This window comes from Schistocerca gregaria, chromosome 7, assembly GCF_023897955.1.
Source record: "Schistocerca gregaria isolate iqSchGreg1 chromosome 7, iqSchGreg1.2, whole genome shotgun sequence".
NCBI classification, from domain to species: domain Eukaryota; kingdom Metazoa; phylum Arthropoda; class Insecta; order Orthoptera; family Acrididae; genus Schistocerca; species Schistocerca gregaria.
In genome coordinates, this window is record NC_064926.1 from 211,332,355 (window position 1) to 211,404,443 (window position 72,089).

Below are 72,089 nucleotides of genomic sequence, written 5' to 3' on the forward strand. Positions count from 1 at the left end.
GGAATTTGTAGGCAGCGTCTCTGTCAAGCTGTGTGATGTTATTTTCTTCAAAGAACTTCAAGGTTTTCCGGAAGTTTTCATTTTCATATAAAGTACCTGCTGAATTTCCATTGTTTAGCTTTGTGAAAATTGCTTTATGGTTTTTCAGTTGAATATTTAATGTGTGGAGTGCTCCATTTTCTTTAATAGTGATGCTTTTTCTAACTGTCACTCTTCTAGTTTCTTTCCCAATCACAGTTTTCACTTGTCCTGCTACAACAATTTTAGTTTTGTTATCCAACCTAAGAGCATCTACTGCATTTTTAGTAGCTACTACCATCTCTTTAATATTTATAATTTTTTAGAAGTGATTCTATGTTGTATTTCAGACCTAACCTCAACCATTGCCTGGCTTGACTTACAAATGAATATTTAGTCTATCAGTCGCGGCAGTAGAGGCCTCGACTGTTGATAAACACAAATACAGGAAATTCTGCGTCAGTCGCCTGTTTATCTTGACACTATTTATTGCGGTGGTTCACACCATCATATTCTGGTGGAGAATTGTTTGTTTACATGGCTGGTGTAACATGTACAATGTACAGTGTGAATACAGTGCTTAGTGAAGAGGACATACATCAAGCAACGGTATGCAGAAAATTTATAACACATAGTTCCTGTAAATACAGATCATTGTCATAAATTCATGTTTTTAACCTCTCAAGTGCTTTTCCAAATAAACAAATTTGCAAAAGACGCAAAATAGTGTACATTGCCCTTGCTTTGTGACACTGAAAAGACGTATATACCCTTCACCAACATCAGCCACGTAAGTAAATAGTTCTCCACTTGAAGATGATGATGTGAACCATCAAAACGAGTAGTGGCAAATAAACAGGTGAATGATGCAGAAACTGTCTTTTTTGTACACTCCTGGAAATTGAAATAAGAACACCGTGAATTCATTGTCCCAGGAAGGGGAAACTTTATTGACACATTCCTGGGGTCAGATACATCACATGATCACACTGACAGAACCACAGGCACATAGACACAGGCAACAGAGCATGCACAATGTCGGCACTAGTACAGTGTATATCGACCTTTCGCAGCAATGCAGGCTGCTATTCTCCCATAGAGACGATCGTACAGATGCTGGATGTAGTCCTGTGGAATGGCTTGCCATGCCATTTCCACCTGGCGCCTCAGTTGGACCAGCGTTCGTGCTGGACGTGCAGACAGCGGGAGACGACGCTTCATCCCGTCCCAAACATGCTCAATGGGGGACAGATCCGGAGATCTTGCTGGCCAGGGTAGTTGACTTACACATTCTAGAGCACGTTGGGTGGCACGGGATACATGCGGACGTCCATCGTCCTGTTGGAACAGCAAGTTCCCTTGCCGGTCTAGGAATGGTAGAACGATGGGTTCGATGACGGTTTGGATGTACCGTGCACTATTCAGTGTCCCCACGACGATCACCAGAGGTGTACGGCCAGTGTAGGAGATCGCTCCCCACACCATGATGCCGGGTGTTGGCCCTGTGTGCCTCGGTCGTATGCAGTCCTGATTGTGGCGCTCACCTGCACGGCGCCAAACACGCATACGACCATCATTGGCACCAAGGCAGAAGCTACTCTCATCGCTGAAGACGACACGTCTCCATTCGTCCCTCTATTCACGCCTGTCGCGACACCACTGGAGGCGGGCTGTACGATGTTGGGGTGTGAGCGGAAGACGGCCTAACGGTGTGAGGGACCGTAGCCCAGCTTCATGGAGACGGTTGCGAATGGTCCTCGCCGATACCCCAGGAGCAACAGTGTCCCTAATTTGCTCGGAAGTAGCGGTGCGGTCCCCTACGGCACTGCGTAGGATCCTACGGTCTTGGCGTGCATCTGTGCGTCGCCGCGGTTCGGTCCCAGGTCGACGGGCACGTGCACGTTCCGCCGACCACTGGCGACAACATCAATGTACTGTGGAGACCTCACGCCCCACGTGTTGAGCAATTCGGCGGTACGTCCACCCGGCCTCCCGCAAGCCCACTAAACGCCCTCGCTCAAAGTCCGTCGACTGCACATACGGTTCACGTCCACGCTGTCGCGGCATGCTACCAGTGTTAAAGACTGCGATGGAGCTCCGTATGCCACGGCAAACTGACTGACACTGACGGCGGCGGTGCACAAATGCTGCGCAGCTAGCGCCATTCGACGGCCGACTCCGCTGTTCCTGGTGTGTCCGCTGTGCCGTGCGTGTGATCATTGCTTGTACAGCCCTCTCGCAGTGTCCGGAGCAAGAATGGTGGGTCTGACACACCGGTGTCAATGTGTTCTTTTTTCCATTTCCAGGAGTGCATTTAGCAACAGTCGCAACCCTCATAATGCCGTTCCTTTTTTTTTTTTTTTTCGTCAGATGCGGCCCGCCACGAATTCCTTTCCTGCGCCAACCTCTTTATCTCAGAGTAGCACTTGCAACCTACATCCTCAATTATTTGCTTGACGTATTCCAATCTCTGTCTTCATCTACAGTTTTTGCCGTCTACAGCTCCCTCTAGTACCATGGAAGTCATTCCCTCATGTCCTAGCAGATGTCCTATCATCCTGCCCCTTCTCCTTATCAATATTTTCCACATATTCTTTCCTCTCAGATTCTGCGTACAACCTCCTCATTCCTTACCTTATCAGTCCACCTAATTTTCAACGTTCGTCTAGAGCACCAAATCCCAAATGCTTCGATTCTCTTCTGTTCCGGTTTTCCCACAGTCCATGTTTCACTTCCATACATGCTGTACTCCAGACGTACATCCTCAGAAATTTCTTCCTCAAGTTAAAGCCGGTATTGGATATTAGTAGACTTCTCTTGGCCAGAAATGCCTTTTTTGCCATAGCGAGTCTGCTTTTGATGTCTTCCTTGCTCCATCCGTCATTGGTTATTTTACTGCCTAGGTAGCAGAATTTCGTAATTCATTGACTTCATGACCATCAATCCTGATGTTAAGTTTCTCGCTGTTCTCATTTCTACTTCTTCTCATTGCCTTCGTCTTTCACCGATTTACTCCCAAACCATACTGTGTACTCATTAGACTGTTCATTCCGTGCAGCAGATCATCTAATTCTTCATCACTTTCACTCAGAATAGCAATGTCATCAGCGAACCTTTCTTTTATTTCCATCATTGCTCCCTAGATGTACAGGTTGAAGAGTAGGGGCGAAAGGCTACAGCCTTGTCTTACACCCTTCGTAATACGAGCACTTCGTTCTTGATCGTCCACTCTTATTATTCCCTCTTGGTTGTTGTACATATTGTATATGACCTGTCTCTCCCTATAGCTTACCCCTACTTTTTTCAGTATCTCGAACAGCTTGCACCATTTTATATTGTCGAACGCTTTTTCCAGGTCGACAAATCCTATGAACGTGTCTTGATTTTTCTTTAGTCTTGCTTCCATTATTAGCCGTAACGTCAGAATTGCCTCTCTAGTGCCTTTACTTTTCCTAAAGCCAAACTGATAGTCACCTAACGCATTCTCAATTTTCTTTTCCATTCTTCTGTATATTATTCTTGTAAGCAGCTTCGATGCATGAGCTGTTAAGCTGATTGTGCGATAATTCTCGCACTTGTCAGCTCTTGCCGTCTTCGGAATTGTGTGGATGATGCTTTTCTGAAAGTCAGATGGTATGTCGCCAGACTCATATATTCTACACCAACGTGAATAGTCGTTTTGAGGCCACTTCCCCTAATGATTTTAGAAATTCTGATGGAATGTTATCTATCCCTTCTGCCTTATTTGACGTTTAGTCCTCCAAAGCTCTTTTAAATTCCGATTCTAATACTGGATCCCCTATCTATTCTAAATCGTCTCATGTTTCTTCTTCTATCACATCAGACAAATCTTCACCCTCATAGAGGCTTTCAATGTATTCTTTCCGCCTATCTGCTCTCTCCTTTGCATTTAACAGTGGAATTCCCGTCGCACTCTTAATGTTACCACCGTTGCTTTTAATGTCACCAAAGGTTGTTTTGACTTTCCTGTATGCTGATTCTGTCCTTCCGACAATCACATCTTTTTCGATGTCTTCACATTTTTCCTGCAGCCAAACATCTTAGCTTCCCTGCACTTCCTGTTTATTTCGTTCCTCAGCGACTTGTATTTCTGTATTCCTGATTTTCCCGGAACATGCTTGTACTTCCTCCTTTCATCAATCAACTTAATTATTTCTTCTGTTACCCAAGGTATCTTCTCAGCTACCTTCTTTGTACCTATGTTTTCCTCCCCAACTTCTGTGATGGCCCTTTTTAGAGATGTCCATCTTTCTTCAACTGTACTGCTTACTGCGCTATTCCTTATTGATGCATCTATAGAGTTAGGGAACTTCAAACGTATCTCGTCATTCCTTAGAACTTCCGTATCCCACTTCTTTGCGTATTGATTCTTCCTGACTAATGTCTTGAATTTCAGCCTACCCTTCATCACTACTATATTGTGATCTGTGTCTATATCTGCTCCTGGGTACGCCTTACAAGCCAATATCCGATTTCGGAATCTCTGTCTGACCATGATGTAATCTAATTGAAATCTTCCCTTATCTCCCGGCATTTTCCAAGTATACCTCCTCCTCTTGTGATTCTTGAACAGGGTGTTCGCTATTACTAGCTGAAACTTGTTACACAACTCAATTAGTCTTTCTCCTCTTTCATTCCTTGTCCCAAGCCCATATTCTCCTGTAACCTTTTCTTCTACTCCTTCCCCGACAACTGCATTCTAGTCGTCCATGACTATTGATTTTCGTCCCCTTTACATACTGCATTACCCTTTCAATATCCTCATACACTTTCTCTATCTGTTCATCTTCAGCTTGCGACGTCGGCATGTATACCTGAACTATCGTTGTCGGTGTTGGTCTGCTGTCGATTCCGATTAGAACAACCCGCTCACTGAACTGTTCACAGTAACACACCATCTGCCCTACCTTCCTATTCATAACGAATCCTACACATGTTATACCATTTTCTGCTGCTGTTGATATTACCCGATACTCATCTGACCAGAAATACTTGTCTTCCTTCCACTGCACTTCACTGACCCCTACTATATCTAGATTGAGCCTTTGCATTTCCCTTTTCAGTTTTTCTAGTTTTCCTACCACGTTCAAGCTTCTGACATTCCACGCCTCGACTCGTAGAACATTATCCTTTCGTTGATTATTCAATCTTTTTATCATGGTAACCTCCCCCTTGGCAGTCCCCTCCCGGAGATCCGAATGGGGGACTGTTCCGGAATCTTTTGCCAATGGAGAGATCATCATGACACTTCTTCAACTACAGGCCACATGTCCTGTGGATACACGTTACGTGTCTTTAATGCAGTGGTTTCCATTGCCTTCTGCATCCTCATGTCGTTGATCACTGCTGATTCTTCTGCCTTTAGGGGCAATTTCCCACCCCTAGGACAAGAGAGTGCCCTGAACCTATATCCGCTCCTCCGCCCTGTTTGACAAGGCCGTTGGCAGAATGAGGCTGCCTTCTTATGCCGGAAGTCTTCGGCAGCCAATGCTGATTGTTTATCAAAATTTAGGCAGTGGTGGGGATCGAACACGGGACCGAAGACGCTTTTGATTATGAATCAAAGACTCTACTCCTAGACCACGGCCGTTCCTTGTGGACGAAATATTCAGATGACAAGAGTTTATCTTGTCCATGATTGTTTTAAGACCTGTTTCTAAGAAGAAAGTTTTTACTCTCTTACGTCAAATAAGGTTAGTTTTTGTATACTTGGGCTTTCACTTTTTGGCCGCCCGCGGCAGACACTTCAATATTTTGTATTCCAGTTAGAATGTCTTTTCTGTTCGACTCATTGCGTATTTCTTTCAGTTACCTTCTATTCTTCAGTGAACAGTTCTTTCTCTGTACGATACCAAATTCATTGAGCTACGTTACTTTCGCAGTGACACGTTAGCGAGAGTTTCTTCGTCCTGAAGTTTCGTGCATCAGTATACTAGAAGTCAGTTGTAACTGCTACCATGTACGTGCCTTGAATTTTGCCCTGTATAAATGTACACTTCTTTAACCGAAACGATACAGCGTTATTGATGTGCCTTTTCAGATGACAACAGTTTTAGTACCGTAACTTCGTGGATCGACTCAGAATAACGACATAATGTAGGGAACAACTTTTGCGTATCAAGTTTGCTTCGTTGCGCTGGGTCCTGTTACTTTTTGTCTCTCGTCTGTGGCTACAATATTGTTCTGAAGAAAGTTATTCTGTCACTTCTCGAATACCTTACAGTGTTTATGAGTGGCGGTGAAATAACACTCTGATGCATTTGAAGTGAATTTGCTAGCACACGCTGTAGTTTACGGATTTCTATCACAGGCAATTCACACTTTGTCACAGACTCGGGTAATTCACGCCACTGATGCACTGTGGGAGATTTGTCCACGTTTAAGCGAGCTTGTGCACCTTCCATAAATGTCCAACATGTCAGTTATTTTTGAAACACGTTGACGTGTCGAAGGCAGATTGGCCTCATTTTGCAAAGTACATAACGGTTGTTCCCGACGTCGAGCCCTTGACATGAATCTTTCTACTCTTTCCTGTGACATAGTCGAAAAACAAACTCTCTTTAGCGCACATAGAAACTTATTCGGATGAAATGATGGCACTGTTTAGTAGTGAAGGGTCTACTAGGCACTGGCACACATCATAACTAACGTTATTTTTCATTGGCAATTATAATAGCCAAATATGAGTGTGTAAGCTATTAACAAATTTTCACCATTGTACAAAAATGGCTGGCCTCCGAGACCCTATCAGTAAATACAGAATCTTCATCATGCAACAATTTTTGCAGTGTCTTTACAAAGAGACATGTACCAGTAGTTTTTGGGTGAGATTACGACTTAATAAGCTCTCCTGTTCGAATTATTTTTATTTAAGATAAGTTATATGCGAGTGAACGTGTCTTGAGTTTTGTCAGCTAAACGCCATTGTATATCTCACAGCAGAACGGCTGTCTGAAAACGGACGACTCAATTCTAAAAAGGGGATTTCTGATATATAGCTCCAAGGGCCTCACTATTGACGGAGTGGAATTGACGTGGGAATAGCAAAAATTTGCAAGTTAAAAGGCAGGCAAATATACATTGATGATATGTATTGCGGTGGATGGGAACGAGGTACAATAAGGCTGTGTGTGTGTGGAACTTATTATAGTTACTCTTCAGAATATAGTCGAATGACAAAGAATATCCGCACAAACTCAGGCCAACGACTAGGCATAAAAACTGGAGGTTTATTCCAAAGATGAATTAATCATATATTTTTTCATTTTTTCCCTCTCGCGGGATGTTCCTGTCATGCTCTTACTCGTGAACTGAACCTTTGTATATAATAATAACAATAATAATATCTGTAGTAACAAGTCTGAGATATTGATTTCTTCATTAGACACGTAGCTTCCCTCATTTTTCATGCGTTTCTCTTTTGCTATGCAAATCTTTCGTTGACTCCATTGCTTCCACTTTCACTGTTTTCGCTATTGTCGTTATCTGAGACAGTATTTATTTGGCCATTGAATTAACTTCCGTCAGAGCTTTTGTCTAGCCGAACTTACATCAATATTTTCGTGCACTCTACTTCCTTATGTTTCTTAATATTTTCAGGAGTGGCTAACCACTCTTGAATTCGTGGTGGTGGTGGAGGTTAGTGTTTAACGTCCCGTCGACAACGAGGTCATTAGAGACGGATCGCAAGCTCGGGTTGGGGAAGGATTGGGAAGGAAATTGGCCGTGCCCTTTCAAAGGAACCATCCCGGCATTTGCCTGAAACTATTTAGGGAAATCACGGATGGCCGGAGACGGGATTGAACCGTCGTCCTCCCGAATGCGAGTCCAGTGTGCTACCCACTGCGCCACCTCGCTCGGTCTTGAATTCATCATCTGCGTGTTTAGCATGTGCTTAGTAGGCCGTTGACCTGTTAACACCACAGACTGATTTTCAAAGCAGCCATTATGTTTACAAGTCGACAGCGGGTAGTTTTAATGCTTTGTCCCTCCAATGACAACTATGACACCGATGATCTGCAGTGTGTCTTAGTAGCTGTATCTCTTCTGCTCCATTCGCTTTTCATTAGTGAGGATATTTTTATCACTTCAGTTTCATTTTGTTCGAAACTATAGATTCCGTAGGCACTGCAGATAGTACTGCCGACAACACAATAGGCAGAAGTTCCAGCGCTGCTGCATCGTTACCTCTTGATAAGTAAGCAGCTCTTTGTGCGAATTTGGCGCTGTGCGCTTCAACAGGGATTGCATCTTATTCGCACTGTGCCATTTATCTTCCCGGAACTCGTTTCAGACACACCCTCTGTTCGCCGCCGAGTGAACTCTCACAAAGGCAGCCATCTATTTTCGGCTCTGACTTTCAATATAGCTGTCGCCCCGCAAGGTACACCTGCAGTTGCCTCAAAGCCCCGAGTAACCACGTGGAATTCTCAGGATTCCTTCCCAGAGCACTGATTTTCGCTTCCTCAGAGCTGATAGCACTCGCATTTGCGTCAGAAGGAACGAACGAAGACTACATAAACTCTTCAGAACAAGGCAACTGAGCAGTAAAGAAGCAAGATGTGTGTTCTGGACGGTCTGCAAGGGGTCTTGTCCTGCAGTGCCGATGTATATCTTTCACAGTAAAGTCAGGAGTTTAGATTAAGGTAGAAGTCCTTCATTTTATGCCTGTTCTTGGTTCTGCGGAGATTTTGTTCCATCTGTAATGATTTAGAAATACACGAATGAAGAACACTAATATTCATTCATTTTCCTGCCATCTTTTAACTACAGCAAATACGCAGTTTCTCTTAATGTCGACGTCACTTTAGTTAATAACGTTAAGAGATGAAAGGTTTTAGACATTAATTGAGAAGGGAAATTACATTCAGGACATCTTCACTGAAAATAAGGACCTGTTCGCATGACTATGGAAATGTTTGTCGGTCTTCAGCTTCTTCCTTCAACTGCCACTTATTTACACTTTTGGCCATTAATATTGCTACCCCACGAAGATGACGCGAAATTTAACCGACAGGAAGAAGATGCGGTGATATGTAAATGATTAGCTTTTCAGAGCATTCACACAAGTTTGGCGCCGGTGGCGACACCTACAACGTGCTGACGTGAGAAAAGTTTCCAACCGATTTCTCATACACAAACAGCAGTTGACCGGCGTCGCATAATGAAACATTGTTGTGATGCCTCGTGTAAGAAGGAGGAATGCGTACCATCAGGTTTCCGACTTTGATAAAGGTCGGATTGTAGCCTATCAATGTTGCGGTTTATCATATCGCGACATTGCTTCTCGCGTTGGTCGAGATCCAATGACTGTGAGCTGAATATGAAATCGGTGATTTCAGGAGGGTAATACGGAACACCGTGCTGGATCTCAACGGCCTCGTATCACTAACAGTCGAGATGACAGGCATCTTATCGGCATGGCTGTAACGGATCGTGCAGCCACGTGTCAATCCCTGAGGTAACAGACGAGGAAGTTTGCAATACAACAACCATCTACACGAACGGTTTTGCGACGTTTGCAGCAGCATGGACTACCAGCTCGGAGACCAAGGGTGCCGTTACCCTTGACGCTGCATCACAGACAGGAGCGCCTGCGATGGTGTACTCATCGACGAACCTGGGTGCACGAATGGCAAAACGTCTTTTTTTTTTGGTGAATCCAGGTTCTGTTTACAGCATCATGATGGTCGCATCCGTGTTTGGCCTCATCTCAATGAACCCACATTGGAAGCGTGTATTCGTCAACGCCATACTGGCGTATCACCCGGCGTGATGGTATAGGGTGCCATTGGTTACACGTCTCTTTCACCTCTTGTTCGCATTGACGGCAGTTTGAACAGTGTACGTCACGTTTGAAATGTATTACGACCATGCGTAAACCTACATTTCACCAGGACAATGTACGACCGCATATTGCAGGTCCTGTACTGGCCTTTCTGGATACAGAAATTTGTTCGACTGCTGGCCTGGCCAGCAAATCCTCCAGATCTCTCACCAACTGAAGATGTCTGGTCAATCGTGGGCGAGCAACTGGATCGTCACAAGACGCCAGTCACTATTCTTGATGAACTGTGGTATGGGCAGCTGTACCTGTACACGCCTTCCAAGCTCTGTTTGACTCAGTGCCCAGACGTATCAAGGCCGTTATTACGGCCAGAGTTGGTTGTGCAAAGAACAGTCGGACAACGAAAATTATCCTGAAAAGTTTTCGTGTTTACCGATCGTTCTACGGAACGTTAAAAAGTAATCAGAAAATGTGTATACATATTTCGACAACACTTATCCTAATGTGTGTGCCAAGAATATATATTTATTAAGTCAAGAAGTATACTGTATTTTTCCCACTAAAACTGTTACGCTATTATTGCTGAGACGAAAGTTCTTCACGTGTACTAAAGGAATAGTTGTGTAGTGCCATTCATATTTTAAATGCACTACTGTCCATTAAAATTGCTACTCCTAGAAGAAATGCAGATGATAAACGGCTATTCATTGGACAAATATATTATACTAGAACTGACATGTGATTACATTTTCACGCAATTTAGGTGCATAGATCCTGAGAAATCAGTACCCAGAAAAACCAACTCTGGCCGTAATAAGGGCCTTGATACGTCTGGGCACTGTGTCAAACAGAGCTCGGAAGGCGTGTACAGGTACAGCTGCCGATACCACAGTTCATCAACAGTAGTGACTGGCGTATTGTGACGAGCCAGTTGCTCGCCCACCATTGACCAGACGTTTTCAGTTGGTGAGAGATCTGGAGGATTTGCTGGCCAGGTCAGGAGTCGAAAAAATTTCTGTATCGAGAAAGGCCCGTAGGACCTGCAATATGCGGTCGTACGTTGTTCTGGTGAAATGTAGGGTTACGCAGGGTCGTAATACATTTCAAACGTGACGTATACTGTTCAAAGTGCCGTCAATGCGAACAAGAGGTGAAGGAGACGTGTAACCAATGGCCCCCTATACCATCACGCCGGGTGATACGCCAGTATGGCGTTGACGAATACACACTTCCAATGTGCGTTCATTGAGATGAGGCCAAACACGGATGCGACCATCATGATGCTGTAAACAGAACCTGGATTCCCCCAAAAAATGACGTTTTGCCACTCGTGCACCCAGGTTCGTCGATGAGTACACCATCGCAGGCGCTCCTGTCTGTGATGCAGTGTCAAGGGTAACGGCACCCTTGGTCTCCGAGCTGGTAGTCCATGCTGCTGCAAACGTCGCAAAACCGTTCGTGCAGATGGTTGTTGTCTTGCAAACTTCCTCATCTGTTACCTCAGGGATTGAGACGTGGCTGCACGATCCGTTACAGCCATGCCGATAAGATGCCTATCATCTCGACTGTTAGTGATACGAGGCTGTTGGGATCCAGCACGGCGTTCCGTATTACCCTCATGAACCCACCGGTTTCATATTGTGCTCAAAGTCATTGGATCACGACCAACGCGAGCAGCAATGTCGCGATGTGATAAACCGTAACAGCGATAGGCTACAATCCGTCTTTTATCAAAGTCGCAAACATGATGGTACGCATTTCTCAGGTGGGGGTAGAAACATTAAATTGTAATTTGTGTGAGATACTACGGTCTACGGCCCCTTGAACGTGTAAGTCAGTGCAGTCCATAGGCAAGGACATTTTTTGATACTTGCAAACTCATTCGTAAAAACTTATATGCTACTTCCTTTGACTTACAAACATGAAATGTGGCAAGAAGCAAGGTTTCACAGTACATATAAGGGAAAAAATCGTAAAACTGTTAAATGTTAGATAAAACACAACAAAAATATTTTTCTGTTAAACTTACATTACAATCATAATCCCTCAAAAATACCAGGAACCGCTGTAGGGATTCTGAGCTCGTTTTCAGTAGCAGGTAGAATTATCTACAAGGGAGGTTTGTATATATAATTTACAGATACTTCGTGCTATTTGGAGGTTTGTGTGTATAATTCGCAGATATATCGTTCTAATTGGATGAACTATAGTCAAGGGAAATATCTGCCACCCTGAAAAAAATCTAGCGGTAACAGTGGTCAGACGGAACGACTTATGGAATCTGTTTGTTTGACCGTCTCTGTCTGTCCCTCTGTCAAGACCCACTTTTTCTCTCGAAGAGATACACGTATGAAGTCGACATTTTTGTACTATTCCTAGATCTATGTAGTCCCCAGACGGGATAGAAACTTTAAGTTAATTAAAAGATACGACCATTTGTGTCACGTGCTTTGATACTCGCTAACTCAGTCGTCAGAACTTATACATAAACTATCTATATCCATAATTAAACATGTAAGTAGCCCTCAGAAGGGCAGTCCTAATCAAACTCCTCTAGATTTTCTTACCTTGTTAACAACGAAATGAACTGTATTGAACATAACGCTATTTACATATTTAAAAAAAAAAGACCTTATGTTTTGTGACGTAATAAACATATAGTCAGCACAGACGATCAACAAGTGTCATCACAATTTGTAGGCAGCGTTTCACTAGTAAATTACAGGAAAAGTACTATGGAAACACTTGTCGCTGTGAAATAATAGCTGACTCCTCACACAAAAAAGCAGTTTATTTAATGTATTCTAAAACAGTGTACTATGAGAATCTCTCTCATACGATTTAGTCACAACGTTGAAGCGAGGAGAATGCTAGACGTTAAAAATTCCGAAACACTTTCCTGAGATCCTGACAGCTCTCCACTTAATAATCGGTCTCTGTAAACCTACAACGGAGAGAACTCACTATACTTTCGATTATTACGAAACTACTGCTTTGCGGAACACTGTGTACTTAATAAAGAAAAATCTTCCGGTCCAGACAGTATATTAATTATGTTCCCAAGAGTATGCTTATGCAACAGCCCCATACGTAACAAACATTCAATGAGGTGACAAAAGTCGTGGGGTACCTCCTGTTATCCTGTCAGATCTCCTTTTGCCCTGTATATTGCAGCACCTACATTTATACTCCGCAAGCCACCCAACGGTGTGTGGCGGAGGGGACTTTACGTGCCACTATCATTACCTCCGTTTCCTGTTCCAGTCGCCTATGGTTCGCTGGAAGAACGACTGCCGCAAAGCCTCCGTGCGCGATTTAATCCCTCTACTTTTACATTCTAATCTCCTCGGGAGGTATAAGTAGGGGGAAGCAATATGTTAGATACCTCATCCAGAAACCCTCTCAAAACCTGGACAGCAAGCTACACCACGATGCAGAGCGGCTCTCTTGCAGAATCTGCCACTTGAGTTTGCTAAACATCTCCGTAATCCTATCTCGCTTACCAAATAACCCTGTGACGAAACGCGCCGCTCTTCTTTGGATCTTCTCTATCTCTTCTGTCAACTCGACCTGGTACAGATCCCACACTGATGAGCAATACTCACGTATAGGTCGAACGAGTGTTTTGTAAGCCACCCCGTTTGTTGACGAACTACATTTTCTAAGGACTCTCCCAATGAATCTCAACCTGGCACCCGCCTTACCAACAATTAATTTTATATGATCATTGCACTTCAAATCGTTCCGCACGCATACTCCCAGATATTTTATAGAAGTAACTGCTACCAGTGTTTGTTCCGCTAGCATATAATCGTACAGTAAAGGGTCCTTCTTTCTATGTATTCGCAATACATTACAATTGTCTATGTTAAGGGTCAGTTTCGACTCCCTGCACCAAGTACCTATCCGCTGCAGATCTTCCTGCATTTTGTTGCAATTTTCTAATGCTGCAACTTCTCTTTATACTACTGCATGATGCGCGAAAATCCTCATGGAACTTCAGACACTATCTACTGGGTCAGCGACGTAGCGTCCACTCAACAAATAGTTACAATTCAGTCTGAACAAATATGGAACCATACTGCCTTCTTAATCACCCATAATAGGGAAACTGTTGCGGGGGTATCACTTTATGCACAAATTGACCTCTGGTGATATCCCATAAATGTTCAATGAGCCTTACGTCAGGTGACCAAGACGGCCAAACCATTCGTTCGAACTGTATAGAATATTCTTGAAACCAATTGCTAACAATTGTAGCTCGGTGACTATGACTTCGTTGTTTTGGAACACGAAGTCCATGAATGGCTGCAAATTGTTACCAAGTAGCCGAACATAACCATTTTCGGTCAGTGATCGGTTTAGTTGGACCCAGACAATGGCTTCGTGGAATCAGCGCCATATTCGAACACTATCACCAGCTCTTCGCAACTGAAATCGGAACTGATATGACCAGGCCACGGTTTTCCAGCAGCCTAGGATTTAACCGATAAGCTCACGAACCCAGGAGAGGAGCTGCAGGTGATGTCGTGCTGTTAGCAGACGCACTCCCGTCGGTTGTCCACTGCCACAACCTATTCACATCAAATTTCGCCGCACCACCTCGTCGGATACGTTCTTTGTCCGTCCCACATTAACTTCTACTGTAATTTTACGAAATGTTGCTTGTCTGTTAGCACTGACAATTTTACAGAAATGCCGCAGCTATTGGTTATTACGTGAAGGCCATCGGGTACTGCGTTGTCCGTGGTGAGAGGTAATGCCTGAAATTTGGTGTTCTTGGCACACTCTTGAAGTTTTCTGAAATATAATGTTCCACTCGTCTAGTTCCAAATATCATTCAGCGTCCTAACTCTCTTGATTCCCATCGTGCGGCCATAATCACGTCGGAAACCTGCTCACCTGAATCACCTGTGTACAAATAACAGCTCCACCAATGCACTGCCGGTTTACACCTAGTATACGCAATACTACGGCCATATGTATATGAGCTTATCGCTTAATCATGACTTTCGTCGTCGTCGTCGTCGTCGTCTCTATGTATCAAACTGATCGTACGACGGAAGATCAGTATCGAAAGATTGGAAAGTAGCACAGGTTACATCAATACTCAAGAAAGTAAATAGGAGTAATCCGTAGCATTGCACGGCAAAATCATTGACGTAGATTTTCAGTAGGATTCTGGATCATACACCGTGTACAGACATTATGAATTACCTCTAAGTTAATGTGCTGACATAAGCAATGATACAGAAAATTTCGTTCTTGTGGAACGCATTAGGATCTTTATACGCAAGAAATAGTGGGTGCTATTGACAGGGGTTTTGTAATTGATTCCAAGTTTCTAGATTTGCACGAAGCTTTTCACATGGTTCCTCACAAGAGACTCCCCAGGAAATTGGATGATTATGTTGTATCGCAACAGTTGTGCCTCTGAATTCGTTATTTATAGTCAATAATGTTACAGTACAACTTAATCAGTGGAAAATCAAGTAAATCAAAAGTAATAACAAACATTCCCCAAGAAAGTGTTATACACCATCTGCCATTCCTGGTCTACATAAATGATTTAGCAGACAATCTGAGCACCCCTCTTAGACTGTTTGCAGATGAACTGTCGTTACCGTCTAATAAAGTCATCAGAAGATCGAAAACAATTATAAAACGACTCAGACACGGTATCTGTGCGGTGTTAAAAGTAGCAGTTCTCTTCGAATAAGGAAATGTGTGAGGGCTTCCACAGGAGTACGAAAGAAATTCTGTACATATCAGGTACACGATAAATCACGCAAATTTTAAGACTATCAACTGAATTAAATATTAATTACAACAACTTAAATTGGAATGATCTCATAGATGGTGTTGCGGGGACGACAAACCAAAAGACTGCGTTTATTGGCAAAACGATTCTGCTACGTAAACAAAAATAACGTCACCTCAGATTGAAGAGAAGTAAAAGCCTAGCGGACAAACGAAAGCTGAACGAAGCGAAAATGAGTTTATGGAGAGCAGTGAGAGAAGCGTTCAATGACTTTGAAAGTAAAACTTTGTGAACCGATCCGAGTAAAAACACTAGGAGGTTATTGTCGTATATAAAATCAGTAAGTATGTCAATGTCATCTACTCATTCACTCAACTAACACTTGAATCGAAACGGAAGATGACGCAGAGAAGGCCGAAACAATGAATTCGGTTTTCCAAAATTGTTTCAACTTGAAAAATCATAACACGGCCCCTCCTTTCAATAGTCGTACGAACGTCAAAATGGCAGATAGTGAGATAACTGGTCGCGGAGTAGAAAAGCAACTACAATTGCGTAGTATTCAGGACCAAATGAGATACCTATAAGATCCTACAAGTATCATGTGAAAGAACTTGCTCCCCTTCTAGCAGTAATTTATCGTAGAACGCTTGACCAGCGCAGGGTGTCTAGCAACTGGAAAAAAGGCCATCTCATTACGGTTTTTAAGATGGGCCGATAGACAGTTGCACACAATTATAGATCTATGTCTTTGACGCCAATCTGTTGTAGAACTACGGACATGTAAGTCATAATTATGACGTACATGGAGAAGAAAAAGCTCCTCTATAAAAATCAACATGGATTCAGTAAACAAAGATCCTTCGAAACTTAGCTCGCCCTGTTCCTCCATGAGATCCGTAGTGCCGTAGACAATGGCACTCAGGTTGATGCCATTCCCTTGACTTCAGGAAGGCTTTTGAACACCGTCGCGTACTGCCGTGTAGTGACAAAAATAATTCGAGCTTCATCAAGTGTTGGACCAGATTTGCGACTGAACTCAACACGTCGTTCTTAACGGAACAAATTCGACAGACGTAATTTCCGATGTACTCCAAGAAAGTGTGATAGGACTGTTACTGTTTAGAGTACATATAAATGATATAACAGCGTCGGATGCTCTCTACAGCTGTTGGCAAATGATGTGGTTGAAGCAACGCCAGAAGATAGTAACGATTTGCAGAATGACCTGCAGAGAATTGATAAATTGTGCAGGCTCTGGCAGTTGACCCTGAACGTAAAGAAATGTGGCATATTGCGCGTACATAGGAAAAGAAAGCCACTACTGTGTAGCTGCAGTATTGATGACAAACCTCTAAAAACACAATCTGTCGTAATATATGTAGGAGTAGCTATCTGGAGCGGAATGACCACATAAAACAAATAGTGGGTAAGGCCGATGTCAACCTCAGATTCATAGGAAGAATCTTAAGAAAATTTAACTCATCCACGATGGAGGTGTCCTATAAGGTGCTTGTTCGACCCATTCTTGAGTACTGTTCACCTATCTGGGATCCCTGCCAGACAACACTGATAGAACAGCTAAAAAAGATCCAACGAAGAGTGGCGCTTTTCGTCACAGGATCGTTTAGCTGGCACGTGAGCATTACTGATATTCTCGACAAACTCCATTGGCAGACATTATATGAGGGGCATTGTACATCACGAAAAGATTTGCTGTTGAAAGTTTGACATTGCACTTTCCGGGAAGCATCAGACAACATATTAATTCCCCCCATTTTCGTCCTTCATATTGACCATGGGGAGAAAATTCTAAAAATTAGAGCCAATACAGAGGCATACCGACAACTGTTCTTCCCACGCGCTATTCGCCAGTCGAACAGGGTTGTGGAACACATCAGTTACCGGTACAAAAAATACCTTCCGTCACACACCATTAGATGTCTTATGGATGATTATGTAGAAGTAGATTAAAAAGGCCTACTGAAGAGGATTCCTACACTACGCTTGTCTGTCCTCCGACTGAGTATTTCTGTGCAGAGAGTGATCCGTACTAGAAGAAGAGCACCTTGTTTTGTATTATCACGAAGTAGGGAAGTGAATTTCACAGATATCATAATCGAAATGGAGTAGCAATCACTAAAACAAAAGAGACTGAGATCTTTTCACGAAATTTTTGTCAACAACATTTCGCTCTGAACGAAAATTTATTATTGTCGGCTACGCACAGAGAGGGAAAATGAACATCGTTTTCGGTAGTATTAAGTTGTTAGCTCGATAATCACTCTTTCGGGAATATATGTACTAAGAATTAATTGCAAACTCTCAAAACGTTTAATTCATACTGCATATCACCATGTCTGGTTTTCGTTTGAATGTTTCACTACCAAGTTAGCAGAAATATGCATTGCATTACGCTCCTCTCCTACACATTTTTGGTGTAATTATGTTCACTTGACCTCCTCTAACGTAAAATCATTTCTGAAATGACATGTCACTACCTCTGTCCATATCATACTTACACCACTGTACGTGACCTGCAGAGCACTACTGGTATCTTGTTTCTTCATTTACGACTTAACAGTTTGAGACAGTGTGAGGTCTCTAGAAAACGAAAAACACTACAGGTGAAGCAGATGTAAACAAATGGAAAATCTGCTGAAGTGATATGCGAATAATTAAAGTGGGAACGAAAAGGCTAAAAAGGAATCAGAACAAATTAAAATAAAGCGAAGAGTAACTGCAACAACATTAGCAACCTGTTATTTGAAGAAGGGGCATTACGAGACCTAATTAGTGAGGTTGTACAAAACTTTTAAAACAAGAAGAACAGAGTAACAAATCAGAAGAAAACTAGACAATTTTCTTACATGGTACAAACATTTGCGCAGAGCTACAGTTTAACTGCCAGACAATGGTCAACCAATTAATAAAGGAACAACAGCTGTTAGGGTCTTATTTCAACTTTCCGTTATACATACATTCTTTGGTGCTGATCGAAATGAGTGCAAGTAGTTATCTCTGCTGCTAGCCACATCCGGCATCGTAGCCTCTGTCGCAGTGAGATGTCCGCAGAACTAATGGGAATCGTAGCCAGAATTCAGACTCTTTCACTGTCACACCACCGATACCCTCTTGTAGTCCAGATGATTCAACTTTCATGAATTATTTGAGCTCCTCTCAGTTAACTGGAACCGAGCGAAGTAGCGCACACTGGACTCGCATTCCGAAAGATGACGGGTCTAGCCCACGTCCGGCCATCTCGACTTCATTTCCCGTGCTTTCACTAAATCGCTTTAGGCAAATGGCGGAATGGTTTCTCTGAAAGGACACAGCTGACTGACGTCTTTCCCCATCCTCCTCTAATCCGATGGGACCGATGATCTTGCTGTTTGGACCCCTCTCCTAAATCAACCAATCAGTTGGGTAGAGAAACTTGTATGGCCAGCCACTCTTATTGTGAGTTTCAGCGTATACCTTCATCATTAGAAGGACTGAATTAATGTCGATAAATGTACATAAAACACCTAGTTCCGATTTATAGACACAGTTTGGTGCTACTTTTAGTAGTCTTAGATTATTTTTCTAAATCATAATCAGAAACCCTCCTTTGCTTTATGTAAACTGATACAGCAATATATATAAATAGAATCTGAAGTCACATGAATGCAGACAACTTTGGGGTAAAGTGACTGTTAAAACATATTCACATACTGTATTTAGATCATTATGAATAAGAATCAATGTTAAATGTAACACAAAAGTTTTAAATATAGCAATTACATGATATGTGATGCTGATGTTTAATTATAGCATCAATTTATGTTTGTACTATATGTTGATTATTTAGCTAAATGGCTAAATGGCTGTTAGATACCGAAGACCAAATGAAATTAAAGGAAATAAAAAGATATGTTGTGAGTATTGTGTACTAAGGTTTTTAGCATATCATTCCTCTGCGCAAAATAGTCTAGATCCACATCTACATTCCTACTGTGCAATTGAAAGGTAAGTACCTGGCAGAGGGTTTTCCGAACATCTTTCAGATTCCAGAATACGATTTTCACTCTGCAGCGGAGTGTGCGCTGATATGAAACTTCCTGGCAGATTGAAACTGGCAGAAGAAAAGCTGTGAGGAGCGGGCGTGAGTCGTGCTTCGGTAGCTCAGATGGTAGAGCACGTGCCCGCGAAAGGCAAAGGTTCCGAGTTCGAGTATCGGTCGGGCACACAGTTTTAATCTACCATGAAGTTTCATCTTTCAGATTATTTCTCCACCGTTCCACGCTCTAACTGTGAGCGGATAAACGAACAGTTAAATATTTCCTTGTAAACTTTCCTTAAACGAATTAAGATGCTTCTGTACACCTAAGATATATACTCCTGGTAACAGTCTGCCTCCAGTTACAGGTGACTGTGCATTTTCTTCCGATTTTAATTGTGATCCAGTGTGCCATCCGCCCTTCTCTTAACGATGACCTCTCATTTTTCCACTGATGTTGGGATGTGTAGAGTTACTATGTGTTTGGAAGTCATTGAGTTTTCTCTTCGATGGGACCGGATGACGAACGTATCGTCCACAAAAGGAAAAAAGAAGTAAGTGGATTTCTGTGATGTCCCGACCCGGCAACACTGGTAGCCCGCCGGGAACACTTGAAGTGGTCTTTGAAGGAGCAATATTCGTTAGATGAAGTCAACAACGATATCGAGCTACTGAAACGGGTCATAAAAGTTCATGAAACAGGAATTTGTGTACATGACGTTGCCACTAAGGCTCAGTCGTCCCAGGGAAAGCATTCTGCATCGCATGTGAGGTCAGACGTGAAGGTTACGCTCACAGTGTTCCGTGATTTAAACGTTACAGCGCACTGCGAGTTCTTGCGCAAAGTGAATCGATCAGTTAAATGTACTACTTTAACGCCATTTACGTCAAGCCGTCCGAAAGAAAACGTCCGGATCTGTGGCCGATTAGTTCACGGTCTCTGAATTACGTTAATGCGCGTGCTCTCACGTCGCTGAGTGCTATTCAAATTTTGCTCCAGAACAATACTGTACTGAAGCCATAGCCTGAGTTTTCGCTCCATGTAACTTTTTCATGTTCGAAAAAATGAATAAAACTTCAACGAGCTGTCGTTTACAAACGTCGATGAGATTAAAAATCATCGGTAAGAGCTAAAAGATATCCGAAAGGTGCCGTTCCAGAATTATTTCGGAAACCGGAACATGCGCTGGCATAACTGTATAATACGTAATAGGGAATATTTTGAAGGGGATAATTGTTATGTAGACTAACATACTGACAGAAAAAAGACCAAGAAAGAGTTGTGCGACATAAACGAAAGTTGGCAGGCGCGTTCGTACATGTGTAGCCAAACTTCGCGCCGGTCGTATAAGAGAGACGCCAGTGGCATCATTATGAGGATACAAATAAGGTTTGCTTTAAGTACACGATATCACTGTGGTCAGTGGCAGTTACCTTGCAGATTGCACTTGGTGAACTGATATTAGTCAAGAATTCCTTTAAGGTGACAAAGAAGCCATTATCAACACCTCACTGAGCTTCAACGAGGTTGTGCAATAGGACTACGAGAAGCTGGATGTTGCTTTTGCGATACTGCAGGAAAACGTGACAGGAATGTAGCCACTGAACATGACTGCTGACTGCGGTGGTCACCAGAATGTATGGTCTCAAGAAGACGGTGCTCCGGTCGGCCAGATGGCACTACCGAGTGGGAAGGCCACGGTGTCTGGGGTATGGCTCAGGAACACCGACTGCATCTGCAGCAGCAATATGAGCAGCAGTTGGCACCACAGTAACACAACGAAGTTTTACAAGTCGGTCATTTCAAGAACAGCCTCGAGCCAGATGAGTCGTAGCGTGTATTCTGCTGACCCCAACCACTGTCACTTGTGGCTTTAGTGGTGTTAAATGAGAACTTAGTGGAGGGCATGGTGGACGTCTGTGGGATTTGTGATGAAAGCTAGCTGTGCAGCTGTGCCAGTCATGGCCTTGTGTTTCTTTAGGAAAAGGCCAGTCGAGGGCTTGCAACCATTCTGTCTGTGTGTGAGTGAAACTGGACGCCCAACTATAATTATTGTCTGGGGTGTGATTTCTTATGATAGCAAAAGCACTCTCATGGTAGTCACGCATATCCTGACTGCAGATTTGTTCGTGAATCTATTGCGGTGCCATTCATGAACAGCACTCCAGGACAACGCTCGCCCACATACCGCTGGTGTAGCCCAACATGATCTACAATGTGTCGACATCTTGCCTTGGCCTGCTCAAGCACCAGATCTGTCTCCAGTAGAGGACATATGGGGCGTCTTCGAACGGCAACTCTAGCGTCATCTGAAACGGCATTAACAGTCCCTGTATTGACCGACCAAGTGTAACAGGCATGGAACCCCGTCCCACAAACTGACATCCGGCATCTGCAGAACAAAATGTATGCACGTTTGCATGCTTCCATTCAACTTTCTGGCTGCTGCGCCGCTAATTAATGCATCAGCATTACCAATTTTGCAGTGGCTATCTCACGCTTACATTAACCTGTGATCCTGCATTGTTAATCAATTTAATATCTTACCTACATGAATATGTTTCCGAAATTTCATTACTCTACATTAATTATTTTTTGGTGTCGTGACTTTTTACGTCAATTACAAAAAAAAAAACAGGATTAGATGCAATATCCGCCACAGTAACTGTGTTGGTTCTACTACACTTCCATAAGGCTGTCACGGCAGCCCCCTTTCAACATTTTCTAGAAGCAGGGTTGTGGTACACCCAGAGTTTCGCTGATAAAAAAGAACTTGCTGCTTTCCTCCTTTAATTGCATTAATTGTTTGAAGTATTTGCATCCCCGATCAATTATATTATCTCTCGCTACCAGAGTCTTATTTTTACTTACATATCTCTTATAGTTGAATCCCATTTCATACAGTGTTTCGTGCCAAACACCTTATTGCCAAGGAAAACCGGGTTTCACAGCAAAAAGCAACTTTTATAACATCAGCGTCTTTTTTTTATTTACGTAAAAGTCTTCCACCGTTTGTGGAATTACTGATTTTGTGAAACTGTCCAATTCATAGCCTCTTCCTTCGCGATTCCAGTAAATCATGTCGATTATTTTCGCCTTCGTTTCCGATGCATCCTACTGTGACAAGTCTGACTTCCGTGTACGCTGCATCCTCTTGATTCCGACAGCCAATATTTGTCCACAGCTCTTCTTGTGTCAGTTGTTTAATTACAAACACAAATTAAGTTACAGACAACCGAACACTCTTTACTCGAGAAATAACTCTCTTCTGCATTGCCTGCCGATGTGTCCGAGCGGTTCTAGGCGCTTCAGTCCGGAACCGCGCTCCTGCTACGGTCGCAGGTTCGAATCATGCCTGGCCCATGGATGTGTGTAATGACCTTAGGTTGAAATGGTACTGTATGTACCGTTCCATGATTAAATACGATGTTTTGCAATCGTAACTTTCTAAAAGGACAGCATCATCTATAGATATTCGAGAGTGCGGCCACTTCCCGTTTTTCGCTCTCTCGTAATGCGGCCCCACAGCGGGCGCTACGAAACTCCCATGATGTAGGATGGAACGTTGATTTATTATTTTGTAGAATATTTATTTTGTTGTACAATATTAATTTAATGCTACTATGTTCACTGTGGTGTGCGTACTGTAACACCTTTGGTACACAAACCATCAGATTATTCTTGGACTTGTCGCTCTAGCGAAGTAGGAGAGTGTCAGCAATATGTCTCGTGGTCTTATCGTGGCGTGTTTATCTTCTGCCGTTAGGTCAGACGATAGAAATGCTACTTGACGCTTAGAGTAGCAGATTGACGGTGACCAACTTTAAACAGAACTTGATTAATTTTCACACACATTTATTAAAATAATAAAACTAACTTGATTCTGGATGTTATTTGCAATTGACAGTCTGAAGTTCCTTTGGTCTTGGTACGTTAATCTTATTCTCACATATCTCTGATACTTGACAAAGTGTCTATTCATTTATCTTCGTGGCTATGTGCAGGAATATGATAATCTTATTAGGCACAGACTGAAACTTAATTATAGACTAATGCAGACTGATGCAGACTAATGCGGACTAATGCAGACTAGTACAGACTGATGCAGACAAATGCAGACTGATGCAGACTCACTGATCGGAGGTCTGTACACTCGCTATAATACCTCGCGCGTTCAGGTATCACTGAGCGAGTGTGATCCACGAGGAGAAAAGGTTCTACGTTAGCAGCAATCTCACTGGCTGCGTTACATATTAATACGCGGATCGGCGGAAGCAGAATTTGGTCCGTCTCTAAGACAGCGCCATCTCGTAGTGCGGAGACGGAAGGGCGCAGCGCATAAGCTGTTGTGCTTGGCGGGGCGCACTCTATTGGGAAAGTTGTGTACGCGCTGACTACGCTGAACTATGTACACAACATTAACGCTCTTGAAATATCCTTTACAACCCTGTCCCATCTTTCCGGAAACGATTTCAGCCATTGGTTTGGAAACAGGCAACTCTTGGTAGACTGTAGTAGTACCAACTTTGTTTCCTTGGGCTTGACTGGCAGCGATCGACCACAGGCAAAACTTTGTCAAAGAGAATGTGAGAACATAGGGTTTAGCGGGGAGAGATTGGTCAGGCTACCCCTCCAACGAATACCAGAGGCTCTCTGGAGCTCCGATATGGTAAGTGGCTGTTCTGCGAAGAAAGGGTAAGCGAGTGGACGTGCCTTCAGCATGTCCGTCTCGATTGGTAATGGAAAAAGGTATTGGAATACTATATATTTGTGACTAACCCACTGTTTTTCAGCCCAGCGTTGAATATAGAAACCAATGATTCCGCTCATGGTTATTTTGATTATTTTCTGTTGTATGATTTTTTGTGTATAGATAGTGATATATGTATGTCTTAGTGTTCACGCCACGTGACAGGCAACGTTAGGCGTGGATAGTGAAATTGTGCATCTATACGAAAGAGTTAGGTAATAAACCGTGTGACTTTCAATTTATTTATGTGTGTTAGGAATTTTGAAAGGGTTTATTGATTTTTAATGTGTGTCTTCTGTGTATTACGAATAGGGGCCATGTGCTCCACATGTGACGAACTAGTAACAAGGCAGCTACGCTCGCCTATAGAGAAACTCGAGTAGAGGCAATAGATTATTTAAATAAACTGCTACCGCCTCACAGTACAGGCATTTACACAGTTTCAACCGTTTTATTAAAGTCTTCTAAGCAAGTGGAAAGCCACTTTGAACCCACGTGGTCATAGCCACCACGTGCACATGCAGTATCCTTTGATATTGGCTTAATTCTAACTGATACAGTACAGAATAGGAGTATAGAAAAGAAAGCTTTATCGTCTAATGCCAAGCCGATCTCTGTCCTCACCCCATTGCATGCTAGTATTGAATCTGTGTACTAGGTGCAAGTTTGAGCTCTTGTCTATCCTGTCCTATGTGTTTTAATATCAAATTAGCAGGAAAATTACTTGTGGCTGATGAGATGCAATCGCGTCTGTTAATAATTCCACCTTTCCCAGAAATAGCATGCGTGTTGCGTGCAGTTCTGTAAAGTAATAGGAGGCTTCACCTCCACCTAACATTATATTAAATTATGAAAGAAATAAAGGAAATTTATTCAGAAAAACTTCAGTATGCTATGCTTGAACAAACCCGATACCCCTTTAAAAATATAAATATTAATGGCACAGACTGCCAATAGGTATGCTGCGTTCATTGACGGAAAACTCCTTCACTGATTCCTCTAAAAGAATCCGTTGCGCATTATTACCAATCAGGGCCTAAAGATCATTACACTGTCATAATTGCCGGAAGTCTTGTCGATTTCTGCTGGCCGTGGACCAGCGTGTTTAATATCCACACCCATAGAAGGCTGTAATACAGATGAAGGAGGTTTCTGAGAATCTAAGACAGAAAAGCACTGTATAATTTCCCCACAAACAGATAACTTTTAATGAAGGCAACTTCTGCCAGAATCTGTTTCAAGTAACATACCCCCAGATGCGGTCCCTTTTGAAGGTTAGTTAGGTTTATGTTGTTCTATGTCTAGCGGACTGATGACCTCAGATGTTAAGTGGCATAGTGGTTAGAGACATTTTAACCATCTTCTGTATTGGGCATATTTTCTTGCTTATCTATCATTTGTGAGTGACTAAGTACATCGCAAAACATTCAAACTGAATTGACTGACGCTCGTAACTAAAATCACACGAACAGGATAAACTCAGATCACCACAAACTACGCTAAGCTGCAAGGCAGGAGAGGAACATCTGATTTTTGATGTGTCTGTAGGCAGTTGGAAGGTTTCTTTAACGAGAAAGGCCGCTTCCCTCTCCAAGAGCGGTGCTCGCTCATGGGATTACCGAAGAACTATAGCCGCTTTAGTGGCCAGGAAGCACTCGCGCGGCCATGGAAGTGCGACCGCTATGCGCCGCCAGAGGCTATCTTGTCTTCGGTATCACTTGCTTGTCGTTATTCACTTGTGGTTCTTGATCTCGGCTTCGCTAAGTTTCTGGCTTTCTCTCTTTGAGTTACTTGTTGAGCTTTACTAGCCGTTGTGTCTACACTTGTCCGTCTCCCAGACCTCCTGTCATGTCTGTCTACTTTTGGCGAAAAGCCGAGACAAGTCGGTCAACTCATATCAGATTCTCGATTCGCCTCCGACATTGCGTCGTATCTCGGTCACAGTATTGGGGGGGGGGGGGGGGGGGGGGCTGGGGGAAGGGGAGGGTGCGGGGAGAATATGGATAAAAATATGGATACTCCAAAAACACATCACATTGCCATGAATATAGAGGTTTAGTATGACATTTGGTATTCAAAATAGCTTCTAGTCGTTTTAGAACTGATAAATACTGATCTTGTGATGTTTTCAAGATAATCTTATATTATTCTTCCCCCAAAATGGTTGCTAACCCAGGTAACATTGATGGAGGTGCATAGAAATCACGCACCCTTCCCTCCGAAGTCGACCGCAAAGGCCCAATCATACAGAGTTCTGGTAACTGTGGTGGCGAGGCAAGATGCGACAATTCATAGTCGTGCTCAGAAAAGCGGTCGTGGATGATGCGAGCTGTATTAACAGGGACCTTATTGTCTTAGAACACAGCTTCACGATTGGAGAGCTACCATTGTACCATAGAATGGACCTCATCAGCCAAAATGGTCACATAACTCTTGGCAATAATGGGATTCTGCAGAGTAGCCATGTTGTCGATCGAATACGACAGGGCTGTCCAAATTAACCAAGTATCCGTCGGGTTTCACTTTTGGGGAGTAAATTCTGCCACTATTTCGAAACAACAATAAACAAGACTAATCTGACCGCATGACATTCTTCCATTGTTCCATAGTCCACGTTTTATGGCTTCGTCACCATCTTTTCCAGTTGCAGCCATCTGCATTTTTGATGACTACTTTTTAAATTCCATACCACTCTACAATTTCCTACTTATGGAGCTCTTTCGTTGTTGTTTTGGTGCTGGAAGGGTTCTCTGGTGTGACAAACAGTTACAGCTACCGATTTATTATTTTTCGTCACAAGTCAATGATCGTCAGCCACTGTCACTCAACACACAGTTTCTTCAGCGTTGTGACCTAGTTGAAGATGTTTTTCCTCTTTCCCTGTACGCGGTATCAGTCTTCGATCAACACCGACTCAGACGAAGGCCTCGGCGCTTGTTCGTCACGTAACGTCAGCTAGGTACGGCGAACGCCAGGTCTGTTGCAGGCATACTCACAATGGTGGTGTCTCCCTTCCTGACATCGGAAAATGTGAAACTAATGCAGTCACAACTGCACAGAACACTGTTCAGGCCATGAGTGACACTTGCAAAGTATTATGGACATTGCATAAATACCGGTCGTGGTCAAGTACAACAGCGCAACCTGGAGACTTGGCTAGCGTCCGCATTTATGTTCAGGCATGAATGTATCGCGGTGTTTTTTATTTTTGTCCAATACTGTGGTTAGTAAAGTGGCGAGGGTGAACAGGTTATAAGAAAGACAGTGGACAAAACAGCTAAAGAATTAAAGTATCGACGACCAAGCACTACGATCAGCGATTCACACCTCTTCTAATCCTCCAGTAAAATTTAAAGAATTTAATTAGTTCAGTCACGATCCTGTGGCTGAGTAAAATTACCACACCTCTCCTTCAGTACAATACAATTAGTTGTTAACCATAAGCTAATGGGACAATACATTCTGACAAAGATTGAACTTCAGAATTCTGTGATAGTATAACTGTGATATTACGTTTTCCCGGAATAAACTACCTATTGAATAATAAAGTAATAAAACTAGGGGAAAAGTCTCTCAGTAATCATGCCATCGTCTTAAATAGTCTGCTAGTACCACAGTCTAACGCATACAGTCACGACACCCATGCTACGTTTTGTTACACTCTAAGCACACAAGCAGACAGAAAGCTACACGTGCGAATACAATAATGGATGAATACGAATGGTATCGTTTATGTTAGTTTGTAACAAATTTAATGCAATAGGGACCGTATGTAGGGCCATTGAAATCAGCAGTAATTAAAAAATTAAATGTCATTTGTCTCTCCCTAGTTTCCTCAGAACCCTGGGGGCTATGAAATGAGAAATTGCAGAGCAGATTATTTAAGATTCTATCACATGCTTGAATTACTTTATTGAACTAGAAAAATGGCTGTTAAATAATATAAAATGTGATGTATTGCAGAAAGACGTCGTATATTGCTCAACAAAGTGTAGCTTTCTGCACAACACTTCCAGTCAGATTAGTGAATGTGGAACGTAGGACACTTGTACGGAATACAAAGCCGCCGCAATTGTAATTGAAGGGAAAACTATACAGACGTGGCAGAGAAATGACAAAGCTAATAACAGATTAGAAACCAGTGCCACAATTGTTTCTACATGTGAGCCACAGACGCCTAGAATCATCAGCACATTCGCTTCTGAAAAGGCAATTACATTTACAAAAGTTTCGTGTATTAGAAAGTCGAGTGATGAAAAAAAAAAGTTCAAATGTGTCTGTAATCTTATGGGACTTAACTGCTAAGCTTACACACTAGTTAACGTAAGTTATCCTAAGGACAAACACACACACACACACACACACACACACACACACACACACACACACACACACACATGCCCGAAAGAGGACTCGAACCTCCGCCGGAACCAGACACACAGTCCATGACTGCATCGCCCCAGACCGCTCGGCTAATCCCGCACGGCGATGATGAGAAAGTGCAAATCATTAGACTCCAAACAAAAGCGTTAAAAGTCTAGGAAGCGCCTATAGTAATATGAACGAACAACAACATGAAATACACGCTTCTCATGCATGACATACGAGTTTATATTGTCTTGTTTTCAGAGGAGTAAGCTGTGAATATACGCATATTCGACAGTGTTTTTTCATGAATAAGTTGAACCTCTTACTTACGTTGCTCAGTCACTGAGATTCGGCTGTTCGTAGACTTTTTTCATGACCATTGCCAATGGTTCCTGTTCTTTTGTTTCAAGCTTAACATCTATGATACACGCAACTCAGTTATCCACCAGTCAGCGATATAGTATTAACCTTCTCAGTAATTCCACAGTCCAACGTTAACAGTCGTGACACAGTCTCGTTATTGTTACCGACTGCGACTGCAGCGCGCCAAGCGGCCATGTAGCTGCAATTTAGAGTTCGGCTATATCTAGTGAAAGCGAAAGCGAATCTTAATTGTTTACATTGGCCTGTACAATGGTTTTTGCAAACGAGAGCGTCAGTAGGGCAATAAATTGCAGCAACAACAAGAAGAGGTCACTAAATTTATCCTTGCTTAGGTTTCTTAAAAACCGTAGCAGGTGTGAACGGTTGAATTACAGAACAGTTTATTTACGATATTCTTGTATGATTATTTACTGTAGAATGTTGTGCTCTTAGAACAAAAAATTGCTAGTAAACGGCAAAAAACCAGACCCTTAGCAGAAAGGCGTCGCATAACTACTCAAAAACGTGAACCTTTCTTCACTGCACTTCCAGGAAAATCAGTGAATGTAGAACATAGTAAACGTGTGTGGAACGCAATATCTACATTATTTAACGCAACAGATAGCGTGCGGGAGAACAAAAACAATAAAACTGTGTCCCAACAACGATCAAAACCAATTCCACAATTGTTGCTGCATCTGAGTCACAAGCGGCAATAAACTTCAACAAATTCGCTTGTGAAGCAAAAGTAATTACATTTACAAGAATATTTGTGTATTAGGAAGTTGAGTGAACAGTAAGAGTGTGCGAAACGTTAGGCTCCTTGCACAGTTGTTACACGTCCAGGAAAGTGCTTGTCATAACAAGAACAGACAAAAATAAATATATTCTTCTGATGCATGAAATATGTGTGTACATTCTCTTGTTTTCAGCGGAATAAGTAGCAACTGTACATGTACTAGCAAGTATTTCTTCATACTTAAGAAATAGCTGACGTCACCGTATCAGGGAGATTCGGCTCTATTTACATGTACGTCAGGATCATTCATGTCTCTTGATGATTTCCTAATGCTTGGATCGCAAATAATGTTACAACTATTTTAACTAGAAAAAATAATTACATCGAACTTTGTTATTATGGCTGTTTTCTCCCCGGTTGGGGTTCCAGTGTCCCACCAACTGTCAGACAGTAACAATCTCCATAGCAGTGAGTGTAGCGACAGTATGTGTAAGACTTTGGTAATTCTTTTATGGTAAACGAACTAGTTACTTTTTGTATTTTTATTTTTAATGTGCATTTTTTTCTTTTCAGATAACGTCTCTTTAATTATACCCGTGATTAATGAAAAATCTCTGAGTGCATCATATACATCATTTGAATTTATTTTCTTTCTATAAATTACTATCTTTGATCATTATATTGCCACCTACTTGAAAGACAATCGATCAAATCGCTCAGCTCCGTCGATATTTAAACAATCGGCAAATACTACATATTTATTTTCGATTTTTCTTTCATTTTTATTTCTTTTTTCCTTTTAATTTAGATTTGAATGATGTTTTTGGAATATTTTTTTTTACTTTTAGAAACTAAAATTACAAGTGGTACTCTTGTTATTCTTTTCAGACGTCTACATAAAATGTGATTCTTTTTGAAAAATTTCCGCTTACAGATAAATAAAAAAATAAATACTAATTTTCCACTTTGTCCCTGAAAGAAATGAAATAGAGACGAGCCTCTCCAGGCCTTGGCGTTTACAATAGTTCTTCCCAGTTGTTAAGTTTATATGGACACACGTTGCAGATATTTTCTAAATCTGTATTAACACTATTCGTGAAGCAGGTTAATGGTTCCTGTAAGTACAATATTAGTTAGGTAACGGGTTTCGATATTGTTTGCTAGTGGCTTAACAATGCGGTATCACAAAGTCAAATAGTATTCGTACGACTTATCTAGTGCCTGCCTGCCAAATTCAGCACAATGAGTCGTCTTTCGAGCTCACAGCTCACATAAACCACAATCGACCACAAATGTGAACAATCTCCCCCTGTACGCAGTACGGCACTGGCTTAAAAACTGTAACAGAATTGGAAACCAAACCGACTCCAAATAAATGTCAATCAAACTTTCCACAGCAACTCAGGGGGCTTGTGATAAAAGCGCCTTTGCTACTCGACCTGGTAGAGAGTGCCATGTAGTCACGGAACTCGCCGTACTCAGCTGTGTCCACAATTGTACTGCCATTAAAACCATATGCAATCATGTTGGAACCGCTAACACACACAAATGAGTAGTGTTAGGCCACTTTCAACAGTGCATAGATTATTAAATTCACCCTCCGCGATGTCGAATGGCAGCCCGCCCCAACTACCCGAACTGCATCTTCGCTGTTATTATGCAAGCATCTCTGGCTCCATCAGATACACCTCTTTTCCAATATTTCTCTGTCCATAACAATATGCATGCAACACATATAACATCACGGTACACCATGCTATCATATCCGTACCTTTTAGTTAAACACTTGTGTATAATTCTATCTGTAATGAGTTGAGGCGACACATGACCCGTAACTTACTGTGTAATAAAATTTTGGAGTGTTACAATTTTTATTCTGAATGACGTCCGGGCTCCTCCTCCAAATGCTCGACATGGGGATTGCTAACCACATGTGAGAAATTGCTGGCTATTACGACTGTTTCGATGTCCTTAGTCTTCGAGTCAGTTTTCTGACCTCTGGACTCCAGTGAAGGTCGGAGACGCACCATGAAAATAGTGAGACGACTTCTTAGCTCACCATTATATCCGAATCCTTCGGGCTACGGCAGTTAAAATATTTCAGAGAAACTAGTTAATTACGGACATGATTTGAGCTTTGACCCACACAGATGCGGCGTATGTCACTGAGATATATTTCCAGAAAATGTGTACGAGCCCTATTACTGCTAACAGTTGGCCATTAACAGCACTATCTCTTTCTGAGCCTTTAACTCTTCTGGCTGAGCCAGATGCAGCCGCCTGCCCTGTTTCAGAGGATCATTCTCAGCCTTCAAGGTCCGGGCAATCGCAGAGGGTGGGCTTACTGGTAGTTGGGAGCTCCAATGTTAGGCGCGTAATGGGGCCCCTTAGGGATACGGCGGCTAAGGAGGGGAAGAAATCCAGTGTGCACTCCGTGTGCATTCCGGGAGGAGTCATTCCTGATGTGGAAAGGGTCCTTCCGGATGCCATGAAGAGCACAGGGTGCAGCCAGCTGCAGGTGGTGGCACATGTCGGCACTAATGACGTGTGTCGCTTTGGATCTGAGGCAATTCTCTCTGGATTCCAGCGGCTATCTGATTTGGTGAAGGCTGCCGGTCTTGCTTACGAGATGAAGGCAGAGCTCACCATCTGCAGCATCGTTGACAGAACCGACTGCGGACCTTTGGTGCAGAGCCGGGTGGAGGGTCTGAATCAGAGGCTCAGACGGTTTTGCGACCGTATTGGCTGCAGATTCCTAGACTTGCGCCATAGGGTGGCGGGGTTTCGGGTTCCGCTGAATAGGTCAGGAGTTCACTACACTCAGCTGGCGGCTACACGGGTAGCGGAGGCTGTGTGGCGTGGACTGGGCGGTTTTTTAGGTTAGAGGCCTCGGGAAAGTGCGGGAATGGGCTGCAATGTCAAAGGGTGCTTGGCAATTACAGGACGTGCTTGGATCAAGGAACAGTCGGAATTTTAGTTGTAAATTGTTGTAGTTGCGCTGGAAAAGTCCCTGAGCTTCAAGCGCTAATAGAAAGCACAGAAGCTGGTGTCGTTATAGGTACAGAATGCTGGCTAAAGCCTGAAATAAGTTCTGCAGAAATTTTTACGAAGTCTCAGACGGTGTTCAGGAAAGATAGATTAGGCAGAATTGGTGGTGGAGTGTTTGTGTCTGTCAGTAGTGGTTTATCTTGTAGTGAAGTCGAAGTAGATACTCCATGCGAATTGGTGTGGGTGGAGGTTATACTTAACAGCCGAATTAAGTTAATAATTGGCTCCTTCTACCGACCCCCAGACTCCGATGATACAGTTGCGGAACAGTTCAGAGAAAGTTTGAGTCTCGTAACAAATAAATACCCCACTCATACGGTTATAGTTGGTGGGGACTTCAACCTACCCTCGGTATGTTGGCAAAAATACTTGTTCAAAACCGGTGGTAGGCAGAAAACGTCTTCCGAGATTGTCCTAAATGCATTCTCCGAAAATTATTTCGAGCAGTTAGTCCACGAACCCACGCGAATTGTAAATGGTTGCGAAAACACACTTGACCTCTTGGCCACAAACAATCCAGAGCTGATAGAGAGCATCATGACTGATGCAGGGATTAGTGATCACAAGGTCATTCTAGCCAAGCTCAATACCATTTCTTCCAAATCCATCAGAAACAAACGCAAAATAATTTTATTTAAAAAAGCGGATAAAGTGCCACTAGAAGCCTTCCTAAAAGACAATTTCCATTCCTTCCGAACTGACTATGCGAATGTAGACGAGATGTGGCTCAAATTCAAAGATATAGTAGCAACAGCAATTGAGATATTCATACCTCATAAATTGGTAAGAGATGGAACGGATCCCCCGTGGTACACAAAAAAGGTCCGAACGCTGTTGCAGAGGCAACGGAAAAAGCATGCGAAGTTCAGAAGAACGCGAAATCCTGAAGATGGGCTAAAATTTACAGACGCGCGAAATTTGGCACGTACTTCGATGCGAGATGCCTTTAATAGGTTCCACAACGAAACATTGTCTCGAAATTTGGTAGAAAATCCGAAGAAATTCTGGTCGTATGTAAAGTACACAAGCGGCAAGACGCAGTCAATACCTTCGCTGCGCAGTGCCGATGGTACTGTTACCGACGACTGTGCCGCTAAAGCGGAGTTATTGAACGCAGTTTTCCGAAATTCCTTCACCAGGGAAGACGAATGGAATATTCCAGAATTCTAAACACGAACATCTGCTAGCATGAGTTTCTTAGAAGTAGATACGTTAGGGGTTGAGAAGCAACTCAAATCGCTTGATACGGGTAAGTCTTCAGGTCCAGATTGTATACCGATTAGGTTCCTTTCAGATTACGCTGATACTATAGCTCCCTACTTAGCACTCATATACAACCGCTCGCTCACCGATAGATCTGTACCTACAGATTGGAAAATTGCGCAGGTCGCACGAGTGTTCAAGAAGGGTAGTAGGAGTAATCCATTTAACTGCAGACCTATATCATTGACGTCGGTTTGCAGTAGGGTTTTGGAGCATATACTGTATTCAAACATTATGAATCACCTCGAAGGGAACGATCTATTGCCACGTAATCAGCATGGCTTCAGAAAACATCGCTCTTGTGCAACGCAGCTAGCTCTATATTCGCACGAAGTAATGGCCGCTATCGACAGGGGATCTCAAGTTGATTCCGTATTTCTAGATTTCCGGAAAGCTTTTGACACCGTTCCTCACAAGCGACTTCTAATCAAGCTGCGGAGCTATGGGGTATCGTCTCAGTTGTGCGACTGGATTCGTGATTTCCTGTCAGGAAGGTCGCAGTTCGTAGTAATAGACGGCAAATCATCGAGTATAAGTGAATTGATATCACGTGTTTCCCAGGGAAGCGTCCTTGGATCTCTACTGTTCCTGATCTATATAAATGACCTGGGTGACAATCTGAGCAGTCCTCTTAGGTTGTTCGCAGATGATGCTGTAATTTACCGTCTAGTAAGGTCATCCGAAGACCAGTATCAGTTGCAAAGCGATTTAGAAAAGATTGCTGTATGGTGTGTCAGGTGGCAGTTGACGCTAAATAACGAAAAGTGTGAGATGATCCACATGAGTTCCAAAAGAAATCCGTTGGAATTCGATTACTCGATAAATAGTACAATTCTCAAAGCTGTCAATTCAACTAAGTACCTGGGTGTTAAAAATACGAACAACTTCAGTTGGAAGGACCACATAGATAATATTGTCGGGAAGGCGAGCCAAAGGTTGCGTTTCATTGGCAGGACACTTAGAAGATGCAACAAGTCCACTAAAGAGACAGCTTACACTACACTCGTTCGTCCTCTGTTAGAATATTGCTGCGCGGTGTGGGATCCTTACCAGGTGGGATTGACGGAGGACATCGAGAGGGTGCAAAGAAGGGCAGCTCGTTTTGTATTATCGCGTTATAGGAGAGAGAGTGTGGCAGATATGATACACGAGTTGGGATGGAAGTCATTACAGCATAGACGTTTTTCGTTGCGGCGAGACCTTTTTACGAAATTTCAGTCACCAACTTTCTCTTCCGAATGCGAAAATATTTTGTTGAGCCCAACCTACATAGGTAGGAATGATCATCAAAATAAAATAAGAGAAATCAGAGCTCGAACAGAAAGGTTTAGGTGTTCGTTTTTCCCGCTCGCTGTTCGGGAGTGGAATAGTAGAGAGATAGTACGATTGTGGTTCGATGAACCCTCTGCCAAGCACTTAAATATGAATTGCAGAGTAGTCATGTAGATGTAGATGGTACAAGTCCTTGTGGTAATACTTTCTTGATGACCTCTTCGGATAAATACTTTTTAAAAGTTGATCTTGCGTATGGTCAGTCAGACCAACGGACGATCTACGGAATTTTCCACGAATCTCTCGTTCGAATTTTGTTCGGTAAACTTCTGGAAGGCTTGAGCTAAGGGTACTGGCATTTTTTCATCATACACTCGAATGGGCAAAATGTTTATGCTGCAGGGTTGTTTATCGTGACGATTGTTCACCGGCCATATGCACCTAGGGATGTTGCAGCAGAACACAGAATCTGGGAAATTTTAGACTGTGATCCATTAGTTGCGGTCTGAGAGTGTGTGGGATAACGTGTGCTGCTCCCGACCACACTTAAAAATACTTTATGGTTGGTATTCCGGTTAGACGTTTGGTTTTGTAGCGTAGAAAATCCGTGCAGTAATTAAACTTAATTATGAAGAGTATCGCGTGGCTGAAGTTTTCGGGTGTCAATTTTATCGATTTTTTAGCTTTGGTTTTTGAATGGCTACTTGGTTTCATCTTCCACTCTCGTTAGAATTTCTTCATTGTGGTCTACCGGTTATCTAGAGCAGGATGAAAGGCAACGAACAGGGCGTGAAGACAACCGTTCGTAATTGTTCTGAATTATTAGGGTTTTCTGAGGTTACTAAACTAATCTGTCAGTGACTTTGTAGCGAGTGTTTTAGTTTTAACGCATTCCAAAGAGCAAGTGTGTCGTGTCTCCTGATGATACGATCTTTCGCAGCCACAATAATGTCCTGAAAGTTTATTAAGAAATCAACTGCATCAAGGAACTGCAGGGTGTTTATAAATAAATATCGGAGTTTTAACGCTTTATAATATTTATTATATTAAACTTGCAGTTATAAATTATATGTCAAATGCAACAGCAACTCAGACAGTTTTACCAAGAACCTTATAAATGTACAATGTGAGCACCATTTGTCACAAAGCAAACATCAAGTATATAGCCGAGTTCTTCCCAAACGTCGATAAGTGTGTTTTCAGTGATTGTAGCAACAGCTGCTTCAATCCGGTTTCTTAATTCAGGGAGGTTTGCTGGTAGCGAAGGCACGTACACAAGATCCTTGATGAAGCCCCAAGGGAAAAAATCGCATGACGTTACGTCGGGTGAACGTGGAGGCCATGCAAAGCAAGCCCTGTCATCCGGCGCATGGGTACAGTGAACTTCAACCAGTCACGTACTTTGCTATGCCAGTGAGGTGGTGCACCACCTTGCTGGAAAATGAAGTTCCCTGATTCATCTTCTTCCAACTGAGGGAAGAGCCATTGCTTTAGTGTATCAAGGTAAGAAGTGACAGTTACAGAAGGTTCATCAAAAAAGAAGGGCCCATAAACTTTCCGCCGGGATACGGCACAAAAAACAGTCACTTTAGAGGAATTACGTTGCGTTAGTATCACCTCGTGAGGATTTACTGAGACCCAGATGAGTACATTGTGTGTGTTAAGATGTCCACCAAGGTGAAAGGTCGATCCATCACTGAAGACCACATGATCCAGAAAATCTTCACCGTCATGAAACAACCTTTCGTATGCAAAGGTGGCACGTAATCAATGGTCTTCCGGCTTTAGAGCCTGTAATAACTGTAATCGGTAAGGACGTAGTTGTACGCGTATCTTAAAACCTTACTAACAGTCGACACAGGAACTTGTAAGTCACGAGTAGCCTTCCAGACTGATTTCTTTGGGCTACGAGTGAACGATTCCCTCACTCGCTCAACAGTGTCTTCATTAACTGTCGGTCGTTCTGTGCTCTTCCCTTTACAAAGGCAGCTGGAATCTTCAAATTGATGATGCGATCTACGAATCTTATTATCAGTTGGAGGATCACAACCGAACCTCGGCACATTGCACGGTAACTACAGATTCGCTCTTTGCAAACTGCTAAACACAAAACACTTCCTGTTCATTAGAGGCATTCTTCGCTACTACCGCTGTCTAGCGTATTGCGGTGGAAACGTTGCACGCTGCGCATGCGTGCTGGTGCCATACACGACTACTTGAGTTACTCTTTCATTTGACATATCATTTATAATTGTACGTTTAATGTAATAAATAACATAAAGAGTTAAAACCGCGACATTCATTTATAAAACCATGTATAATTGTTGTGTACATAGTTCCGCGTAGTCTGCGCGTACACAACTTTCACACTAGAGCGCGCCTCGCTAAGCACAACAGCGCAGGCGCAGCGCTCGTCCATCTCCGCACTAGGAGATGGCGCTGTCTTAGAGACAGGCCAAATTCTGCTTTCGCCGATTCGCGTATTAATATGTAACGCAGCCAATGAGATTTCTGCTAACGTAGAACCTTTTCTCCTCGCGGATCACATTCGCGCAGTGATACCTGAACGCGCGAGGTATTATACTGAGTGTACAGGCCTCCAATTAGTCAGTCTGCATCAGTCTGCATTAGTCTGCATTAGACGAGTCTACATGTCTGTACCAGTCTACAGTCAAGTTTCAGTCGGCGCCTAATAACATTAACATATTCCTGAACATAGCCATGAAGATAAATGTATAGACACTTTTGTCAAGTATCAGAGATATAAGTGAGAATAAGATTAACGTAACAATACCAAGAGAACTTCATGTTGTCAATTGTAAATAGCATCCACAACCAAGTTAAGTAATTTTTATGCTTGTTATTATTTTAATAAATGTATGTGAAAATTAATCAAGTTCTGTTTAAAGTAGGTCACCGTCAATCAGCTACTCTAAGCGTGCAAGTGGCATGTCTATCGTCTGACCTATCGGCAGAATAAAAAGACGCCACGATAAGACCACAAGACATATTGCTGACACTCGGGTACTTCGCTAGAGCGACAAGTCAAATAATCAGATGATGTGTATGTACCGAAGGTCTTACAGTACGCACACAACAATAATATTACGAATATTTTGTTTTGTTAAATGACTGCTAAAATTCGAGGAGAGAATACATCTTGTCAGTAAAAGTTATTTTTCATGGAACGTAGTTGACTAGTCATAACAAATCATCATAAATAAACTCTCACATTCTACCACAGTGGTCAGTGTGCTACCACGTGAGATTTTATTTACAGTGATTCGTCATGTTCAGGATATAACAGTAGTGAACCACAGTAGCTTAGATCGATATGCAATAAACAGCAGCGATGCTGCTGATATTCCTATCTTAGAAATACGTGAGGTAAAACACCGTGTCCTCCCAACTACTGGGCTACTGGTGTATTCGCATACACACGCAGCGCTTACATTTGGTTACACAGCCTGTGAAAGTACTTCGTGTGACTGTCTAATATTTATGTTCACAATACTCATCCCTCCCTTCTTTCGTTCACATTCATTTTTAAAGGCTTGTGACAACAGACCACTAAGCTTCCTCTTGTTGGGCAAACAGCCACTGGATCTGTGGAAGTCCTTCATGTCACGAACAAACAGCGAAGGGTAAACAGCGCTAACACCACCATTCTGCCGAACTGACGAGAGGTGTGCCGACAGCAAAGTGCCGCACCGCATTGCTAATTGAAACGTCGCGCTACCCTGGTTACTTCCAAGAGGGACCGAGCAAACCCAGGACACGTCAAACCTCTTGCTGCCTGCTGCCCGCATTCCCAGCACGTGTGCTAGGCTTGGTGGAGAAACAGCAATGCAAACTACTGTATCACTAAATGCCTATTTCATTGAGCTACTCTTCTGTTACGTTCCATCCTCTGTTTATGGACAACCCACAGCCTCACTGAAATAAAAATTAAGAATGTGGGTGAATTAAAGCATTCCACATCCTAAATACACTCTAAAAGTGGCAGGGGTAAAATACGGGGAGCGAAAGGCTATTTGCAATTTGTACGGAAACCAGATGGCAGTTATAAGAGTCTAGGAGCATGAAAGGGAGCGAGACAGGGTTGTAGCATCTCAACGATGTTATTCAATCTGTATATTGAGAAGGCAATAAAGGAAACAAAAGAAAAATTTGGAGTAGGTATTAAAATACAGGGAGAAGAAATAAAAGCTTTAAGGTTCGCCGATGACAATGCAATTCTGTCAGAGACCTGGAAGAGCAGTTGAACGGAATGGACAGTGTGTTGAAAGGCGGGCATAAGATGAACATCAACAAAAGCCAAACGAGCATCATGGAATGTAGTCGAATTAAGTCGGGTGATGCTGCGGAAATTAGATTAGGCAATGAGACACTTAAAGTAGTAAAGGAGGTTTGCTATTTGGGGAGCAAAATTACTGATGATTGTCGAAGTAGAGAGGATATAAAATGTAGACTGGCAATTGCAAGGAAAGCGTTTGTGAAGAAGAGAAATTTGTGAACATCGAGTATAGATTTAAGTGTCAGGAAGTCATTTCTGAAAATATTTGTATGGAGTGTAGCCATGTATGGAAGTGAAACATGGGCTATAAATAGTTTGGACAAGAAGAGAATAGAAGATTTTGAAATGTGGTGCTACAGAAGAATGTTGAAGATTAGGTGGGTAGATCACAGAACTAATGAGGAACTATTGAATAGGATATGGGAGAATCTAAGTTTGTGGCACAACTTGAGTAGAAGAAGGGATCGGTTGGTAGGACATGTTCTGAGGTATCAAGGGATCACCAATTTAGTATTGGAGGGCAGCGTGGAGGGTAAAAATAGTAGACGGAGACCAAGAGATGAATACACTAAGCAGATTCAGAAGGATGTAGGTTGCAATAGGTACTGGGAGATGAAGAAGCTTGCACAGGATAGATTAGCATGGAGAGCTGCATCAAACCAGTCTCAGGACTGAAGACAACAACAACAACTACAACTACACTCACTCTCATAAATTAAGGATAATGCTGATACATAGTGAAACAACGCTCTCGTGGGCGGTTTGCGGGTTTAATTCACCTATGGGTATCTACATCTACATCCATACTCCGCAAGCCACCTGACGGTGTGTGTCGGAGGGTACCCTGAGTGCCTCTATCGGTTCTCCCTTCTATTCCAGTCTCGTATTGTTCGTGGAACACCATGCGGTGCATTTGACCTACTGTCTTCGCACGGTGGCGCTGGCAGCAGTCCATATAAGCAGAGGTGTGTAGGTGCGTGTCAGAGTACGGTGCATCGAGTATGTGTGCCGATGTTTCCAGACGTGCTAATGGTGACTGTGTGTTGAAAATGGCTCAAAGAACACATGTTGATGACGTAATGAGGGGTAGAAATACTAGGGCGACTGGAGGCTAGCCAAACACAGCAGGTCGTAGCATGGGCCCTCTGTGTGCCACGAAGTGTGATCTGAAGATTATGGCAACGTGTCCAGGTGCTACAATATGGGACGTCCACAGTGTACAACACCACAAGAAGAGCGATATCTCACCATCAGTGCCAGCAGGTAGGCTTGCTCTGGACCTTACCGCAGCCACTGGAACAGTTGTCTCCAGACACACAGTCTACAGACGACTGAACAGACATGGTTTATTCGCCTGGAGACCTGCAAGGTGCATTCCACTGACCCTGGTCAGAGGAGAGCCCGTAAAGCCTTGTGTCAAGAACACAAGTACATGCTCATCGGAACAGTGGACCCAGTTTATGTTCACAGACGATTCCAGGTATAGTCTGAACAGTGATTCTCGTCGGATTTTCATCTGGCATGAACCAGGGACCAAATACCAATCCCTTACTGTCCTTGAAAGCGACCTGTATGGAGGTCGTGGTTTGGCGGTGTAGGGTAGGATTATGAATGGTGCACGTACGCCCCTGCATGTCTTTGACAGAGGAACTGTAACAGGTCAGGTGTATCACGACGTCATTTGGCAAAAGTATGTCTGCCTTTTCAGGGGTGCAGTGGGTCCCAACTTCCTCCTGATGGATGATAACACACGGCCCCACCGAGCTGCCACCGTGGAGGAGTACCTTCAAACAAATGATATCAGGCGAATAGAGTGGCCTGCCTATTCTTCAGACCTATACCCCTTCGAGCACGTCTGGGATGCTCTCGGTCGACCTATCGGTGCACGTCTTCAAACCCCTGTGACACTTTAGGTTCTCCGACAGGCACTGGTGGAAGAATGGGAGGCTATAACCCAGCAGCTGCTCCAGAGTATGCCAACCCGTTGTGCGGGCTGTGTACGTGAGCACGGTGATCATATTCCATAATGATGTTCGGGCACATGCACAGGGAACAGTGGCGTTTCTTATCACATGTGCTACGGAATGGTTTTCTCAACTTATTATCAATATCGTGGTCTTTCAGTTCTTTGTCGAATGTGTTCCCTATGTGCCTATGCTATTAGCTCCAGTTTTGTGTAGTGCCACGTTGTGTGGCACCACATTCTGCTACTATCGTTAATTTACCAGCATGACTATACGTACTACACAGATGTCGCGTGAAACTAAAAATTAACTGTCTGCTGTTGCTGTCCTCTCCATATTTCTTAGATTTTTGGTGTTAAGTAAATCATTTCAGATGTCCCTATGGGTCTGTGCTGGTAGTGAGAGTTTCACCACATACTCACGTCAAATGAAAAGGTATGAACGAAATCATAAATCCGTGTCAGACTAGGCGGGACCCCAATTTAAGTTTTTGTCCCTTGTAGTTTTAATATTGATGCTCACACTGAACGTCACCTGGAACAAAATTACAAAGTGAAACACATCTAGCATTGTTTCTCTCAGAGAATATTTTGTCGTAGGTGAACAGTGGAAGGCTGGATGGTGATTATGTTGCCCTCCTGCACAGTCTCAGCTACATTACTTGCTTACTTGTGTTGCTACTATACTAAAGGTTTGTTTTATTTTACTATAATTTTCCACTCATGGACTGTCAGTACATTGTTTATACCATGATGATTAGTATAGTAAACAGAAGAATTACAACATAAACACGATGAAATTGTGGGAGTGTATACGAGTATATTAAACATTAGTCATACAGCACAAAGTTCTCAACTACTGGAAGAAACCCCTGTTCAAAGTACAAGGAGTGTGTCACAAGAAAATCTTTCAGCTTGGATATGAAGAGCCGGTACATGGTGTTTATCACTTAGCTTGTACGTTCTCCTGGAAGCGTACTGAAAATAAAACCTGCTGAATAATGCAGATCTTTCTGTGCAATGTTTACGAATTATTACGTGTTATTCAACTGCATAATGTTTTCCTGACCAGAGTTAACTTACTGCTATAATTTGTTCTTAATGAGCCAATCTGGTCAACAACAAATCCATCAATAACATTGTCGTATGGGAATGGCTGACTTGAAACTTCCGTGATCTATTATTTCTGACAAACAAAACGTGCATGAGAAGAAGATTTAATTGTACAACGTGACAACTAGAATTACTGAAAGAAGACAAAAGCAAAGTACAACGGAAGCTGACAGAAAATAACGCCAAAATTGGCAAAAATTTCTTCCAGTATCTGATAAAAAAAAAGGGATCACCACTCGTCATGAAAAGATTATTGCCAGCCTCTGTGGCCGAGCGGTTCTAAGTGCTTCAATCCGGAGCCGCGCCGCTGCTACTGTCGCTGATTCAAAACCTGCCTCGGGCTTGGATGTGTGTGATGTCCTTAGGTTGGTTAGGTTTAAGTAGCTCTAAGTCTAGATGACTAATGACCGCAGATGTTAAGTCCCATAGTGCTTAGAGCCATTTAAAGCATGTTTTGAAAAGATTAATTCTTATTCTAATTTACACGTGAAAGGCAGCTGGTTTAGCTAAAAACTTCTACTTTTAAAATATGTCTTCCTCAGCTGCGTTATGGTTTCTCATTAGCAACAGGTACGTCAGACATGGTTTACTCCATACCAACAAACTAAGAAGTATTGAAAGAACAATAGGAACTGTATAGCTATGTAGTGTATAGTTATGACATATAATAGGCTAATACCCACATCAATAATTTCTATTTCGATAAGGCTCTGGGTTGTCCATATACAGTTGAGTTAAAATAACAGAATTGTACCTCAATACAAGCCGCATTTAGTGGTCCAGTAGTTTACATTGCTGCCTGAGGGCCGGCACACGTGCTGGTCATGCGAGCCTCGGGCGGAATGAGATTCCGTGTGTCTAGGGTTTGGTCGGTGGCTGTGGGCAGACAGAACTACACTACTGGACATTAAAATTACTATACCAAGAAGAAATGCAGACGATAAACGGGTATTAATTGGACAAACATATTATACTAGTACTGACATGTGATTACATTTTCACGCAATTTGGATGCATAGATCCTGAGAAACCAGTACGCAAAACAACCACTTCTGGCCGTAATAACAGCCTTGATACGCCTGGGCACTGAGTCAAACAGAACTAAGATGGTGTGTACAGGTACAGCTGCCCATGCAGCTTCAACGCGATACCACAATTCATCAGGAATAGTGACTGGCGTATTGTGACGAGCCAGTTGCTCGGCCACCATTGACCAGACGTTTTCAATTGGTGGGAGATCTAGAGAATGTGCTAGCCAGGGCAGCAGTCGAACATTTTCTGTATCAAGAAAGGCCAGTACAGGCACTGCAACATCCGCCCGTACAGGCACTGCAACATGCGGTGGTGCATTATCCTGCTGAAATGTAGGGTTTCGCAGGGATCGAACGAAGGGTAGAGCCACGTGTCGTAACACATCTGAAATGGAACGTGCACTGTTCAAAGTGTCGTCAATGCGAACAAGAGGTGACCGAGACGAGTAACAAATGGCCATCCACACCATCTCGTCGTGTGATACGCCAGTATGGTGATGATGAATACACGCCTCCAATGTGCGTTCACCGCGATGTCGCCAAACACGGATGCGACCATCATGATGCTGTAAACAGAAACTGGATTCACGAAAAAATGACATTTTGACATTCTTGCACCCAGGTTCGTCATTGAGTACACAATCGCAGGCGCTCCTGTCTGTGATGCAGCGTCAAGGGTAACCGCAGCCATTGTCTCCGAGCTGATAGTCCACGTTGCTGCAAAACCTCGTCGAACTGTTCGTTCAGATGGTTATTGTTTTGCTAACGTCCCTATCTGTTGACTCAGGGATCGAGACGTGGCTGCACGATCCGTTACATCCATGCGGATAAGATGCCTGTCATCTCGACTGCTAGTGATACGAGGCCGTTGGGATCCAGCACGGCGTTCCGTATTACCCTCCTGAACCCACCGATTCCATATTCTGCTAACAGTTGTTGGATCTTTACCAACGCGTACAGCAATATCGCAATACGATAAACCGCAATCGCGATAGACTACAATCCGAACTTTATCAAAGTCGGAAACGAGGTGGTACGCATTTCTCCTCCTTACACGAGGCATCACATCAACGATTGACCAGGCAACGCCGGTCACCTGCTGTTTGTGTATGAAAAATCGGTTGGAAACTTTCCTCATGTCAGCACGTTGTAGGTGTCGCCACCGGCGCGAACCTTGTGTGATGCTCTTGAAAAGCTAATCATTTGCATATCACAGCATTTTCTTCCTGTCCGTTAAATTCGTGTCTGTAGCACGTCATCTACGTGTTGTAGCAATTTTAATTGCCAGTAGTGTATTGCTTTGAAGTGGTGCTCTGAGAGCAGATGACTGGAGGCTAACGTCAGACGTGGTTGAGGACGAGGGCAGGACCTTGGTGGGCAACGGGATTGGCAGAGTCAGTAACAGGTGTGTTCCAAAGAACACTCACGTAGCCGTGACTTGAAGCGCCTGTTACTTGCTGAGAGCTCATGACATATGAGTTCCTGCCTGGGCAGAGCGCCTGCCTCAGAACACACTTGCGGAAGGATACATGCGCGATATCCCGTGATCACATGACCACGAGTACGTAAATTAACGTCCGCGTTTGCAGTGCGATATGGTGTTACTCGCAAAACACGTATTTGTGGGGCTGGCGCCCCGGGACGCTGTTCCGGCTGCTGGCAGCTCAACTGTATACACTATTATACGGGCACTATACAGTGGCTGTTTTTTTAGATGGGAAGTTTTTTGAACTGCGGTTGCATAAGATACCAGCACAGGTCGGTAGTGAACTATCACTGACAACCACAGCAAGAAATTTTGCTGTATCCACTACCGTATGCTTTCTTTACTACATTTTATTTTGGGTCGTGGCTTCCTTGTTTCCTTTCCTTATTTTGAAATGAATCGAGAGACCAATCCTGCTGACCGTTATGTCAGTTGTACTGTTGTGGAAACACAGAACGCGGTCGTAGGATGGCAGCACTGCGAGGGAGAGGTGGGACCTATTCCCTCGCACCGCCCCTCTCCCCTCGGGCAGTCCAAGTTCTCGTTTGTTTACGGTCGCAGCCGACTGCCACGATATACTGTTCGCATAATACTTTGCCTCTTGTATTGACAAAAAACTTCCTAGGTGAGGCAGGAACTGTACCTGGACCGCGATACGTACACCGCAACAGTAGCTCAGAATATCCTCTCATCAGTTACATCACGGTTGCTACTTTCATATATCCATTGATCCATTTTCGTTGTTGTTTCTTCACATGTTTGTCATTTACCTGTGAGAACACCCTGTTTCCGGGGTTCCTACAGGTAGTAGGACTAGTTCGTGTTTTCCAAGACTTTCTTTCGAGCCACCAGCTTAACTCAATTTCCTGGATATTCTGGGATCTTCTTTCGGTGTTAGCTCCTCTGCCGATATGTTCTGCTAAATCAGCAGTGATATTGTGATGAAGGTCGTGGGATACCTCCTGGCATCATGTCGGACCTCCTTATGCCAGTGTAGTGCCGCAAGTCGACATAATATGGACTCAACAAGTCGTTCGAAATCCTCTGCAGAAACATTAACCCATGCTGCATCTATAGACGTCTAAATTGAGAAAGTATTGTCTGTGCACGAGTTTGTGCACAAATTGACTTACACGTCCCACAAATGTTTTATGAGATTCATGGGATCTCTGGGTGGCCGCTCGATTTGGCCAGAACGTTCTTCAAACCACTCGCGAACAGTTGTGATCCAATGATATGGAGCATTGTCATCTATAAAAATTCCATTGTTGTTAGAGGACATGAATTACGTAAATAGCTGCAAATTGTCTCCAATGTGTCGAAAATAACCAGTCTCAGTCAATGATCGATTCAGCTGGACTAGAGAACCCAGTCCATACCATGCAAGCACAGCCCACATCATTTTGGAGTCACCATCAGCTTGCACAGTACCTTGTTGACAACTTGGGTCAATGTCTTAATGGGGTTTGCGCTACACTCGGATACTACCATCAGGACTTACCAACTGAACTGAGGACTCACCTCAGCACGGCACGGTTTTGTAGCCGACTAATGTCCAACAGATATGATCACAAATCCAAGAGGATCGCTGCAGGCAGTGTGGTGCTTTTACCAAAGGCACTTACGTTGGTCGTCTGCTGCCATAGCCCACCAACACCATATTTCGCAGCACTGTCTTACCCGGTACGTTCGTCGTAAATATCACACCAATTTCTGGGGCTATTTCACCCAGTGTTGCTTCTATGTTAACACTGACAACTCTAAGCAAACGCCGCTGCTCTCGGTCGTTAACTGCAGGCGTCTGCCGGTGCGTTGTCGATGGTGAGAGGTAATGCCTGGAATTTGGTATTCTCGGCACACCTTTGACATTGTGAATCACGGAATATTGAATTTCCTAACGATTTTCGAAATGAAATGTGCATCTAGCTCCAATTATCTTTCACCTTCCAACTCTATTAACTCCTTTCGTGACGCAATAATCACGTAGGAAACCTTTTCACATGAATCAGCTGAGTGAAAACGACAGCTTTGTCGATGCACTCTCCTTTTATACGTAATCTACGAGATAATACAGCTCTCTGTATATGTGCATATCGCTATCCGACGACCTTCGTCACCCCATTGTAAAAGCGCAGGAAACCTCACCTTTCATTCTCTCCCCTTTGTTACCAAATGTACTGCCACTGTAGACAATGCGTTTTCTAGGAGTTACATGTGTCATGTCTTCAGGGTGGCGAGAGTTCGTTTTGTTGACAGAGCTGTCTTCAATGCGTGACGGTCTGGTGGTTCATTGAATTTTAAGTGGACATTTCTCAGGGTTTTCATTCTGGATAGGAATTGGCAGTGTGAAGATATTCTAGGATCAGTTGTCAACCTTTCTCCATTAGACATAGAAGCGAAATACGTCCCCAGGCTTGGAATGTTCATACCATTAGGGTCGAGAAAAACATGGGATGACCAGTGGAGGTCGACAGAAAACAAAAGCAGTAGGAGCCTGACAGAAGAAACTGGAAAGAAGGTGAGACTTACGTAAGGGCTCGTATGGATTCCAGCGCAGAATGGAACCCCGTAGGTCCACTATACTTATTGCAGGATCTCACCAAGTGTCCAGCCTGACATGGGTGCTCCTACCAGAAGGATTGCTCCCACCAACATAGCTTAGTAGTTAATTGAAACACGCACTAAGCTTATTGATTTAAAAAAAAAAGGTTATTGACAATGTTAGTAGACAGAATCTAGAAGAAAATGACAAACTGCGGATATCAACGTCTAATTAATACGATAAAAAAGTGTACGTTAGAACACGAATATCAGTATAGCTGTCAAAGGAAACATAATTAATGAGATACCGAATAACAAAGGAGTATTGCAAGACTGCAGTGTTTCCACAATTTCGTTCAATGTTTATATGCAATAATACACTGAAGCACCAAAGAAACTCGTATAGGCATATGTAATCAAATATAGAGATATGTTAACAGGCAGAATACGGTTCAGCGGTCGGCAACGCCTACATAAGACAAGGGGAATCTGGCGCAATTGTTAGATCGATTACTGCTGCTACAATGGCACGTTATCAATATCTAAATGAATTTGAACGTACTGGGAACACGAGCGATGGGACACAGCATGCCCCAGGTAGTGATGAAGTGGAGATTTTCCGTACGACCGTTTCACGGGTGTACCGTGAATATCAGGAATCTGGTAAAACATCAAATCTCCAACATCCCTGCGTCCGGAAAATGATCCTGCAAGAACAGGACCAACGACAACTGAACTTTCAATGTGACAGAAGTGCAACCCTTCCGCAAACTGCTGCAGATTTCAAACTTGGGCCATCAACAAGTGTCAGCGTATGAACCATTCAACGAAACATGATCGATATGGGCTTTCGTAGCTGAAAGTCCACTCGTGTACTTTTGATGACTGCACGGCACCAAACTTTGTGCCCAGGCTGGGCCCTTCAACAAGGACGGTGGACTGTTGATGACTGGAAATATATTGCATGGTCGAACAACTCTCGTTTCAAATTGTATTGATCGGATGGACGTGAACGGGTATGGAGAAAATCACATGAATCCATGGACCATGCGTGTCAGCAGAGGGCTACTGAAGTTGGCAGAGGGTCTGTAATGGTGTGGGACGTGGGCAGTTGGAGTGATATGGGACCCATGATATGTCTAGACACAATTCTGACAGCTAACACGTACGTAAGCATCCTGTCTTATCACCTGCATCCTTTTATGTCCATTGTGAATGCAGACGGATTTGAGCAATTCCAGTAGGAGAATGCGACACCCCACACGTCCAGAATTGGTACAGAGTGACTCCAGGACAATTTTCTGAATATAAACACCTCCGCTGGCCACTAAACCCCCCAGACGTGTACGTAACTGAGTAGACGTGGGATGCCTAGGAATGTGCTGTTCAGAAGAGATCTCCACCCGCTCCTACACTTACGGTTTTAAAGACATCCCTGTGTGATTCATAATGTCATTTTCTTCCAGCTCTACTGCAGACAATACTGTAGTCCAGGGCACGTCAAGTTGCAGCCCTTCTGCGTGCTCACAGGGGACCTACACTATATGAGGCAAGTGTACCAGTTTCTTTGGCTCTTCAGTGTATTACAAACATGTAAAATAGAATTTCAGGACTATATGTACCTAAACAGTAGAACTTTTTTAAGTAACTTACTATATGTTGACGATGCAGTGACCATAGCAGATAAAGCAAAGGACTTTCGGAAATGTATTTACTTACTCAAACAATAAATGGGAAATATGACATGCAGATTTCAACAGGAAGGCTCGAAACAGCATATCCAGACACTCCGCGATGATGATGGCATTGAAACAGAGGATGACACGCGTAAAGTTGAAATACTAAACACCTTTTTCCAAAGCTGTTTCACAGAGGAAGACCACACTGCAGTTCCTTCTCTAAATCCTCGCACAAACTAAAAAATGGCTGACATCGAAATAAGTGACCAAGGAATAGAAATGCAACTGGAATCACTCATCAGAGGAAAGTCCACTGGACCTGACGGGACACCAATTCGATTCTACACAGAGTACGCGAAAGAACTTGCCCCCCTACTAACAGTCGTGTACCGCGAGTCTATACAGGAACAGAAGGTTCCAAATGATTGGAAAAGAGCACAGGTAGTCCCAGTCTTAAAGAAGGGTCGTCGAGCAGATGCGCAAAACTGCAGATCTATATCTCTGACGACGATCTGTTTTAGAATTTTAGAACATGTTTTTTGCTCGAGTATCATGTCGTTTTTGGAAACCCGGAGTCTACTCTGTAGGAATCAGCATGGATTCCGGAAACAGCGATCGTGTGAGACCCAACTCGCTTTATTTGTTCCTGAGACCCAGAAAATATTAGATACAGGCTCCCAGGTAGATGCTATTTTTCTTGACTTCCGGAAGGCGTTCGATACAGTTTCGCACTGTCGCCTGATAAACAAAGTAAGAGCCTGCGGAATATCAGACCAGCTGTGTGGCTGAATTGAAGAGCTTTTAGCAAACAGAACACAGCATGTTGTTATCAATGGAGAGACGCCTACAGACATTAAAGTAACCTCTGGCGTGGCACAGGGGAGTGTTATGGGACCATTGCTTTTCTCAATATATATAAATGACCTAGTAGATAGTGTCGGAAGTTCCATGCGGCTTTTCGCGGATGATGCTGTAGTATACAGAGAAGTTGCAGCTTTAGAAAATTGTAGCGAAATGCAGGAAGATCTGCAGCGGATAGGCACTTGGTGCAGGAAGTAGCAACTGACCCTTAACGTAGACAAATGTAATGTAGTGCGAATACATAGAAAGAAGGAACCTTTATTGTATGACTATATGATAGCGAATCAAACACTGGTAGCAGTTACTCCTGTAAAATATCTGGGAGTATGCGTGCGGAACGATTTGAAGTGGAATGATCATATAAAATTAATTGTTCGTAAAGCGGGTGCCAGGTTGAGATTCATTGGGAGAGTCCTTAGAAAATGTAGTCCATCAACATAGGAGGTGGCTTACAAAACAATTGTTCGACCTATACTTGAGTATTGCTCATCAGTGTGGGATCCGTACCAGACCAGGTTGATGGAGGAGACAGAGAAGATCCAAAGAAGAGCGGCGCGTTTCGTCACAGGATTATTTGGTAACTGTGATGGCGTTACGGAGATGTTTAGCAAACTCAAATGGCAGACTCTGCAAAGAGAGGCGCTCTGTATCGCGGTGTAGCTTGCTCGCCAGGTTTCGAGAGGGTGCGTTTCTGGATGAGGTGTCGAATATATTGCTTCCCCCTACTTTTACCTCCTGAGGAGATCACGAACGTAAAATTAAAGAGATTAGAGCGCGCACGGAGGATTTCAGACTGTCGTTCTTCCCACGAACCATACGCGACTGGAAGAGGAAGGGGAGGTAATGACAGTGGCACGTAAAGTGCCCTCCGCCACACATCGTTGGGTGGCTTGCGGAGTATAAATGTAGATGTAGATGTAGAACTGGCTCACAGAACACTTAGAGCGGTACGAATTCGACGAATCCACCGCCACTGAGCGCTCACCTCAAAATATGCAGTCTTTTCAGAAGACCGTCTTCAGTGGTCAGCCATAATTTAAGATAGCAGGAGTATGCAGAGGTTAACTAGTGACCTGAAGTTTTATGGTTCAGATGCAATAATACTGCTGCTGTACGGTAACGTGTTCAGGAAATCCGTCTGTTACACAATGCTCCTTGAATCCGTCTACACCTACGACACACACCGTTCTCCAAGACGATCTACGGGTGTGGGATTTATAGATTTTGTTGAAATTCTACTCTGAAACTAAGGAAGATATTATATACTCCAAAAATATTTTCAAGAAATGTCAAAATACTTGGCATCGCGTGACGACCATTTGATATATGAGAACAACGAAAGCATTCATTTATTCACGTTGACTGGGGCTAAACTCCCTAGCTGTGGTTTGAATTGCTTGAAGAACTGCACCAACGAATTATATTTCCTCAAGTAACTAAGGTTTCAGTTTTTGATGTAGCGGGGGATTGCTGACATTGCGTATGTCCAAGAGTGTGGCATCTGTAGTTACTTCTGTCCTTAACAAGAGTTGATAGTTAGCACATCTCAGTGAGTTATACAGCTTACATATCACGATGAAAAGACAATACTGAAAAGTGCCCTGGATATTGGAGATGTACACTTAAGCTCCAAAGAAACTGGTATAGACATGCGTATTCAAATACGGGGATATGTAAACAGGTAGAATACGTCGATGCGGCCGGAAACGCCTGTATAAGACGACAAGTGTGTGGCGCAGTTGTTAGATCGGTTACTGTTGCTACAATGGTAAGTTATCAAGACATAAGTGAATTTGAATGTAGTGTTACAGTTGGTCCACGAGAGATGGGACACAGCACCTCTGACACAGTGACGAAGTGCACATTTTCGCGGACGACTATTTCACGAGAGTACCGAGAATATCAGGAATCCGGTAAAACATCAAATCTCCGATATCGCTGCAGCAGGAAAAAGATCCTGCAACAACGGGGCCAGTGACGACTGAAGCGAACTGCCCAACATGACAGAAGTGCAACCCTTCCGCCAACTGCCTCAGATTTCAGTGCTGTGTCATAAAGAAGTAAATAAATATAAATGTCGTGTGACTAGGGCCTCCCGTCGGGTAGACCGATAGCCGGGTGGAAGTCTTTTGATATGACACCACTACGGTGACTGGCACGTCCATGGGGGTGAAATGACAATGGTTAGGACAACACAACACCCAGTCCCGGAGCGGACAAAATGTCCGACCCAGCTGCCGATCGAATTCGGGCCCGTAGGATTGACATTCTGTCGCGCTCACCACTCAGCTACCGGGGGTGGACCATTGTCAAGTGTGACCGTGCGAGATCTGGAAACATGTTGCATAGAGTGAATGGATATATTTGGGAATGGAGATAACTTCATGAATCCATGGGTCCTACATGTCAGCAGGGAACTGTTCAAGCTGGTGGAGGCTCTGCGTGGGTGTGTTACCTTGGACTGATATGGGACCCCTGACACGTCTAGATACGACTCTGTCAGGGGACACGTACGTAAGCATGCTGTCTGATGACCTGCATCCATTCATGTCCCTTGTGCAATCAGACGGGCTTGGGCAATTCCAGTGGGACAGTGCAACTACCCACGCGGGCAGAATTGCTACACAGTGGCCCCAGGAGCAGTCTTCTGAGTTTAAACACTTCCGTTGGCCACCAAACTCCCCAGACATGAACATTATTGACCACATCTGGGATGCCTTGCAACATGATGTTCAGAAGAGATCTCTACCCCCTCTTACTCTTACGGTTTTATGGAAATCCTGCAGGATTCATGGTCTCAGTTCCCTCCAGTACTACTTCAAATATTAGTGGAGCCCATGTCACGTCGTACTGCGGCACTTCTGCATGCTCACGGGAGCCCTGCATGATATTAGGCAGCTGCACAAGTTTCTGCAGTTCTTCAGTGTATTGGAGAACGGCAATCCGCCATACTTGGTAAAGCTGTGTTGCAAAAACTTGCACCATATGATTAGAAGAATCAGTGATCATTCCTTACACCTACAAACAGAATCTGTCAAGTTCACGATGTGTTTATTAGTCCATATGTCATGTTATAGCCATAGCAATCTTCAGATCAAAATAAATGAAAATTTGTTACATCAGTAACGGCTGTAGCATAAACGAGTCAAATGGAGTGATAAACACAATGTAATGTAGTCGAATTCTGTGTGTTGTTCAGTGCATGCGCAACGTATCGTGATGAGATGTTCCTGGAATGAATTACCGCTCATAAAATGTCAGTAAACGAATTTACCTCTTTTAATGTAATATTTAACTGGTACGCCGCTTCTGATACAGGTTCCATACGATTCGATTACGCATTCAGCTGTAGTAGCATGAGTGCTCTGATGTGTACTGGATTCATTTTGGTTTTGAGGAGCTATTTTCGGCGATACACAGCTACAATAGTGATTTTGCAGTAGTATTGACATTTGTAAATGGTTGGAAACCAAGAGTCAATATTGCCATGACATTACTAAAATGTTTAAGCGGAATTATAAATATTATGGTTTAACAGGCTATTTGTTATTATTACAGATTAGATACAATGTCAAACTGGACCATGTTGAACCAACAAATAAACCATGGCATTACTTTCCAGAGAAAATAGAAACTACCGTAAGTGATTTGTGGAAGCCAAGGATATCCAGAAGAATGGTGAGTGGACAAGCATATGAGCCAACCGTTCCTCAGCATGACTTCAGAATGTAATGCTCCAATTTGGATGCGTACTGCGCTTACTTCTGTGCTTAGGCGAATTCAGGTAAGCGCTGTTTATGTGAATAATTTTTGCAATCAGTTTATGTTATAAATGTAAGCTAAATCGTGATTCTCCTTTTTGTTTGTTACATGTATTCGAGGCAGTTTCCGACAAGGTATTCGAGTGGGGCTCCTCTCGTATCAGCGTCTGGCGGTGAGAGACACTTCATCTGATAGAGCCGGCGGTTATTATCGGCGACAACATGGCTCCACCATTGTTAAAATTATATGAATTTATTGTTAAAGAATTTTATCTCAAAAAATGTTGTAAAATGTAAAGAATTCTAGTTATACTTCCCAACTGGACAGATAATTACATCTAAGAGTATATGTTGTATTGTGAAATATAAAACAACCAGTTCATGGCTAAAATTCTCTTTTCGTTGAGATCTTTATTTGACTTTGCAGAAGTGCCTGGAATAACTTCAAAGTGTAAGGCAATAATTAGATGTATTATGAAACAGAGGCCTACTGAAACTGCTGGAGACATTTCTCGTAATGAAACAGTGTTTTTTGAAAAGTTTCGCTTCACGCAGTTCTCGCAGTTGAAGCAGATTCAATTTTTCCATGTATCTGATCGTGGAACACTTACGTGGGAAAGTGCCTTAATGACTGTAATTTCATTAAATTGGTAAATAAGAAGTTTTAAAAATGATTTGTGGGAAATAATACACTCCTGGAAATGAAAAAAAGAACACATTGACACCGGTGTGTCACACCCACCATACTTGCTCCGGACACTGCGAGAGGGCTGTACAAGCAATGATCACACGCACGGCACAGCGGACACACCAGGAACCGCGATGTTGGCCGTCGAATGGCGCTAGCTGAGCAGCATTTGTGCAGCGCCGCCGTCAGTGTCAGCCAGTTTGCCGTGGCATACGGAGCTCCATCGCAGTCTTTAACACTGGTAGCATGCCGCAACAGCGTGGACGTGAACCGTATGTGCAGTTGACGGACTTTGAGCGAGGGCGTATAGTGGGCATGCGGGAGGCCGGATGGACGTACCGCCGAATTGCTCAACACGTGGGCGTGAGGTCTCCACAGTACATCGATGTTGTCGCCAGTGGTCGGCGGAAGGTGCACGTGCCCGTCGACCTGGGACCGGACCGCAGCGACGCACGGATGCACGCCAAGACCGTAGGATCCTACGCAGTGCCGTAGGGGACCTCACCGCCACTTCCCAGCAAATTAGGGACACTGTTGCTCCTGGGGTATCGGCGAGGACCATTCGCAACCGTCTCCATGAAGCTGGGCTACGGTCCCGCACACCGTTAGGCCGTCTTCCGCTCACGCCCCAACATCGTGCAGCCCGCCTCCAGTGGTGTCGCGACAGGCGTGAATGGAGGGACGAACGGAGACGTGTCGTCTTCAGCGATGAGAGTCGCTTCTGCCTTGGTGCCAATGATGGTCGTATACGTGTTTGGCGCCGTGCAGGTGAGCGCCACAATCAGGACTGCATACGACCGAGGCACACAGGGAAAACACCCGGCATCATGGTGTGGGGAGCGATCTCCTACACTGGCCGTACACCTCTGGTGATCGTCGAGGGGACACTGAATAGTGCACGGTACATCCAAACCGTCATCGAACCCATCGTTCTACCATTCCTAGACCGGCAAGGGAACTTGCTGTTCCAACAGGACAATGCACGTCCGCATGTATCCCGTGCCACCCAACGTGCTCTAGAAGGTGTAAGTCAACTACCCTGGCCAGCAATATCTCCGGATCTGTCCCCCATTGAGCATGTTTGGGACTGGATGAAGCGTCGTCTCACGCGGTCTGCACGTCCAGCACGAACGCTGGTCCAACTGAGGCGCCAGGTGGAAATGGCATGGCAAGCCGTTCCACAGGACTACATCCAGCATCTGTACGATCGTCTCCATGGGAGAATAGCAGCCTGCATTGCTGCGAAAGGTGGATATACACTGTACTAGTGCCGACATTGTGCATGCTCTGTTGCCTGTGGTTCTGTCAGTGTGATCATGTGATGTATCTGACCCCAGGAATGTGTCAATAAAGTTTCCCCTTCCTGGGACAATGAATTCACGGTGTTCTTATTTCAATTTCCATGAGTGTAGAAGGCGCTTAAGGTCAATTTTGATCTACGTAGTCACTAATTGTCAATCTCTTAAATTGCTACGTACAAGAACTTTATAAGAATGAGATTTTGACTCTGCAGCGCAGTGTGCGCTGATATGAAACTTCCTGGTAGATTAAAACTGTATGTCCGACCGAGACTCCAACTCGGGACCTTTGCCTTTCGCGGGCAAGTGCTCTACTATCTCAGCTACCGATGAACGACTCACGCCCGGTCCTCACAGCTTTACTTCTGCCAGTATCTCGTCTCCTACCTTCCAAACTTCTCCGCAGTATCCTTTCTTTCAGGAGTGCTAGTTCTGCAAAGTTCGCAGGAGAGCTTCTGTAAAGTTTGGAAGGTAGGAAACGAGATACTGGCGGAAGTAAAGCTGTGAGGACCGGGCGTGAGTCGTGCTTCGGTAGCTCAGATGGTAGAGGACTTGCCCGCAAAAAGCAAACGTCCAGAGTTCGAGTCTCGGTCGGGCACACAGTTTTAATCTACCAGGAAATTTCAAGAACTTTATCTTTCGTTTCGCAAGATTTTAACTATTGCAGCAAATCAGAATGGACTTTCAAAATTAATGAAAGGCATACACCGCTGTTTAATAAAGTTACAGTGACTAAATATATACGATAATTGGTGTTAAACATTGTTAAATTATCCCTACGCTATAGCGCATTCAATCAACATCGCTGATATCCATAATTTTGCTAATCCGACGCTGCATTGTTTTACGTTACATTATATAGTTAGAGACTTACGGCGACGCAGTATAAGCCACATTTTGAATCTCCCCTTCTCTATATGTTAGAAAAACGATGTTGCTATGTTTAATCAACTCCGTCCGGAGTAAAATACCAGTTAAATTTACTTCCAACCAAGAATGAAAACTTTGAGTGAATCTTCGTTCCACTACGATACACAAGGTCAACAAAGTAAGCAGAGGAGTATATTTTGAAATGAGACAGCTTATTAACGTCGTAAACCAGCATTTAACGGGGCCGGGTAAATCAAGACCTTCACCTGCTCCACATGGTTATTATAGAAGCACATATTCCTTAAATGTTTATGCCTAAAATCATTGTAATATCATCTTCCACCAGTGCGATGAAACATTGTACTCTGGACCAATGTTACTGCGTAGGTAATGTTTCTTTGTTGCAGGGGATTTGCACCCATGAAGCAGATATAGAACATAAGCTGAAAATGAAAGTTATAGTTGTAGATATCTTTAGAAATACATACAGAAGAATACATAGAAATCATACAATTACGAAATTCTATTGCTCAGTATCAGTGAACAATTCCTAATAGACGAGATAGAAAGAAAGCAAATATCAGGCTGCAGGAAATAAATTATAGGGATAGGTTACAGGTTTGACAAAAAGAGAGGAATTTGGACAGAAAGAGATACAGTAGCAGCTGAACATTCTGGAAACAGTACTGAAGATGTGTAATGAAATGTTACACAAATTAATGCTCCCTTACCATCCACAAGACAGCACGGACCAAAGAGAAGATGGATCAGAGAGAAAGATCTTTGATCAATTGCTTGAAGATAGACGAGTTAATACTGATTGATGATTATTTTGCAACAGTTGCAGTGGGGTACACTACAGGGATGATTTCGTAATGTGTGTTGCAGGACTATAAAGAGACTCTTTGGGAACTGGCGTGCAGAACATTGCATTACAGATTGCAGAAGAAAGTTAATACCCTTGACAGATTGAAGACAGTTCATCCTTTCATCTGATCAATGCTTCAGTATAAATAAAATTACAATTTACTTACGAGGAAAACTCTCAATCGCACTCCCCTCAAATTTTGTGGTAGAAGGTACCGGTGGACAGCCCGTGAAATTCTGAACACAGACGAAGCATGGAAACAGGAAGAAGGTGTTGCTGAAATGTGGAAAAAAGCAAAACATAAACAGTGAACGGTCCTAGGACAAGAAGTGCAAATACAGAGCAAAGTGACCAAGTAACGGCGTCGTGGTAAAGTGGTCACGCTGTTAAACTACCAAGCATGCGAGCTGTGTTCTAGCCTCGCTCAAGCCGTTTTCTTCCGCTATTCACTATAATGACAATTGATCCTCCACTACTACTGGATTAACAATCGAAAGCAAGCGGATTTCGAATGGAAAAAGCAAATGTTTGATGACAAGGCGACAAGTCAACCGAGTCGTCCACAGAGAGAAAACATCTAGTGCGTCATACAAGGCATTAATGATAATACGTGTGTCATATGATAGGAATCTCTTACCGCCGCACCTAATTTGTACGCCTGCTCGTTTTAGGTTTTCGTATGAATGTGGGTGTGGTCATTCCCAAGGGAATGATGAAAACATAATGCACACAAACGTCCAAGAGAGTGGTATAGACATGCGTATTCAAATACAGGAATATGTAAACAGGCAGAATTCGGCGCTCAGGTTGGCAACGCCTATATGAGACAAGTGTCTGGCTCAGCTGTTAGATCGGTTACTGCTGCTATAATGACAGGTTATCAAGATTTAAGTGAGTTTGAACGTGGTGCTATAGTCGGCGCACGAGCGATGGGACACAACATCTACGACGCAGCGACGAAATGTGGATTTTTCCCGTACGGACATTTCACGAATGTATCGTGAATATCAGGAATCAGGTAAAATACCAGTTCAAGGCGTCGTTGCAGCCGTCAAAAGATCCTGCAAAAACGGGACCAAAAACAACTGAATAGGATCGTGCAATTAACACTATTGATGACAAACAGCTGGTCCTATCCAGAGCGACCTTAAGTGAATGACCATATAAAACAGGTAGTGGGAGAAGCAGACACCAGACTCAGATTCATCGGTAGAATCTTAAAGAAATGTAGCTCATCCACGAAAAAAGTGGCTTATAAGGCCCTTGTTCGCCAGATTCTTGTGTATTTTTCATTAGTCTGGGCTCTCTATCACGTAGGATTGATAAAGGAGATAGAGAAGGTACAACTAAGAGAGACGAGTTTCGTCACGGGATCGTTTAGCAGGGGAGAGAGCGTTACGGAGATGCTAAAGAAACTACACTGGCAGACGTTACAAGAGAGGCGTTGCGGATCACGGAGAGATTTACTATCGAAATTTCGGCACAGCATTTTTCAGGTGGAATCAGACAACATATTACCTCCCCCCACATACGTCTCTCGTTTTGACGACAGGGAGAAAATTCGCGAAATTGGAACCTATACAGAGGCTTATCGACAATCATTCTTCCCAGGCACAATTCACGGTTGCAACAGGACTGGAGGGATCAGATAGTCCTACCGAAGGTACTTTCGGTACTCTCCGCCACACACCATTAGGTAGCTTGCAGAGTATGATGTAGATGTAGATGAAAGTGACGGAAGTGCAATCCTTCCATCAATTTCTGCAGCTTTCAATTTTGGGGCGTCAACAAATGTTAGCCATTGAACGAAAGGTCATCGACATTGGCTCTCGGAGTCGAAGACCTGCTTTTCTATCCTTGATGACTGCGCGACACTCAGCTCTACGCCTCTCCTGAGCTCGTCAACACCGACGTTGGACTACTGTTGACTGGAAGCATGTTGCCTGGTAGGAAGATTCTCGTTTCAAATCGTATCGAGCGGATGGGCGTGTACGGGTAAGGAGACATCTTCATGATCCGTAGACCCTGCATGTCATTCAGTTAGACCCCTGATATGCGTAGTTACTACTCTGGCAGATAACATGAACATAAGTATGCTGTATGATCACCTGCATCCATTCATGCCCATTGTGCATTCCGACGGACGGACGGACTTGGGAAATTCCAGCAGGACAATGCGACACCACACAGGTCCACAACTGCTACAGAGTGGCTGCAGGAACATTCTTCTGGGTTTAAGCACTTCCTCTGACCACCAAACTCCCCACACAGGAACATTATTAAGCAAATCTGGGATGCTATTCAGAAGAGATCTCCACCCCCTAAAATTCTTAGGGGTTTATGGACAGCCCTACAGGATTCATGGTATCAGTTCCCTCCAGTACTACTTCAGACATTAGTCGAGCCCATGACACGTCGTGTAGCGGCGCTTCTGCGTGTTTGCGGGGGCCCTACAGGTTATTAGGCAGGTGTAACATTATCTTTGGCTCTTCAGTGTAGTTTTTCACATTGGCTGCCACATACCTGTATGAACACAACAGTTTCACAATCACGCAGCATCTCTGAGCTCAGTCAGAACGTATGTTTCTATTATTTTTGAAGTTGCGTCTCGTGTTTGAAGTTTTGACTCATGAATTCCTTTGTTTCTTATTTCCTTTCTGTGAAATGTCTATGCGGTATCTCGCCTGCTGTCACTATTTATCACATTTACTTGCGACGTTAACGTATTCTTACCACATGACTCATATTCTGTAACCGATGTATAGTATGACAACTGCCAATTCTAGAAAGAGAACAAACATTTTAATTAGCGGACGGACAATTCATTATGACATGAGGGATTTTAGAATGCGATGCCGTGGCTGTCAATTTTCGCTCAATATTGCACTGTTTATGCCTGGGCCATTCATTGTCTCTATTTTGATTTTTTTTTCCACAGTTCAGAACACATTCTTCCTGTTTAAGTGCTTGATCTGTGTTCAGCTTTTGGCGGGCAGTCCACTGGGCCATCTTACCAGTAAATCTGAGGGGTTGCGATGGAAAGTTTCCATTGTTAGTCAGAAAAAGTAACAGTACGCACAAGTTTTTGTGCGTGACCCTCCCTCCTTTCCGCGGAACTGCTGATGTGACCGCAGCTTTGTGTTAGCGAAAGCTCCAGGTCGATAAAAGTTTCCTTGACTCGAAAACATACTTGGAAAAGAAATTTAATAACCAGTTGCAAAGAAAAATATAGATTGAATATATAGTAAATTAAAAATTAATTGGCCCTTACGACGTAAGATTAACTTTCAGAGGTACAACAATAGCTTCATATAGCTAGATTTAGCTTAATTACAGAGAATCAGCATGTGATACATTAATTCTCTATGAAGAAATTAGACACATATCTTTAAATAGTAGAGGGAAAGAGAGGGAGAGAGTAACGACTCTTCCAATATGCGGGGGCGCAGAAAGTACGTCTCAAAACAAACTGAAGAAGGAATTCTCGCAAGACGAGTCGGGAGCGAAGAGCGGAGAAAGTAATAAAATTTAGGTCTCATTTTTATACCCAGAGCTCTGAAATGATGACAACGAACTTTTTCTTGGAACTTAAATTTTAGGAAGCGCCTACAAAGATGAAAAGGTGAAATTAAGTAGATTTGGCTGCTATATGCAGAAAGCTATAGACTAAAGTAGAGTGGCACCAAATAACCTGATTAGCGAGAGCACCGGATATTGACATGAAAGGCTGTTAATGAAGAGACATTCCACCATCATATGGATTCGCAGACGCATTGTGAATGAGAAACTACATAATCAATAGTGAGCAATCAAGTTAATAGCACAAAGCACTCAGTGGTAAGTATAGCTGAGGGCACAGCAAGACAACCCTCGCACTTCGAATGTAAACAGTGGAGAACAGCTACGCAAACACAGCTAAATTCCACTTTTAACTACATTGCTCTGCAAAACGTAAGGACAAAATAGATAAAATAACGTACTGTATTAAGTACTCAGTGAAAATGAATCGAAGTGTGAGATGGTATTGCCTGAGTTCTCCTGGTCGTGTACAAAAACTGGACATCACGTGGCATGAGGACAGATTCACCATAGCGCTAAATGGCGCTGGCCTTGCAACACGAGGCGGTTAAATAGCCAGTGTGTGTCAATCGGGAAGCTGTTAGTAGGGGGCTACAGGGGTGCTGCCTCACGTTCCATTGTTGCCAGATGTATCCAAGATGGCAGCGATGACGTCATCCGCTGTTGCCAAGTCTACACAACGCCACCTTGGATGGCACTCCAACAGGCCTCTGCATTTGGAGGACTGCTATCATTAACATGGTAATACGAATCAATACCACCATAGACTTTGCATACATGGACACATTCTAGAAATCCCCTCACATATATCTTCTATCATTATACTTAGAATTAAATCTTATGATCACAGTCTCAAGTGAACGGTATTCGGCAACAACTGAAGTATCAGAAATACACTCTGTTGTCTGCTGTGGCTCTGGAAATACCTGTACCTTCCTTACCACTAGATATACTCTTCCCTTCGCTATCACAGTACTCCAAGCCCATTTGATACCCTCCTTACAACAGCACGTAGACATTTGCTTTACACAAACACATATACTTTATAAACCTGATGCTCAAATGCAAACATACCACACACCCACCATTAATACTAAGTATAATATTACCTCATCAATAACTCGATGCATAGAACACCAAATAATACTGATGGGTGCGCATGTCTCTTACATTCTTCCTGTGAGTCATACAAGTGTGTAATAGACCTAATTGAGCAGATGTTAAAGAAAAGTTCCCGATCACAACAACTACTGCATGTTACTCTCACAAGCGCTCCTCATTCCACAGGTGCACCCAAGTACACATGATAAAACCTACAACCGCTTTACGAATTAAGGTACTACATTACATCTGAATGGGATGGTGTTTTCTGGACAAATACCATGACAGTGATCGCAGAAATGCAACCTTATGATAAACTCAATGAACTATGAAAGTCATTCGGCTAAGGAAAGTGGTATGCAAGCACTATTTGCAACTCCATCACACCGCACCCAACTACATGATTCATTAGTTTTTGCAACACATTCTGTCTCGAGACCGTATCAGACATTCCACGATCTATGCACTGAGTTATAGGCGATAACAGACAGTAGTATTAGATGATGTGCTGATGGAGGTCCTAAGAAGAAAAATATAGACTGACTTCTCAGATCTCTAGCCTTACGCTAGGTATTAGAAATTACGTCCATTCAAACACATACTTGCATAGGCTCACACCCACAAGTCAATCATATTTGACGCACTCTCTTATCTCTAAATGAGTCACCTTCCTATGACCTCTCTGCTACAGTAAAATTATAACCCCGTTTTAACCAAATCCTACACATCTTGCAGTCTCAACCCATTTTTACAGCTTTCCACAAGTGCTAGTTCCAATTTAAGTCGGAGAAAGACATATCCAACACTTTCTGCAACCCATGTAGAAACAGATCGATCTGAGTTACTGCAACAGGACTGTGTTATGAGCATTTGGTGTAAATGCACGCAATGTGGCACATGTCCAAACTAGATACAAGTACTACAGATCCCCAACATGCTATCTTCGTTATTCTTTACTCACCCGAACATAGAAAAATTACGAACTATAAAAGCTCATCCTATTTACAAGCCACAACGCGGGCACAATTACGTTTAGCTGTGGTAGGCCTCCAGCGCAAAGATAGAGATTTCAAAATACTTGCCCAGAATAGCATAGCATGCAGGCATCCAGGCATTCCTAACGGTTCACCAAGTCCAAAACCTCAAACTGCAGTTGCCTATGTGGACATGATCATATTAAATATACAAACACTTCAGAGACCGCTTTAAACTTTCATCACCTGTACTCTAAGCGAATTATCGTATGAGACACTCCCTCTGGTCCTGATTCGAACACTGTTTTCTAACATGCTTTTATACATTGACAAACATTTAGTTTTCTGCCACGACTTCGAGGTCTCTGTCAGATTCTAAACTGACATTAAGATGTTGTGATCCACGACCTCTCACAGAATACTAGACATCACACAGTTTATATCATATTCTTACAGCGGATAACATAACACTGAATGATTTTTAAATAAAACACACTTACAGCATAAGGAAACTAGAAGAGTTTGACAGTGTTGTGGAGAGTTTCCAAACTACCGTCCAAAACTGAATGATGACCTCTACATTTCAAATCATATGTCACAGTGATGGAATAGATTGTGGCTCCACGTTCCCTTTCGAGTTATTCATAATTTTGCAATCATGTACACACATCCATGCATTGGTTACCACATAATGATTGAGTGACATCGCTTGTTTCATTTGGAGAAGAAGTTCTGTGGATGGGTGACAACTCCTGGGGGTGTTAGCAGCTAAAAAGAAATCGTGTACATGAGTGCAAAATTAGGAATGTGCGGTTGAATGTGTGTGTCAACACCTTTTGTCCTATACTGCCTTCAATGCTAAAGACAACTGGAGGCAGGAGATGCCTTGAATATGAAAAATGGCTCTGAGCACTATGGGACTCAACTGCTGTGGTCATCAGTCCCCTAGAACTTAGAACTACTTAAACCTAACTAACCTAAGGACATCACACACACCCATGCCCGAGGCAGGATTCGAACCTGCGACCGTAGCAGTCGCACGGTTCCGGACTGCGCGCCTAGAACCCCGAGACCACCGCGGCCGGCCTTGAATATGAGAGTGGCGTGAACACGCTTTGGAATGCTGTGACAGTATAACTGTGACATTTCACCAGTGTTCGACGACGCCGGCTTGGGGACTATGATGGAGTTCACGGGACCTGAGTTGCAGATGCCTCATTTAGAGGGGGTTGTCGTGCGCATGGCCATAAATAGAGGTATGCGAGTGCTTTGACACCTGACGGCAATGTGAACTGTATGTGTGATTGTAATATCATTTGTGTCTAGCGGATAGGAATTTCTCAGGTGTTATATATGAATGGGTTTGCCGCTACCTCATGCTTGGGGAAGCAGAGCAGGGGCCTGTGCGTGGTTGGACATCTAACTAATGCGTCACTTATCGCCACCAACTGTGTACTCTACTGCACAGAGGGTGGTTGACTGTGCTTGCACTTCTTGATTGCATTATATCGCAAGCAGCACTGTAGGCCATGCTATGTGATATCTGGACAGTTTACAAGTACTGAGTGTGTCTACACATCAGTGTGAAGATTACTGAAGTGCATTTTGCTATTGTGTACTGACACTACGAGTTGGTTGCGTGACTGTGAGCTGTGCAACGTGGCCCCAGGCACATCATGGTGGATCTTTTGTATGAGTCTGATAGATATACTCTATTGTTAAATAAACTGTTTCAAAATAAACAGCTTGCAGTCAGTCATTACTCTCCCCACCAGCCCAGAGCAGGCTGAGTCGTCTTGCAGCCATTTACCCCTCCAGGCCACCATCTTAGGTTACATCACATGAGGGAAGACAGCATCCTCTTGTCGCAGTGCTGCGAACTAGGTCAGCTGGATTCTATATCTAGTGGTGGACAAGCTGCCTGCAAAATACAGACTTTTGTCCAGAGTCGTTCTCCTGCCATTTCCTCCCACCATCTTGGATTACATGAGATGATGGATGACAGCACACTCTGGTGGCAATATTGTGCACTACGTCAGTTGGACTCTAGATCTCATGGTGGAGACACTATATGCTGACATCTTGGATAACAGTAGTTGCGTCATCACCTGACATCACGGTAGCACCCTCTGGCGGTGTCAATATGTACTAAGTCAGTTGCAGTCCGGATCTCATGGTGAACTCACTGCGTGCCGCCATCTTGGCTTACGTCACAGTGGGTGGCGATGTGTACTAGGTCAGTTGGAGCCCTGACCTCGTGGTGAACACACTTGCATGAAATTGGTTAAATAATAATTACTTATGTCCAAGTCCTTTTTTCCTCCAAGAATCCTTAGCTGGTGGCGGTTGGCGACTGAGGTTATTACAAGTGTCCTTTCTTTCGCGCCATTTTCTTAGCTTAGTAGAGATATCGAATTGACCTTTGTTTACCACCAAAATTCAAACTTGGTGTCAGATTTTAGGAAGACGTGGCGGTCGGGTGACTTAGTTTAGTGGAGGTAGGCCAAGTGACCTATCTTCTCACGATTTTCTTTGTTTAGTAGAGATAACAGCAGTGTGATGCATTATCCTGTTGGAATTTAAACTTGGCGCCAGTTTATTGGAAGAGGTGGTGGTCGGATGGTTTAGGTTAGTACAAGTGACCTATCTTCACGCAGTTTTCTTAGGTTGGTATCAAAACACCAAGTGACCTTTGTTTACAGCTAAAATTCAAGCTTGGCGCCAGTTCGTAGGAGGAAGTGGCTATGTTAGACTTAGGTTGGTGGAGGAAGGCCAAGTGAGATATCTTCCCACGATTTTCTTTGCTTAGTAGAGATAACCGAGGTGTGATGCATTATCCTGTTTTAATTTGAACTTCTCGTCTTTTTGGCGGGGTGGGGCGGGGGGCAGCAGAGGGGGTGTAGCACTTTCCCAACACGCTGTTTGTCACACATCAATATAGTTACATTACACCCAGCCAATGAGTCCTCTGAGACAGAGAGTTGTAGCGTGCTTCATCGGTGCAGAAGATACGTCAGAGTAATATGCATGACATGTAATATCTGAAATGTTATTGAGAATAGAATTAAAAATTCGGAGGCTCTACTTTTCAACACTCCCTCATGTCTTTTCCACATCTCTTCATCAACCAACAAATCGTTTTCTATCAAACTTGGTATACATACCACAATCTGTCTTGAAAGAGCCACTGGTGGGGTAAGACCATCTACCCCTCAAAGTGGTAGAGATGAGGGTGTAAATGTGAGAGACTTTAATGCTGTGCAGCAATTTTTCACATAATCTCAAACCATTAGGAAACACTTCCTCACTGTAATTACCTCACAAAATCACAGAAGGAAAAACGTTTATCTCTTGGCACTTTTTCTCTGTTTAGGCAGCGAAACTATCGCATAAGGCATACCCCATTAATTCCATTCTTATTTGTTAATAATTCAGTAGGCAACACATTTTGCAGACAATATTCACAAATACCACTGAAATACCTGCAAAAATGTGTCAATGCATGACACACATTTCTCAGTGTTGAAGTGCGTGAAAACGAAACTCTAACTATACAGGTGAAATATGTCTACATAAATATATGAAATATGTTGATTACGTATGAAATATATGTATCTATGCAGATAATGCTATGGGTTAACAAACTCTTCCTAAGCCCTTGGATCACATTCACTCGACCTTGGCACACATATTACTTATAATCTGTCCACCTCCAGTAGCTGAGTGGTCAGTGCGACAGAATGTCAATTCAATGGGCCCAGGTACGATTCCTCTACTCAGGGACTGGTCTTGTGTTGTCCTGATCATCATCATTTCATCCCCCTCGACGCGCAAGTCGCCGAGGTGCCGTCAAATCGAAAGACTTGTACCCGGCGACGATCTACCCAATGGGAGGCCCTAGTAGGACGACATTTAAATTTCTTACTTACAGTCTAGAAATAAATGGTCTGAGGTGCGGGAGGGGATGAACGAGGAATCTCGTACTGAGGGGAGGGTGGGGGATGATAACGAGGATGGAGATGGTGGGAGGGAGAGATATACAGATAAATGGCAGAAAAGAGGAGCTGGCCACAGAAATGGGGGAAAAAAATATGGATAGAGAATGAGAAAGGGGAAATGGATAGAGATGGGGGAGGAGGAGAAGAAGACCCACAGTGGAAGAAAGGAGGAGGAGATCGGCAGGGATAGCTGCAGGAGGAGATGGTGAGAGGGAGGACGAGATGGAGATGGAGAGAAAGAGAGGGAGGAAGAGCATATGGACAGAGGAAGAAGGTGCATATGGATGGAGGGGGAGGGGCCTCTGGATAGAGGGGGAAGAGCAAACGCACAGAGCAGTTAGAGCAGGCTGGACCATATGGACAGGGAGAAGGTAAGTAGCAGATGGACGGACAGCGGGCAGGAAGAGATGGACAGAGAGAAGTTGGAAGGAGATGGACAGCAAGGGCCAAAAGGTGATGTACGAATACATCTGGAATATATACGTACCCAAGCAACGCTGGGTACTCAGTTAGTAACTGTTAAAGCTTTGTTACGTTACAATTAATTCTGACAGTATCTTCTAATAATCTCAAAAGACGGCGGTTGATTGTAAAAATTATTTAACGGCAAAACCACTGTGTGCAGTGTTGTTACAAAATTCATGTAGTATCTCCCTGAGCTTTATCTCATATTAGTGACAAGTTGCTTGGCCTCCATTACATAGAGTCTTATGGTTAATTAATTTTAGTTTCCACACCTTAATCAGTACCTGAGCGATTGAAATGAGTATTCTGGAAACGACCGCCACAAGTTCCAGATTAAATAAAGATACATGTGTCACGAGCTGCCTGCAGAGACACGATTTCATACACACGTTTAACATAGTATTGGCTTCATTTGCACTAATTATCCGCTTAATACCACAATGACTGGAATACAAAGAAGCAGTAAATCATGAAGTTATAAATCACGTACAACGGACAGCGTTAGCAGCAAAAATGCACATTATATATGGTTCCGTGTTCAGGCAACCCACTCACTCGCAAAAGTAAAGACACACAGACACACACACACACACACACACACACACACACACACACACACACAAACATTTTAGTGTTGTGTAGAGTTATCAAGTTAACATTTGAAATTTCATGCAAGACACAGAGAAGATACATTGAAGTGACTAAAGCCATGAGAAAGTGATATGAACATGTACAAATGGCGGTAGTACCGCATACTGAAGGTATAAAGGGCAGTACATTGGTGAAACTGCCATTTGCACTCAGGTGACTCATGTGATTATGGTCGCAGGATAGAAATTAACAGACTTTGAAAGCGGAATGGTAGTAGAAGCTAGACAGATGGTACATTCCATTTCGGAAATAGTTAGGGAATTCAGCATACTGAGATTCACATGTCAAAAGGATGGCGAGACTATAAAATTTCAGACATTACGTCTCAGCACGCACTGCACAGTGGCTGAAGGCCTTCACTTGACCGAGTGCTGTGGGGTTTGCGTATAGTTGTCAGTGCTAACAGGCAAGCAACACTTCATGAAATAACCGCGTAAGTCACTGTGGGGCGTACGACGAACGTATCCCTTGGGACAGAATGGCGAAATTTGGCGTTAATGGGCTGTGGCAATAGACGTAGTCTGCAGCGCCTCTCCTGAGCTCGCGACCATATCGGCTGGGCCCTGGACGCCTGTAAAATGATGGCCTTGTCACATAAGTTCCGATACCAGTTGGTAATAGCTTGTGGTACAGTTTGAGTGTACTGCAGACCCCATGAAGACAAGGACCAAAGTTGTCAACGATTCAGTGATCAAGCTGGTGGTGGCTCCATAATGTTTTGGTGTGCTGTGAGTCCATCACTGACTGGAAATAGTTACGTCCAGCTACCTAGAGACTATTTGCACTCATTCGTAGACTTCATGTTGTGGTTGGCAGGAGAGCCATCCGTGTTAGTAAATGAGGCCGAAATGCGCGTGTTTTAGCTCACGCAGGCTGGTGTGAGGTCTGGAACATGACAAGGGAATTAGAACTGAGAAAAACGGACGTAGCTGGTGGAATACTTAACTTTGATCCATTAATGACGAACGTCGCTCTTTATGGTACATGATTCACAATATCAATAGTACGGATACTGGCGCCTTGCTAGGTCGTAGCAAATAACGTAGCTGAAGGCTATGCTAACTATCGTCTCGGCAAATGAGAGCGTAATTTGTCAGTGAGCCATCGCTAGCAAATTCGGCTGTCAACTGGGGACGAGTGCTAGGAAGTCTCTCTAGACCTGCCGTGTGGCGGCGCTCGGTCTGCAATCACTGACAGTGGCGACACTCGGGTCCGACGTATACTACCGGACCGCGGCCGATTTAAAGGCTACCACCTAGCAAGTGTGGTGTCTGGCGGTGACACCACATCCATAACAACTATGAAAGTTTCATGGATGAAAGCGTGCCGTATCGCTTTTCTACAATTGTTTTTGTTTGGTTTGAAGAACATCTGGACAATTCGAGAGAATGTTTTGGGGACCCAGGGCTCCGGACGTGAATTCCATCGAACAAGATTGAGAGGTCAGTTAGTTTACAAAATCCTGCATCGGCAACATTTTCGCAATTTGGACGCCTATAGAGGCAGAATGAATCATTATTCCTACAGGAGACTACCAATGAGTCCATGCCACATTGAAATGGCTCTGAGCACTATGGGACGTAACATCTGAGGTCATCAGTCTCCTAGAGCTACTTAGACTTAACTAACCCAAGGACATCACACACATCCATGCCCTAGGCAGGATTCAAACCTGCGACCGTAGCTGTAGCGCGGTTCCAGACTAAAGTGCCTAGAACTGCTCGGCCACCCCGGCTAGTATGCCACACTGAGCTGCGCTGTGGATATTAAAATTGCATCACAATGAAGGAGTCATTCGATTAAACGCCCAGATGTCATGTTCTTGAATACATCTACATCTACTGGATTAGTCTGCTATTTACAATAAAGTATCTGGTAGAGGGTTCAATGAACCACCTTCAAGCTGTCTCTCTCACTCTCGAAGGTCACGCGGGAAAAACGAGCACCTAAATTTTTGTGTGCGAGCCCTGATTTCTCTTTTTTTTTTTTACGTGATGATCATTCCTCCGTATGTAGGTGGATGCCAACAGTATGTTTTCGAAATTGGAAGAGAAAACTGGTGATTGAAATTTCTTGAGAAGATTCCGTCGCAACGAAAAACGCCTTTGTTTTAATGATTGCCACTCCAATTAAAGTATAATGTCTGTAATACTATCTTCCCTATTTCGAGATAATACAAAGCGAGCTGCCTCTCTTTGTAGTCTTTCGATGTCATCCGTCAGCCCCACCTGATACGGATCCCACACCGCACAGCAATACTCCAGAATAGGGCGGACAAGCGTGGTGTAAGAAGTCTCTCTAGTAGACCTGTTGCATCTTCTCAGTCTTCTGCCAATGAATCGCAGTCTTTGGTGTGCTCTGCCCACGATATTATCTATGTGATCGTTCCAATTTAGGTTATTTGCAATTGTAATCGCTAAGTATTTAGTTGAATTTACAGCCTTCAAATTTGTGTGACTTACCGAGTAATCGAAATTTAGCTGATTTCTTTTAGTACTCATGTGAATAACGTCACACTTTTCTTTATTCAGGGTCATTTGCCACATTTCGCACTATACAGTTATCTTATCTAAATCATTTTTCAAGTGGTTTTCATCATCTGAGTCTTTACAAGACGGTAAATGACAGAGTCATCTGCAAACAATCTAAGACGGCTAATCAGATTGTCTCTTATGTCGTTAATATAGATCAGGAACAACAGAGGGCCTGTAACATTTCCTTGGGGAACGCTGGATATTACTTCTGTTACACTCGATGACTTTCCGTCTGTTACTACGAACTGCGACCTTTCTGACAGGATATCACGAATTCAGTCGCACAACTGAGGCGATACTCCGTAGGCACGTAGTTTGGTTAGAAGACGATGGTGAGGAACGGTGTCGAAAGCCTTCTGGAAATCTAAAAATATGGAATCAATTTGACATCCCCTGTCGATAGCACTTATTACTTCATGAGTAGAAAGAGCTAGTTGTGTTTCACAAGAATGGTATTTTCTGAAACCGTGCTAACTATATGTCAATAAATCGTTTTCTTCGAGGTACTTCATAATGTTAGAATACAGTATATGTTCCAAAACCCTATTACAAATCGACGTTAATGATATAGGCCTGTAATTCAGCGGATTACTCCTACTTCCCTTTTTGGATATTGGTGCTACTTGGGCAATTTTCCAGTCTTTAGGTACGGATCTTTCTGTGAGGGAGTGGTTGTATGTAATTCCTAAATATTGAGCTATTTTATCAGCATACTCTGAGAGGAACATGACTGGTATACAATCTGGACCGGAGGCCTTACCTTTATTAAGTGATTTCAGCTGCTTCGTTACACCGAGGATATCTACTTCTATGTTTCTCATCTTGGCAGTTTTTCTGGATTGGAATTCCGGAATATTTACTTCGTCTTCTTTGGTGAAGGAGTTTCGGAAAACCCAGTCTA

General features: G+C 43.3%; 1 long non-coding RNA gene across 1 annotated transcript; it reads left to right on the plus strand.

The window, feature by feature from the left end:
- The first annotated feature begins 24,320 nt into the window (after positions 1-24,320).
- On the plus strand, positions 24,321-54,460 carry LOC126282086 (uncharacterized). The gene is made up of 3 exons (XR_007551325.1): positions 24,321-24,376; positions 54,024-54,185; positions 54,287-54,460. It is a non-coding gene; the product is annotated as an uncharacterized LOC126282086 (long non-coding RNA).
- The last annotated feature ends 17,629 nt before the right edge of the window (positions 54,461-72,089 follow it).